The following is a 68,850-nucleotide window of genomic DNA, read 5'->3' on the forward strand; positions in this document are numbered from 1 at the left end:
CCTAATAGTGATTTTATTATGTTACCTAATACATTAAATTCATTATACAAATGTTATCTGAAGAATCTCTTTATAAAAATTATTTTCCAAAAACTACACAAACCCCAAAATGCAGACACATATTTTTAAGTTTTTAAATTTAAGACCCCTTACAAATAACACTATTGGGAAAACTACAGTTATGATTACTATTAAATAATGGCTTCATTCTCCTTTTCAGTGAAGGGAAGCTGTAAATCTTCGCCCTTATTTTGATGGCAAGAATGTTTAATTAAAAACAAAAGCAGAAATGAGCGCATCTAGAGAACTTCTGTGTAAAAGACCCTCAATCTTTAATATCAGCAAAGCAGCAAGATACAAAATAAAATCACAAAGAAAAAAAAAAACCCAAGAACAAGTCATGTCAGAATCTTTATTGGAAAAAGAAATCACAGCATCTCCATTATTATTCAAACACATTTAATAAACCAAGAGAAACAAGTAGCAAAGGGCACCGACATGTGACAAACTGTACAAAACCTCTAGGCTTGCAAGCAAACCCTGAGGGTGAGGAGCCCACGGCCCAGCTGTGAAGGTCCGAGGAGCCACCCTCACCCCTTTGTGGATAACCCACTCCCCCTCGGACCATTCAGTCACCCCTGAGAAAAATTGATTAAAAATGTGCAGAAACAAAGACACTTTTAAGAGAAGGTTAGCTCCAACCTTGCTGTAACGGAACAATTGGGCCGCTGGGTTTCTCAACCAGGTACTGGTCCCCAGGGGCTAGCTAATGGTTTAAAAAAAACCTCAAGAGATGCACATCCCTCAGATGAAAACCCATCCCACCACTGGCTTCCTTTGCCATTTACTGCCTTTCATGGGGAAACAGCATCTGTATTCATGCTTCAACTTTAGTTTAGTCTCAACCACATAGAGGCAAATGCAAGGAAGAGCCCTGTTGCTAAGAAGGCAAAGTTACAACTGGTGGAGAACATGAAAGCCGATTCTTGAATTTAACAGGGTCTGAAGGTGGCTTCTCATCTTGAGAAAAGAACATCCCAAGTGGGTGAGCTAGAATAGTGTCTTGCTGTAGCTGGAATTCAAGCCCTTATATTAAGAAAGCAGAGAGCTTTCCCAATCCCTAATACTGTTTCTATCTCCAACTAAACTGCTCATCATTTCAGGAAGGGTCCCCCAAACCATAACTAGAAATATTTAATAAGGGAAGGAAAAGAGAAGGTAGTCATGTTCCAACAAAAAACTAGATTTGCTGAAAACCTCTCACAACTTGTCAGCAGCAAGTGGCCCTATTTATTTAGCAGAAACAGTTTTTTTCTGCATTTAGCTCAAATCTTGCTGTAACAGAGCAGCCTCATCTCAAATCTGATTTTATTCCAGATTTAAATGGAGCTGTTTTCAATGACGCCTACATGTACAACAAAATGAAATTACTTTTACCAGTTCATTAACTTGACATCAGGCACTCTTCTAATGTGGCTTCCCCATGCATGGTGTTTCTGGTGATCATAACATAAATCAATGAGGTATTTGTTTTAGTTTACTAAAGCTACACAGTTAAGATCTGCTTCCAAGCAAACCTAACACTGCTACGTGCCCAGCAAGGTGGGGAATGAGTTGGGTTAGGCTCATGAGTTGGAAATGGCAGCTATTCTTTGCAGCATCCTCTGGTTTTTTCTTTCAACTAGTTCATGCCACCACAATCTCCCTTCTTTGGAAGGAGAGATTATGAGGATACATCTGTGGTTCTTATACTTCCTCCCAACACACACACACAAACACATCTGGTTATTTCTCAGCTGTGGACATACACTGACAAGGGCTGAAAGAACAAGATACTCATAGATTTATGTATACATCACAGTGTTAGTTAAATCCAGCCATGACGTACACTGTCTGACCATGCCAATACCAACACATTACAAACAGGAAGGATGAAGAAGGACAAGAAAGTTGCTTGAATTCCACAGAGTTTGAAGCTGGTTGAGTTTAGCAGCCAGAAGCTGACCTCAAGACCTTTGGTACAGTCTGTTGCTACAGGGACTGAACAATGCACATTATTCAAGCTCTAACCCATCAAAACATCAGTGGAGGTATGTTGGCAAAATGGTGGGGAAGCTCAGTGATATATGTACACAAATACTGGAGATTAATGGAGCAGGATAATTTGGTACCCTGTTAAATTTCATTTTAAAACATTTTTGCTTCATCTGCATTATATCTTCCATGCTTTCAGTAACCATTCACTATCCTATTTGTTCCCACTCCTTTTGTAACTAGGAAGAAATAAAAGGGGAAGCCTCATTACCACACACCATAAAACATGAAAAAGACACTGAGTGCAACTCTTTGCTGAGAAATTCCAAGCAAACCAATCGGAATATAAGGGATCCTACTCCGATCACTGACTAACATGGGAGCTTCAATTATTGCCTAGGGAAAACCAAAGCACTGCAGTTTCTTTGATACTTTGGTTCATTATGCTCAGAGCTTAATTCAAAGGCCCAGAAGCCAAAGTTGACTAACGAGAAACAAAGCCAGAATGTAGAGCAAATACTTCAGGAATTCCATTTACCAACAACTAGAAGGGACATTTCACTGATTAGGGATGGCACAAATTAATTGACAAAATCAGTAAGTCCCATTTGTCTAAGATTAGAATTCAGAGAGGCACAACATTGTTACTTCCATTCAAGGCATTCCAACAGAAAAAAAAAATACAGAAGTTCACAAATCACTTTGGACAAGAAACATCACAATAGTTTGGCAACTATCATAATTTTACACCTCCCTGCCCCACCCCCCCTCCCCAACCTGTGCAATGGCCTTTAGTCATTTTGGGTGAGAGGACACAAAGAGGGATGAGAAATTTCAAGCACAGAATCATAATGTGTAAATAAGACTCTCTATCCCTGGATGTATTAGGTAAGAGTTGAGAACTAAAATAATTAGAGTACAAATGAAAACCTGCTTTAATGCAGGACATCAAGAGAACAAGGGAATAGTTTCATGCTATTGAAGACAAGGCAAAGCTGAACTTGGCAGGAACAAATCTTCCATATCAATGAACTATTTGAAATAACCCACATTCTAGCTTTGGTAAGAGAAATGGGGCATAAGCTTCCTTCTTTCCTCTTTTCACAGAGAATAAGAAACAATACGACAGAATCTAAATATCACAGGTAATTGGACCTCAAAAGCATGAAGAATGCTGACCAAACTGCACTGCAAGGAATGCCTACAGTTAGATTTGTAGTGTTATCAGAAGAAAAAACCTTCAGCTAATACCACATCCCTCACTCAACTTTCTTATTTAACAGCTCTGAACCAGTAACATATTTTTTTAAAAAGATTTGTGAGTGAAAATGGAGGAAAAAATATTTAATTATTCATTTTCAAATCTATTTTCCCTGGACCTGAATGACTCTTAACTAGGACAATTTTTTCTAACTAAAGCATTAGAAATAGCAGTGTGAAACCAAAAGTCTGCTCTTTATCCAGGCCTGTGATGATATAAATATAAATATATATATATATATATATATCCCCCAAACATGAGTCAATGCCAAGACAGCAAGGAAAAAAAAAAGCAGAGCAAAGGCGCTCTCCAGCTGGAAGATTCTCTTCTTTTCTCTTAGCTTTCTGTGACTGGGGTGGGATGAGCCTTTGGTTTTTACCAGGATTTAATTCTCCACTGGCAGGACAGGCTCAGCTTTGCTTTGTGTTAGTTTTATTACTGTACAAAAGCAAGGTTGGACTGCAGGAGAAATGCTCAGCCCTGCTAAGTTGCCCTTTTAACATCTGGGAGTTTTAAAGTTAGATGCTTGGATTACATCCGTGATCCTCGCTCCTGAAGAATCTGGGGAAAAAAAAGAGAAGCATTTCACTTGAGAAGTGTTTCTTACAACAATAAAAAAGAGAGCTGGAGAACATGCTACCTCTCTCAAGATCTGACATACAGGCAAGTTTGTATAAGAACCTATCGTACTTCCAATCAGGGTGGATTTGATTTAAATCGAGTTGATTTAAATCACAATTTAAATCATGATTTAAATCACTAGTAAAAAGGCTTGATTTAAATCAACTCGATTTAAATCATAATTTTTAAAGAGCAACTGTCATCTCTGCTACTCCTTTGACCCACTGTTGACTCACCGATAGTCCCAGTGTTGCAGAATATACAGCCTCATGCTACATAACTAAGCTCCATTTCATGCTGAATAAACTAAATTATTTATGTATCTTAAATAGAAAACTATCTTACGATAGATTTTTACCCCAAAAGTTTTTTATTAAAATAAATCCGATTTAAATCAAAAAAATCCGATTTAAATAAAAAAAAATCTGATTTGATTTTTTTAAAAAAAATCATTGATTTTTATCCACCCTGCTTCCAATACACTGATTCCAAGTCATCAAGAGGGTTTTTTGTATGTCACAGCTAGCATATTGTGAACAGAAATCCCAAATATTCAACAGAGTGTATCACAGTATTCCAACCAGGATATAGTTAAAATATATATTATTACAGCCTGATACTGGTATTTTAATCATACAAAAATACTAGCTTACTGTCAAAATTTGGGCATGCAGAAGGATACCTGAGTTTTGAATGCAAGCCTTCATGGGGAGCATACCCTGTAAAGCACAGGTTGCTTTGCTTTTCAAATCATCAGGAATACTTTGAATTAAACATCATTTTGTTTAACTAAACAGTTTAACAATGACATTTGTCATCAGTTTAGAATCATGGATTCTACCAGAAAAAAACTCTCAGCAGTTTTCAATTATGTGCCAGCTTCCAAAACTGCTCGTCCAAAAATAAACAAAGCCGCTATAAAACTGCCTCCAAATTCCATCCTAATCAGGAACTCAAAAAAAAAAAAAAAAAAAAAAAAGCTGGTATTTCAAGATTTGATGTTATAGATTAAAATGAACTATATGCCAAGAGGGGGAACTAGAACCCTGAACAGCTTAAGCATATTTATATACAGATAGTCCTCATTTAGCAAGTTACTCCTTAACAGAAATTTCCTTTTCTGACCAATGTGGGCATTTAGGACAACCAAAGCTTTCAGAGTAAAACTGATTAAGGTCTGGTCAATTTCAAGCAGCAGCTCCCAGCAATGGCAGAGTTCTAATCAACAAATTTAGGGTCACAGAGCTGTTTAAGGACATTTAAAAAAAGCTTTTTAAAGCTTTTTAAAAAAGCAGCAAAAGAATGATTAGAAGTGGATTTTGGAAAGTTATAATGGATATGGGGATTTGAAATAAGATTTTGAAATTGATTGTGGAAATCCTTCCCATGGGACAGTCTTGTTTTAAATTCTGAAAGAAAGTACAATAGGATGGGAATTTGAACACTGGACATTAGAGGGAACAAGAGGGAACTATAGATTACAATTAAAGGAAAATAGCATTTAATTTTGGCTTACTAATATAGGATGGGACAAAATATTTTTAATACTGGACATATTCAAGGCTTTTTTGAGTAATGGATCTATAAGATAATCTTAAAAGTATCTACCATTATAGATAGGTGACTTTTAAGAGACATTGCAGAACAGGAGCAAGTTTTGTCAAGCAGGACTGGGATTGATTTGAGTTGATTTCAAAATGACAGCCTGCAAGATGATATGGAAAAAAAAGTTATACTGAATATACAAATAAAATTGGCTGATGTTTTAATAATTGAAAGGGAAGTGCAACCTGCAAGCCAAAAGAATGTCTTCAATTACTTTCTAATATTGGATTTGCAAAATATTATCTGTTAAAATACTGAAAGAAATGAAAAGCAAACCAACTCTAGGACATTATCCAGACTAAAAATTATGATTAATGGACTTTTGCTGACCACAACTGAATTAAATGGTTGTAAGGGTCTGTTTATAGACATGAGATGCGATATGGGATGAAGTGATTTTTTGTAGTATTTTAAGAAAAGATAAGTTATTAAATTTGTTTATACTTGTTGCAACAAAGGGGAAAGTTATTTCATTATATATTTTCCCCTCTGCAATATGTTTATTTTTTTAATTTTCTATCTATATATTTTTCCTGTATTTTTAATTTTTATTCTTTTATCTTTTGTAGATTTTGTTTTCTGTTTAAATAGGTTTAATACAATTATTATAAAAATATCCACTTGTTATCTATTTTTATGCCATTTAATAAATAGGGAAAGGATTACAATCACAAAAGGCTTCTCACCTTTGCTTTCTCACTAGGCTCTATGACAATGCCATTGGTCGAATTATTGAGCTCTCTTGATACAACACAGAGAAATTCTGCCTGATCTTCATTTCCATAGTTGTATGAAGATCCAATACTAATTAACTGTTAAAAAGGAAATGATATGTTAAAAATAGCAATATAAGATGAACATAAAATCAGTCTTATAACAGAGAGTTACAGATTTGCAAGACAAGTACTTTTTAACTTCCTTTAACATTTAGAAGGTGAAAAAGCATGCTCATATTATGCCTTTGAACTCTATAAACAGTATGATGTACCATGTGACTTCCCTTTCAGATCAAAATACTAACAAATCTTCGGTTTTGTTAGGCAACTATATACAGGTATATCAGATATCAGGCCTTATAGGTCAATCACAGTATGTTTTATTAATTAATATTATTTCAGAGAAGGTATTTAGGAATGTTTAAACCTCATGCATCTAAAAGGGCATGTTTAGAAGTCAATAGCAACTAATATGATCACCAAATGTGATTCATATAATAAACTGTTTATAGGGCTCAACTTGGTACACCCTGTACATGTTGATTTTATTTGCAGAAACAGCACCAATCACTTCCATATTAATTACTCTCTCATTCTTCTACTATTACTTAAGCAATATGGTATCATTCTACAAAATAAATATTATTTAAAATAAAGAAAACAATTATGTGGCTAGGAGCTCCAGAGATAGCTGGGTAAAACACAAAATTTTAGGACTATTCCATGCTGGTAGGGTGAATAGCTGCTCATGTATCCTAACATTAAAAATATATAGAACCAGGCTTTGCAGATTTAGCCATAGCTGCAGCACCAGCCATTCATGTAATACCAGTCATTAACACCTGCGAATAAATGGAATAAATGTATCTTTTCCTGAGATCGTGTGGCAGCTGTGGAGGGCTGCTTTATGAAGTTCCTGACAGATGCTACATATGTTCTTCTTTATGATTTTAATCATATTTTTCTCCTTGAAGTCAGATCTTTGTGCAGCTCTAACAACAATCACAAAAACAGAAACCCAGCAGTTATAGACAGCCATGGTGACGCAGTGGTTAGAATGTAGTACTACAGGCTAATTCACTGCTCACTCCAGGAGTTCGATTCTGCATGGCCCAAGGTTGATTCAGCCTTCCAGCCTTCCGAGGTTGGTAAAATGAGGACCCAGTTTGTTGGGGGCAATATACTTACTCTGCAAACCAGTTAGAGAGGGCTGTAAAGCACTGTGAAGCGGTATATAAGTCTTATTGTTATTGCTATAGCAAATTGAAACAAAATCAGGAGAATGTTTTAGATTGTAGGGGACAGAACTTTCAATAGTATCTGCACATTATCAAGACTGATAAAGAATAATTTGACTACATGTATTAAACGGGAGTCAATACACTTTTATTTTGTCTTTCCATAAAGTAGATAAAAGTGTAACTTGGAAGACATGAACGAAATGAACCTTTTCAGTATTCTGAATTCTACCACAGGCCACTCAATTCAACTTTGCAACGCAAATTATCTGGCTTTCAATAAGACCCAGAAGATAGGGATCATCACTGAATGTATGGTGGTTGAGTTAAGAATGCTGTATCAGAGGGACGAGAGTAGATCATTACGTGTTTTTTCATAGGACGTTGCTCAGTGACAAGACCCATTGTACTAGAATGCAATAGTGAAGACTACTGTCTTGAAAGATCCATTTTCTTGTGCTATGAAATCCTCTAAGGATAGTTATTATACTAGTTCTAATCAGGAAAAAAGTTGTCTGTTTCATTAAGAAGTAATTACACCTAATAATCAGGGGGTGCAGCAGGTAAGTGGTTAAGACGCTAGGCTTGTCAACTAGAAATTTGGCAAGTTTTAAACCTAAGTACTGCATGATGGAGTGAGCTTCAGTTACTTGCCCCAGCTCCTGCCAATTTAGCAGTAAATACAGGCAGATAAATAGGTACCATTTTGATGGGAAGATAACAGCGTTCCATGCGCCTTCAGCATATAGTCATGCTTGCCATATGACCATATAAGGGGCTTCGGAAAACGCTGGCTCTTCAGCTGTGAATTGGAGAGAAGCATCACCTCCTAAAGTCGGACACAACTGGCAGGGGAAACCTTTACCCTTTTTTATGCCTAATAATCAGACTACAATATAGAATTTTTGTACGATGTATACTTATGAGAATTCAAGACTGGCACAAACTGATAGCACTAATCAACTGTTACAGTAAAATTAAGAAAAGAATGCAAAGATGACTAAAAATCAGGCTTCTGCAAACAACAGGCATATTTCCACCAGCGTCATTTGTTAGTGAGATGAGCAGTATATAAATATAATAAACAAACAAACAAGCAAAAGGACATAATATATCCAGTAAATTGGCCCAACTTCTAAATCTGTTAACAAATACCTGTTCAAATTTCCATCCATCAGACATAGTAGACACCATCTGGGTGAGTTCTTCTTCTTGGCACTGCAGAACTCGGTAAACATGCTTGACAGGTCCCTGGATTAAAAGAGGGAAACTAATAAGTTAAAAATCAGGATTGTACGTTCTCTAAATAATAGTATATTATTGAAATGATGGTAGTACTACTACTATTATATTAAGATGGAGGAGGCTCATAAAAACAAACATTTGTAAAAGTGTTTTTTTTAAAAGCATGCTTCTAGCCACCATAGTTGTTAAAAGCTAGAAAGGGAAAGTGGGATGTTTTTGTGAAAGACTTCAGAAACCAATAATATCTCATGAAGGAGAATTCCTATGACATGGCTCTTATGCCACAGGGAACACACAAGCCTACCGCATCAAATGGTAACATATGTTAGGACACAAGGGACACAATACATTTATTTTCTTTCTAATGTGAATTACTTGCGAAGTTCTGCTTTCATTGTCTCGTATTCGCTCTTTCACCAGCCTCACTAGAGATGCAATGTTGTAAAATTCAGCTTCTTCCAGGACACCTAGGAATAAGATGCAGAACATGGCTTCAGCATTTGTAAGAAGGAAAGGTTGCTATACATCTGTGTTAACTACAAAATCTCTTGATCAGAAAGCTTTCAGATCTGATCTTGCTGCATGTCTGGAATTGGGGAATATATACAATTTATAATTTAATTCAGGACATTCTGTATTTGAAGAGTTGGGTGCCACAACTCAGCTTTTTTATTGTCCAAAAGGCCACCAAGGAACGCCCAGAGATATTGTGATGCTAATGTAAAGAGTCCAGCTGAATTTTTTCAGCTTGTGTTTCTAAAAATCTAAGAATGTGGATGGAAACACGAATCCTCTCAGAGACAGATCCTTAAGCTACCAAAATATTGAAAAATATGCTTTTCAGCCCTGTAGAGATTTTAAAGATGGGAACAAGAAGCATCCCAGAGGCAAAACTGCACTGGTTATTTGATTATCTTAGTGCAAAGTTCTTTTTTTTTTAATTAGCTTTATTTATCTTAACTTTTACAGCAAGAAGTAGAAAAAAGAAAAAAGAGGAAGAGAAGTAGATTTTTAAAAAATCAACAGGCAATATAACAGCAAAACAAAAACAAGGAGAAAACTGTACAGATATATATTGCATTTTCATTAAATGTCAAACCAGTTTCTGGTTTGTATGTTAAAATATCATGATCTTTAACATTACAAAATGTCATAAAATCTATACCAAAGGATAAATTATTGAGTTATTTTTTTAAATGGGAGATAAAATTGCCTTTTTAAAAATACGTATCTCTTGAAACAAATCCTTAATATCAGAAATATTTTCCAATTACTCAAAATAATTCTTGCTGCCAAATTCTAAAGGCTCTCTAGTCTCCAACACTAAAATGCAAACACTGCAAATATGTCATATGGCAGCCAAATGACACTCACGAGCTGTGAACTTATTTAACTCAACAAATAATCTGGAAAACAACAAAATGATATCAAAAATTTTTGTTAGGTACAATTCAAACAAAACTGAATGAAGATCAAGAAACACCTTGTGAATAAAATTCCTTATGGCGATAACCTGGAGATTCAAGAAGTTTTCTCTTTTGATTCTCTTTGTGAAAAGAAACTTGTTTTTATAGGCTATGTTCCATTGGAAAGCAAATGCTAATATAATAGTCCCTAAAATAATGCTCTAAAGAAAGCACTATTAAGGATACTCCCTGCATGGTCATAAATACATGCCTATTTGAACAAGCTGATTTTGTACTGATTTTCCACAGTGCAATCTGAGTAACATAGACTTTCTAATATATTTTAAAGACACACAGATCATGAAATCTATGAGATTAAATACATTTAATTCTGGGCTCAGGCAAAACCAACCTCTATTAATACTACTACCGTAATTAAATTTGTATGCTGCCCAACTCTCAGCAAACATCCCTTACTTTCAAAAGAGATTTATACATTTGTCAAAGTTGTGTTTTTCTTACCTTCTTCTGCCAATTCCTTGTTTATTATGAGTTTTCCATGCCGGAGGTAGTTCAGGATTGGACCAAAGTATGTGGGATCCCTATCAATGAGATATGCCCCCGTTTCATCCTGTAAGGAGATATAATGTTATATCTGTTATACTCTGCTGCTAAAGAAATATATTCCAGTGGCGTTCAGACCTTTGGACATGGAACCAACTGTCATGAATCTGAGAATATGGTTCTCTGAGAAAGGAGCCAAATTCTTGCATCAGTGGATATCTTCTACATTTGCTTGTGTTATGATTGTGACATAATTATTTAAAAAAAATAGGCTATTGCCTATGTACTTTAGCTGTATCTAATTAACTAGAAAATTGTGTGTTTATTTATTTGGAATAATCTGCTCTTAATTATGTCACAAGCTTTTCCCCAAATTAAATTAATGCACAAGAAAAAATAAACATAATTGTACTGATTATTATTACTATATCCTTAGGAAAGATTTTTATCACTTGAGCTATAAATTACATCAGCATTTTTGGCAGCCTAAAAATATTCTTCACAAAGATAAATCCAGAACATTTATTTATTTTTATTTATTGGCTCAAACTTAAGAAAACTCATTAAAGCTACACATACTTCGCAATGTATCCTACTGAACTCAGTGGACCTACTTAGCTAATGATCTTGGAGAGACTGACCTCAAAACTCCATTAATGTAAACATGCAATCTGTAAGATTTTGTACAGCTTATTTCTTGTGAAAACAGTTGATCTCATGGGGACTTACTGAGTAAACATGCAAGAACTCTTATCACTTGGAAGTATAAAGACCGCAAATCTGATAGTTCTCTATAAACTATTACAACTTTTTACTATTATCTAAAGCATTGTATTTAAAATTAAATTCTAAGGAACACAATTATGTAAGGTTTTTTATAGGACATTTAGAATCCACTGCACTGACATTATAAGTGATTTTATGCTAAAGCAACCACTCTAAATTATACTTTATCTTGGCACACAGCTTTAAGTACTGGAGAAAGAAGTTGCTTTGTATACAGATATTGATTTTTTAAAACCATTACTTATTTTATCGATGTAAAACTGAAAAGCTGTATGAGATAAAAAATTAGATCTCAATACAGTTTATAATTTATCGGGTCTGTGGGCAAGGAACTGAATATGCTTTTTGACAGCTCTGAATAAAATAAGAGCAAGGCTTCTTATAGAACAGCTGTTGGAAATAAGGCTGTGTTCCCCTTTCTAGTGCTTAGGGTTAAAGTATCTTTTTGACATCCATAACTTTAAATGAGTTTATGCTACTTATCCCATATGTATGGTTAAGATTAATTTCAGCAAACATTATGGCTATATTGGCAACAAAAGCACTTGCTAAGAAGAGGTAAGATGGGATAAGAAAAGTAGAATGGGGGAGGCATTGAATTGGCAATCAGAATCCCTCCTCACTTCAACCCTTCCCGCGGAACAAGGAAAAATTAGCAAGTGGAACCAATGGGACTTTGGAGAGCTCTTAATAAATAAAGCTCTCCTCTACAAGCAATAAGGCTGAATTCAAATTTAATGCATTTGCATTCAATACTCTTGATTGAAAGATCTAAAAAAAAATACATTATTTATGCATGTTATAAATACATAACATTTATAAATATGTGCATGCATTTTTTAAATAAACCATTTCTAATTACATTCATTACACCAAGAAAAATAGACTAAATTCAAGTTATTTACTGACAATACCTTCATTGTTGAAGTGTTTGATTACAGACTAATATTCACATTTAAGAAATAAGACTGGTTGAGAGGAAAGCTATACAAGAGACAGTGTTTTTAATAGTCTTCTGTATTCAAACTAAGCCTAAACTTTAAATAGAATGCTAAACATCCTGATTTACAGCCATAATGATTAAACCAAGTCGTTACAAACAACATCATAGCTTAAATGCTGTGAGTGCAATCATATTAACATACTGTGTTCTATAAATCCGTATTGCTTATTAACAATGGCTCAGCATCTTCTGCAAACACCATCAATACAGAAAAGAATAGCACAGCAAATCAAGGATGTGTGTGTTTATGTGTGTGTGTGTGTCTATATGCGCAAAGAACCAATGCCCCATTTTTAGATACAGTCTAAAAGTGCCACTGGGCTGTACATCCCTTGTCCTCCTCTCCTGCGTTTTCATTAGGAGATACTTAAAGGCTAAAATCTATGGTTATGGTTAAAACTGGAATTCTGCAAGGAACTTGGCCTGCTTCTAGAAATACCACTACTCAATTACACCAGACATGCAGGAGGGGCGGCTATGTAGTGAAAACTAAAGGCAGTCCTCGGCTTACAACCTCTCATTTAGTGACCATTCAAAATTAAACGGCACTGAAAAAAGTGACTTATGACCATTTTTTTCCAGTTACCACCTTTGCAGCATCCCCATGATCATGTGATCAAAATTCAGACGCTTGGCAACTGGTTCATACTTATGACCGCTGCAGCGTCCCAGGGGTCATGCGTTTTTCATTTTTGCGACCTTCTGACAAGCGAAGTCAATGGGGAAGGCAGATGCACTTAACAACCAGGTTTTTACTAACTTATCAACTGTGGTGATTCATTGATCAACCGTGGCAAGAAAGGTCGTAAAATGGAGTCAAATTGACTTAACAAATTTCTCACGTATAACAAGGTAACCTGGGGGATTGTGGTCGTAAATCGAGGACCACCGGGAGATGCCACGCCCGTCATCCTGGGTGTGGCGGCCTACAGGCAAAAGGGAGGGGGGCGATTTTAGGGCCCGGCGGCCGCCGCCGCACCCTCTGACCTTGTCCGAGCCTAGTTCGGGCCCTTCTTGGCAGCAGAGGCGGCAGAGGAACGACTTGGGCTCTCGGCAGAGGGTCTGGCGGGTGCTCACGAAGTAAGTGCCGCCCACGTTGAGCCGGACCCACTTGGAACCGCCGCCGCCACTCCCCGCCGCGGCTTTCTCGGGCGGCGGAGGCTCCGGGCTGCGCGCGGGACAAGCGGGAGCCGCAGCTGGCCGAGGGCTCGGCGGCCCCGAGATCGGGAGCGGGCTGGGCGTGCGGCCTCGTGGCGGCCCCTCCCCAGCCACCAACTCCGCCATGCTCGGCTACGGCTTCTCCCCTAGGTGGGTGGGCGGACGGTAGTCCCTTTTTTGTTTGTTTGTTTGTTTGTTTTTAGTCAGCGGTCCGGGCGGAAAGGCTGCAGCTGCTCCGGTCGAGGCTCGATAGCCATCCCCTCAGTCCGCGCTGACAGTGAACGCCGGACTTCCGGAATGAAGAATCTCTTCCGGGTTATCCAGCGCTCTCCGAGTCGAATGACTGCGTTTGACCCCGGCTTCGTTCCAGGCGTCCCGCCCTTAAAGGGAATCGGAAGGAGTAAATCGGAGCAGTAGAGATGGAAATAACAGTCGGAAAGGTGGTCGAGAGACACCGGAAGGAAATACATAGGCAGCCGTGCCATAAACCCCAACCGTTTAGACCGGCGCTTCTTGATTTGCAGTGGACGATCCTAATTAATTTTTTAGTGGAACAAACACTTTTCGAAGCTAAAGGCCCCTTCTCTTTCGGAGGCGACGTTTAGAAACTGCCCTGCCAGTTTGCTTCATGGAGAAGAGAAAAAATCATTTTAATACAATTTGCACCGTCCTTTCGAGAGGGAAAAAGAGAACTTTACTATATACCTGCTGTGCAATCGCAGGGGCGGCGTTGGGGATTGGGGGTGGATAGAGGTGGCTAAAAAGATGGATTGGGTTTTGCAGAAGCCCTCCACAGAAGTTTTGGTTATTCCCCTTCCTCCCAATAGCATTTGCAACCTTTTCATATTATGATCTTACTTCTAATCAAACTTTCTTAAGAGCAATCGCTTACTAGTCGTCATCGATGAAGTGTAACAGGGCAGAGACCCGATTTTGCGGCAGAAATTAAGAGTAGAAGATGGAGATTTGGTCGTGTCTAGAGATGATGGGTTGGGTAATATAAGCACACAGTTCTGCGAAGGCAGAAATAGAAGGCACAAGTAGTCCTTGATTTACAACAGTTCGGTTAGTGACTGTTCAAAGTGACAACGGCACTGAAAAATGTGACTTCTGACCGGTTTTCACACCACCTTTCCAGCATCCCCATGGTCATGTGATTATAATTCAGATACTTGGCAACTGGGTTCATATTTATGACTGTTGCTGTCCCGCAGGGGGTCATATGTGGCCATCTTTTGCGACAACCTGACAAAGTCAATGGGGAAACCAGATTCACTTAAAAACTGGATGGCTAATTTATGAACTGCAGTGATTCCCTTATCAACTCTGGTAAGAAAAGGTCGCAAAAGGGGGCAAAACTCACTTAACAATAGAAATTTGGGGCTCAATTGTGGTGGTCTAAGTTGAGGATTGTCTATATTTTAAGGGGACTCATGGGGATTACAGGTTTACTTGCCAAAGCACCTGGAGAGTCCAAAACTTCAATTTGCATTAAGGTTCAACCGCTTTGCCCCCTGAAGCCACCGCCACCTCCGAGCCTGCATGAAGAGAAGTTTGCCCCCATCGCCTCTGACTACTCCATTACGAAATAAATAAATAACTTTGTTTTCATTGTACGTGTATACCCCTACAATGAAATTCACTTAACACCCAAAGACCAGGTCCAACACACATAACAATCCCCAAACACACTCCCCACCCACCACAATTCCCCACCCCTAAACCACCCAAGCATCTACACAACAGACCAAGTAATACGGTACTTTGCCTTGTCCCAAAGGTGCTTTTTTTCCCCCCAAAAGGCACCTGGACTTTCTGATTTTTTTCTTGAAGACATTTCGCTTCTCATCCAAGAAGCTTCTTCAGCTGCAAATCAACTCTTCTTGGATGAGAAGCGAGACGTCTTCAAAGAAAAATGACAAAAGTCCAGTTGCCTCTTGGAAAAGCACCTTTGGGACAACCAGGACCTGGATGGTGACTGAGAATCTCCATAGATGGGTAGTTTGCCTTTGCTGGCTGTCTAGAGCAGGGGTCTCCAACATTGGCAACTTTATGACCTGCGGACTTCAACTCCCATAATTCCTCAGCCAGCTGAGTTTTTTTTTGCCTTTTGCTCTCTCTAGGGCCGCCCTCTTTCCGGAGAGAGTCGTCCCGATTGGGCCCGTTGCTCTCTGTCAAGCTTTGGTTCCGGGAGCCTTTTCCGGCGGTGCAATTACCGGGGTGGCTGAAGGTGAGGATCCCGATGTCCTTTGGGAGGGTGGTTAGTCCTGCAATAATCCCTGCTTGTTAACCGGCTTTCCTCTTCGATCTTTTTGCCTGTAATGATTCTCGTTTCGTTCTGGCGCGGGTCGGAGTGGTTTGATGGCGCCTCCAAGGACAGACATTTGCTCTCCAGCATGGTTTCCACTTCAGCTAGGAAAATAGATGCTAAAATAAAGAAAAAAAAAATTCGCTGGCTGTTTTGTTTGGGATAATTATGAAAAAAAATATATATGAAAAAAATTATGAAAAAAAACCCCACATTGCTTAATATCTTGGAGCAAACGATCCTGTTAGTATCAGCTTTTTAAAAAGCTAGAGGTCTTTTTAAAAAATGGAATCGAAGCTGCATGATTTTGAAACATCTCCAACCAATTTTTTTGTGTTTTTTTTCCTTCGAGTCATTGTTGACTTTTGGCGACTTGGCCAGAGATTCCAGAAGTGGTTTGCTATTGCTTCCTTCCCAGGGCAGAGAGAAAGTTGACTGGGCTCCCCTACCTAAAAAGTGGGACTAGAACTCACACAGTTTCCTGGTTTCTAGCCTGGTGCGTGAACCACTATTACACCAAACACCAGATTTACTTCTGAATAAATCTATGTTGTATTTTAGTTCTTGATTTCATATGGTTGAACATTTCTGTTTAAAAATTGTCCATTGTCTGCTTCCTTCATACCTCACTTGCTATGTTATTTTCTTGTCTATTTTCTTTCTTCCTTACCCTCTGTCTCTTTCCATTTTCTAGGTGATAGCAATGGCTGGCCGCAAGGTTGCTCTGAAAGCAATAGATTGGGCAGCATTTGCTGAACGAGTACCAATTAATCAGAAATCTCTGTTTAATGCTTTAAAATCACGTAGCGATGCTATTGCAGCCAAGTGAGTATATTTCTTCGTTTGTAAAGAGCACCATGGAAAGAAAAGGAGTGATATTAAACCAAATATCTTTGTGATTGGTGGATGAACCAATGGCATTATTTGGATTACATTATTAAATACATGTTGCTGAACTGTTCATTTGCTTCTTATATCAGTGCAATAAAAGACATACTTTTAAGGCAGAGATTTATTGAAATGGGCATGCTTTCAGATCTAGTAAAATCTTTAGGCAGAACTGTTCCTTTGATTTTAGTATTAAATTTAATTTAAATAAAGAGTTAAATAGCTAAATAACAAGACTATATTGATTGCTTCTCAGTCATTGTTAGTAAATATGATTACACCAGGTATGGGAAATGTTGGTACAGACAGTAATCCATCCCACAGATCTTTAAATATAACATTCTTTGTTATCAAGTTTTTATCTTGATAGCAAAGAGAGTATCCAAACATTTGTTTGACCTTTCTTGTTGTGAAAATCAAGAATGAAAAATGACTTTAGAAGAAGGAATAGTCTGAAGCATCCAGTAGTTTTGATGTTCTTTTATGTATCTAAATAGGCTTGCATCTTTGCCAGAGACACCACCAGCCATTGACTGGACTTTCTACAAGACTACAGTCGCAAACCCTGCCCTAGTGGATGAATTTGAAAAGAAGGTGAGGCACTTTTAAATTTTTGGGTGTTTGAGGTGTATTCTATTGGATGCAGAAGAGACTTGGCAGTTATAAACACCAATAAAAATGCAATAAAACTTTCAAATAAAAAGATGAAAAACGAAAGACTATACAGTGTTACTCAAGTTGATAGCACCAATTCATCCCTCTCAACTACTTTGAAATACCCCCATTGCTTTTTTTTAACAATTTAGAGAAAGCAAGTAGAGTGGGGAGCAAATCAAATCTCTGGGAGGATGCTATTCCAAAGAGCTTCCACAGAGATGTGGCTATGAGCCTTCATATTTCTCACCTGGCAAAAGTTGGGACTCACAAGCAGGTTCTTTGGAGATGTTCAAGTCTGGCAGTTCAAAATTGGGTGGAAAAAGTGCTTCTATAAGTATTCTCATCCCAAGTTATGTAGTACTTTGAATTGTACTCAGGAGCTAATGGGAAACTAGTTCACAGTCTAAAGCACAGTACTGCACTCATGTCAAAGCCTAAAGCAAAGTACTGTACTCATATCAAGGAACTGTCAGCACCAAGCCACTGAAGCTTTCAAGGATATTCAGATGTAAATTGGTGTGTAAAGTGAGGTGTAGCTATTTAGATAAGAGGATGTGGCCATGAATCACTATTGCAAGATCTTGTTCTAAGTAGGGATGCAACTACTGTAGCAGCTGAAGCTAGGCAAAGGCTCTACTGATCATGGCTTCCGAGTAGTAGTTGGGAAGACCCTGCTTACTTAGAATTCTGATCATGTATGGTCCTCACTTATTGACTGGTTAGTCTCTCGGTTATCACAGTAATCGGGACCGCCAGGATTGCCATCACTAAGCAATGTGGTGATGTGATGTCATGCTTAAGGACTGAATCACTTAATGACAGAAATTCTGGTCCCAAAAGCTGTTGTAAACCTAGGACTACTTGTACCAATATTCAGGTCATAACAATGGTAATCCAGAAGAGTGACCTATACTGTCTTAATATCGTACCTTGATCTAAAACCTCACAGAAAAAGGTCCTCAAGAGTGCTCTGTTGGTATATCCTGACTAGAATCTCAATAATCTTCTCTAAAAAAGTAATATTAGACATAGGGCAATAGTTGTCAAATGTAGCCTTTTCGAGTATGCCAGCACCACCCTCTTCCTAAGACACACATTGACACATTGACCTCCTCTCAATTTCCGAAAGAAGCTAGAGGGGCGATAGTCAGGTGCTTATGTGGGGCGTGGCAGATGAGAGTACCCTATTCATTTTAATAGCATTCAGGAGCCAGGAGTCCACATAACATGACATAACATTGCTGCAGTCATCTCAGGGAATTTTCCCTATGAAGAGCCAAGATTTATGCAAATCTGAGCAATTTCATTGGCAAAGTGTTGGGCTAATTGGTCACACAGCCAGGCAGAGATCTAGCTGTAGTCCCTTCCGAAGAAGGGAATTGGCTTCTTTAACCTGAGTGCCAGATGACAGGCTGCCTAATGTAATAAGGGAGGAAAAATCACCCAAACCACTCTGAATCTGTAAATCTGGTGAAATTTAACCATAATTCTTGTAAAATAATGTGTGAGAACACTGCATTTATTATTAGACTTACGATATCACAAATTTTTCACTTTTTAAAATTAGCCTTAGTGCCTTACTGTCTCTTCATGTAAACTGACTGCTGTCCTTGGGCAATGTCAACTAAATTTTAAAACTGCAAAATCTCTCTCTCAGCAAAATGGCAACTATTTTGGGGTTTTTTGCCCACTGGATAATTCCTAAACTTTGAAACTGGCTGTGGTTCAGGGAACTAACAGGGAGGAGAAAGATGTGAGCTACTAGAATAAGGAGGTTTGATTGAGACTTTTTGTGCTTATTCTATTAAATTAGGTATGTCTAATACGTGACCCCTGGGCCACATGTGGCCATGGACACCTAGTAAGGCGGCCCTACAAGATCTTAAACTTATCATGTGATTTTAGCGATATTTATACACATTAACCATATTATATATTTTATATGTGGCCCAAGACAATTCCTCTTCACTCAGTACAGCCCAGGCAAGCCAAAAGGTTGATTGCCCATACATTAAATCTCATAAAGTGGTGCATTTTTTTCTAGGAGATAATGTGTAAATGAGCCCGGTTCTTTTGTCAGATATTTAAGGTTAGTCTGCAATAGATATTTGGAATGAGAATTTAGATCTTATGGTTGAAAGGTACATACAACAGGACAATAAATGTACAAGAGCCTAATACAACGATATTGGAAACTATGTACTTTACTACTAAATTAGAAATATAGATAGAAGGAAGAAGGTACATATGGTATGCATAGATTTGGAAACCAAAAGCTACGCATTTCATTCATTATTTCCTCAATTTTCACAGTTTAAGGCACTGCAGATTCCTATGCCTGCGGATACCGAAACAGCTAAAATAAACGTCCAAGAAAAGGAGTCTGTAAGTGTTCCGCTATCCTGTTACTGTTTTTTTCATTGCACATCAATGGTGTTTGCAGAGGTGTCTGCTTGGCATCTTAGCAGATCGCTCCTGGCCTAATTTTTACTTATGGTGCCATTAGTTAAATTATACTGAACATCATTCCCTGCTTCCCACATTCCATCTGCTTATGGATTTCTGCCTTTAGTAATTTCTCTGCTAGAATCGTGGCACTGACAATGGCCAATTTTAACTACAAGAGTTGCAGGCCTTACATTGGAAGAATAAGTTGAAGACCTTCCATTTCTTCCTCCTTAAGAGTAAAAGCTGGAAATAATAAATAGTATTTATGAGGTACAAAGTAGAAAATCAGAACATGAATGCAGAAATAAGGGAGAAGAACAATTTCCTTATTTGGGAAATACTATAAAGTTCACTTGTGCTGCATGTATTTTATATGTAATTGTCTATTCTAAATAGCAGTGACTTAGTTGATTTTTAGAGCAATTATGGAATCATCCATTTCCTATTGCACTCATAAGATACAGCCTATGGAATGGATGGATATTTGAGAAATCTGGTAGCTGAACTGTCAATCTCAAAAAGGAAGGATAAAGATTATGAGAATTAACTATATCCAATACATATTTTATTTACACATGGATATTTATTTGCAGGGCACATGTAAATCTGTGCCACTGTAATTGTGGTATTGTTGACTTTATTATTGGCTATAAAGTTCAGATTGCCCATATTTTACAGAATACACACTGTTCTTATACTGGTGCAGGAGAATGAACCTTCTTCTTGTGCCATATCCGTCATCGGACGTTGGCGATCATGTTGGCAATCCTGTTTTTGTCAACAGCCGTATGAAAAAGTGCTGCTGAGTTTTGTCCAAACCAGTCCCTAAGGCAGTGTTTCTCAACCTTGGTAGCTTGAAGATGGGTGGACTTCAACTCCCAGAATCTCCCAGCGCTACTGGCTGGGGGATTCTGGGAGTTGAAGTCCACCCATCTTCAAGCTACCAAGGTTGAGAAACACTGCCCTAAGGTTTTGAAGCCATGATGTTCTTCTACCTGGACCTCATTTGCCTTCAATCTTTCCTTGGAGGATTAAGTGAAGGATGCCGTATTTTTCTGGGTGTCGCATCACATGTCCAAAATATTCTAACTTTAGAATGAACCTAAATATTCAATTTTCTAGGAATGTATTTTCAACTACTGCATTTTGCTGGCCTATTATAGACATATTCCAAATTTTAAAATACATTCAACATTCTTATCATTTCTTACTATTATTTTATGAACTAATAATCAAAATGTATAACAAGAACAAGTTCTAATGGATTATAAAACCAACCAAATGCAGAGTTCCTAATGCTTTCTCAGCATGGAGTAGGTGAAAAGTTCTGATGATGGAATCTCCAAAAAATCCAAAGCCTTCTACTACATTTGTGTCAGGAGCACCAAAGCACTTCCGGGTTGAAAGGATTGAATGATGACATTACTGTTGCCTGGGAGATGCCCAGTTGGGAGCTCCTTTCATGTCCCCATTAGGTTTGTCGCTGATGTGGTACCCATCTATCTATTTGTGGTCTCTTGCTTTTGAATTTCTGGTTCAGAAAGAGCTGCAGCATGTGTGACGGAAGCTCAACCTGTCCTGTGGCAGCAACCAGGTCTTGAATGTGAGCCTGCCAATTGTCATCCGAGTATCCCAACCTTGTAAGCCACCGCCCTCCTACATTCAAAACCGTTTTTTGGCTCCTACAAGCAGGCCAGTTATCAGGGACAGTTAGGTTATTGTTATGCATCCTTTGCTAAGCCCCAAAATTTCCATTGCTAAGCATGGCAGATCTTGAGCGAATTTTGCCCCATTTTACAACCTTTCTTCCCACCGTTAAATGAATCAGTGCTGTTGTTAAGTTAGTAAAACAGTTATTAAGTAAAACTAGCTTCCTCATTGATTTTGCTTGTCAGATGGTGGCAAAAGATGATCACATGATTCCGGACACTGCAGCTGTCATAAATACAAGTGTCCAAATTTTGATCAGGTGACCACGGGGATGCTGCAATGTTCGTAAGTGTGAAAAACAATCACAAGTCATTGTTTTCAGTACCATTCGAACAGTCACTAAATGAATGGTTCCAAGTCGAGTATTACTTGTATTTCTTTTTTCTCACAAACAGTAAAAGGGATGCTACATCAGCCTGTTGTAAATTTCATGTTGCCAGTGTATCTAGGGGTGTTTTCAATACTGTGTATCCAAAGTATTTGCTAAAATACTGAATCCTGCCCATCAATTCATTTTCCCTGCTCCCTGTCAAAGAAATAAATCAATAGCAATAGCACTTAGACTTATATACTGCTTTACACGCTTTACAGCCAACTCTAAGTGGTTTACAGAGTCAGCCTACTGCCCCCAACAATTTGGGTCCTCATTTTACCCACCTCGAAAAGATGGAAGGCTGAGACAACCTTGAGCCTGGTGAGATTTGAACTGCCAAATTGCAGGCAGCCAGAAGTAAAAAAAAATAGCCTGCAATATTGCATTCTAACCACTGCGCCACATTAGGCTTATATGGACTGGAGAGGCATTGGGAGGCATGTCTTGTGATCAGATCCATTCAAGCCTCTGCTCCCATAAGTAAACATTTAAGTCCACGGATAGCTTCTCTGGAACCAAAGTTTCTCATAATGTTGCTATCTCTTCTTTCAGGATAAGACTGCTGCTGACTTCGTACAGGCTTCTAAAGCCCGCATTGTTGAATATGAGGAGGAGGTGAGCTAGCAATTTTAATTATACAAAAGGATCTTGACATTGTATTTTATTTTCTCCTAATAATTTCTGTCCTGCTGGTTTTCAGCATTTCTCTTTATCATGTGTTGGTAATTATGGTGGTTCTTTTTTTTTTCTCTTAAGCTTCAGGAACTGAGAAACATGATACCTTTTGAAAATATGGTATACGACGATCTACCTGAAAAATTTAAGGATCCTACATTTGACCCAATAAAATATCCTCATTGGCCACACAAGCTTGGTTCTGACTTATAAACACTGGCTGTTTGAAAGCATTGTGCAACATCAATTCTTCTTCATGAGTCTATTAAATAAAGTAATTGCACATGAGCCTTCGAAATCTGCCTCTTTTTTTCTAAAAATCCTACAATTTAGCTTATTACTACTAAGATTGTATGGGATTGTTGCTTCTAACTAACATTCTTATTATACTGTGGTAAAAGTTGGAGTACTTCAGTTTTTGGTTTGGATTTGATTTAATGTTGTGTATCCTGGAATTAATAATATTGGATTTGTTCAAATATGAATTATGATGTGTTAAAAATGTGCTTATATAAAACTCAACATTTTATGGATGGATGCTTTAACCCTTTGAATATTTACCTTGCAATGTTAGGCATTTTTAAGTATGGTACAGATCACAAAGACTGCATTTGTTTTTCTTACAGAAATATGTTTTATTGTACATAATTAAATTCCAATTCCTTATTCCTTATTCCTTATGCTTATTCTATGCTTGTTTCTATTTTTCTTAGGAGAGAAAAATCTTATCTTATTCTACTATTGTATTTAATCTATTAATTTTTTGTCCTTGTTCCTATGTCTTTGTTTTGTACCATTATTTTCCAGCTTAATTATTTCTTAGCTCTTTAAATATCCCCCCCCCCTTGCGATCCTTGGCTCTTATAGATCAGTGGTCACCAACTGGTGGTCTGTGGACCACTGGTGGTCCACAAGAAAATTTTGGTGGTCGGCAGAAAAATTATTTGCATTTTTTATATTGCACTAAATCAGGGGTCCTCAATCTACAGCCCCTGGGCCGGATATGTGCAATGAACGTTTGTGTTGCTGCAGAGAGTCTCCCCCTTCAGGGTGTTTTTGTGTAGGTCAGAGGGGGGCAGATATTCCGACTTGGGGTCTGCTTCAGCCTCCTGGTGTGGGGCTTTGGGCGAAGGCTGGAGGGAAGTGCCGCTGGTGGCAAAGAGCCGGAGGGCCTTGTTCCAGTCGGACAGCATCATGTCCTGGAACTGGCTGACCATCTCAGCCCGCTAAGCCTCCAGGCACCAGTACCTGGCCTTGCACTCCCGCAGGTCTTCCCTCTGCTTGGAAAGCTATGCTCATAGTCCTCAGTGAAGTGCTTCTGCTGAGCCTCCTTCTTGGTCAGATCCAATTTGAACTGAGCCAGCTCTTTTGCCAACTCTTTCTCATGGTGGCTGCTTAGCCCCAACAACTGCTTCCTGTTTGGGCCCTAAGGAGCCAGGGCGGGCAGGCGAGGAGTGGCAAGCAGAGGCTTGCAAGGCACCACTCATCATGAGTGACATCAAGTTGGCCACGCCCACCTAGTCATATAACCACCTTGCCACGCCCACCCAGCCTGTCATTAGGCAGATCAGATTAGTGGTCCGTGGGATTTAAAATTATGAATTTAGTGGTCCCTGAGGTCTGAAAGGTTGGGGACCCCTGTTATAGATCAATCTCAGTCTGTTTATATGTGAGAATCTTTTTTTACTCCTCTATAAAGTTGCAAATGTTTTCCCTTTGAAGTTGGTTTATGCTGGCATGCCTGCAGGGTAGGGAGAGAGCAGCTCATATTTTCAGAAGAAAGCAACTTATTTAGAGGCAGGAAATGCTATTTTAATGGTTTACTTTGTGGAGAGTGAAGGCTGGGAATTTCATGTGAAAACTATCACCACAAATGGACAGCCATATCTCTTTCTGGAGCCTGTACGCTTCTTTTTTCCAGAGGCAGCAGTGGAGAAAATCAAGGGAGATACCATCTCCTTTAGCTTGTCTTGTTGAACATTAATCATCTTTCTTCTTCCTCTTCTTTTTTGCATCATTATCCAGAATACAGACATATATATGTACCTAAATATAAAAGTGTGTTGTACAGAGATTTACTGGAAAGATTAGCAGAGCCAGGATGACATGATAAGGAAGCTGGGCTTTTTCTTCTTTTTGGGAGAATGGCTTATCTGAAAGGCAAAGTGGGTGCTTCCCCATTTCATCTGTAAAAAAGACAAATGTCTTGATACATCAGCTGTTGCAATCGGGACTGGCAGCACATCCAAAGGCAAGAGATAATGGAAGCATGTTCCAGAAATATACCAGTTACTTGCTTCCTCAACTTTCACAGTTTGTAAATTGCTATTTAGTCACTGCCAATTTTTGAAAAGACCACTGGAAGGAAACTTGCTTTCTTACAGCAAAAAATGCTGTTACTTCAGGACTGACCTCCCAGAACCTCTAAATTGCTTATATAATAAAAATGTTATTCTATATCATTTCCCCTGAATTTAACATCTGTGGGCATGTATGCTATAGCTGTTATAATTATCATGCTATCAAAAATACCCTGGCACATTGCTAACAAAAAGACCCAAATCAGTATTCAACTAACAATAGAAAAACCTAGCTTAATAATTGCAGAAAATAAGGAGGACTAATCATTTCAGTGTATTTATAGAGAGTCGGGTTCATAAGGCACCAAGCCCATGTGCAATGAGAGATTATGTATTTATTTACTTTTTACTTGCTGTGATATCTATTGTATGCTCCTCAATTCTTGAAGAGTCTGAATGGCTGATGTAAACCAGCCCATAGAGTTAAAAACATAGTGAGTGTCAAACATACATCACAAAAATATTCTACTAGATGTACTTCCAAATGCAGAGGACCAATTCTCAGCATTCCCCAGCCCTCACCTGAAGTGCTGGGTCTTCAGAACTCCAATATAGAATGGGTCGTCTGAATGTTCAAGAACAAGTTTGTAAAAAAAAAAAAAAAAGACTCGTGCAGCTTGAATCTGCTGTGTTCAAAAAAGAGACAAGATTAAAAAAAAACAATTGGCAAATTACAGATTGGTCATCTTAATGTCCGAATAAATTTTTGGACAGGTCATTGAGTTTGTGAGCATTTAGAAAGGAATACCAAAATGAGTTTATTCAGTCATGCCAAATCAACATCATCTTTTTTGATATAAAATGACCATTCTAATGGAATGATGTAGAATACTCTCCAGTGAGATTGTAATTGGACAAAACATTTTCAATATATCTAGCTCCATAGTATGGCGAGTTTTAAATCATGGTGGTTCTGTTCATCATTTTAAGCCAAGATCTATTAACCAACATCACTTGATTAGGTGTATGTGGAGAGTACATGCATGTGCCTGCCTGGGATGTAGTGGGTCCACCCCTTGCGCCCCACATCAGAAAGTGTCTTTAAGCCTTTTCCCTTTATTATCTTATTCAGTGAGAACTGTAACCAGCAACTTTTCTCCAAAGAAATCCTTTTGAGTGCTAACATACCTAGAATTGGGTAAAGTGGAGATTCCCCCCCCCCCACTTTCTGTCCTTTCAATTGTTCAATAGGGAGGGCTGAAGAACATGCTAAAATTAAATTGCTTTCAGGAGGAAAGTCAGTGATTGTAGAGGGAAATGAAATTATTTTTTTTACACCTCTATCAAAACAAAAAAGGATGACCTGTGTCGTAAATCTATAGTACAGAGATAAGGTTTGGAAGAGGCTAAGACAGACACTTCCTTGATTCATGGGAGTATAAGAAGAGAGGGAGATCCAACACAATCAGATTTGGAAGTTACTCTTTTTATAGTCTATCTCAATAAATCTAGTTTTAGTCTTCCTATGGTATTGATATATATATTGCAGTTGAAAGAACAAAAACCAAAAACTAAAAAAAAGTTACTCATTACCTGCTGCTCTTAGCCAAAAGCATGCCTGCACATACACACACAGAACAAAGATGCTATTAATTCAAATAGCATTCTGGCCTGGTTCTACTTTAAGAAAACTTGCTCTAATTATTTCTACAACCTGGTTCCTCAACTCATTAAATCTGTTCCTCACTATCTTATTAATATCCTGCTGGTTAGGCTACAGTCAGACACAGGTCACTGATGGCATTGCTGCATTTCTGTTGAAAGAGATCATGTTGATAATTTATTTCCAAGAGCTTCTAGGCTAGAATAAGGATTAAAAGGTAGCCATTCTAATCTCCTCACTCTTCTATGATTAGAACGCCACATCTCTTCTCTTCCAACCAAGAGAGAACAGGTATGGACCCAAAAACCGTTTCAACCAAGCATTAATGGAGAATGGATCTCACTGCTGAGAGATCTTGTCTTGATCATTATCCCTACATCCCCAAGGAGCTCTGGGGCGTGCTTTAAAGATAGCATCTTATGATGCAGAAATATCTCCTACACCCATTTCCCCACTCTTATTTTCACAAATTTGTCATCAATCTGGGAAGACAAAATGTGGAACACTATATTAAAGAACAAATTTTATTTCATAAGGTTCTGAGGGAAAATATGCACAAGACTTGTTTGTCTTATAAATATGTTTTCTCATATATGTATCAATATTTTATCCGACATAATTTCTACATAAAGATTTCTACATAATATTGACCAGTTATTTTATATATGTACTGTCTTGATCATGCATTAAATACCCACATGCACACATATGCCTCATAATGTGGTTTACATTCAGATGCAGCTAACAAAATAGGAAAAAAGAAAAGGGAGCACCACCAAAAATGGTCAGAGGAAGAAAGGAAGCCATCTTCAGACCCTGACTGAAGGACAAAGTAGTAGTTCAACTCCACTATCAAAACACTTTGCTCAAGGATCAGTTACAGATAGCAACACTTGTAACGTTTTTGCATTGAGAAGATTCAAGTACAATTTATTTCTTTATAATACTTTCCTCCCGTCTTGCCACTGAGATCAAGTAGAGGGCTATAGTTTTTAAAAATAAATCAGGTCAGGGGCATCCACAAGATATGGCTGGGAAAAAAAGGCAAGATGGCGGACATGATGGTGCAATCAAAGCTCTGCTCATTTGTTATGTGCATTAATTGGCAAATATGGTTGGCAAGGTACCAGGAGAGAGGCAGAGATACTTGGGCTTTCATTTCCATAGTAGCTTTTCATGTTATGAACATTTAGGTGGAGGAACTCTTGAAGAAGAGTTTATTGGCTGAGGACTGTGGATGATGGGAGTCTTGGGACCACAGCCAAACATTCTCCAGAAGAAAAGGAAACACAGAATAGATCTGAATGGAGGCTGAAATGCCTTTGGTTTTCCTGAATGGGATCTACAGATTAATTTACAGATTAGACCCATTTCAATTTTTAAAGCATTGCTGGGCTAGCACTTTCCCTCACCCTGGATTGGGACCATATATGGATGCAGGCAGTAAAGTGGTAAAAATGCAATTAAGTATCACATATAGCAAGGCATATATCAATTATAGGAGAAGCAGAAGCTTGAAAGCTCATTTTAAAAAATACAGTAGCCTATGTGTGATATGAACACAGACTGGGAGCTGTTTGACATAATGTGATGAAGGAGGAATTAGCCCAATCGTGTTGCATGTGTACATTCTATGACCTGGGGCCATCAAAATATAGCAAGCTATCTTCCAGACTGCAAAGAACTTCAGCTTGTCCACTGCACCACAATGAAGACTATAAAACCAAGGGATAAGATCAAGCGGATATAAAAAAGGCACTTCCCCAACTGGACAAATTTTTTTTGTATGGGAGGGCCAGAAACCTCCTTGCCTTCTTCCAGAGCCAGGTGCTTCTTGATCTGTTGCAGCTCCAGGGTTACCTGTTTCAGAAACACAAGGCTGTCTGTGTTGTCATTTTCCACCAAGGGAAACTCCCTTGTTGGTTTGTTCCCCATGTCTATCTCTTCTCCTATATGGGAAAAAGTGAGAGACAACGAAGTATTATTGCGTTAAAAGAAATCAGGGGATTTTTATTTTAGGCCAGGAGTGGCATTTTTAAAACAAATTGTGTGCCACACAAAATGGCTGACATGCCAGAGACTTTAGAATAGCATAGCATAGCATAGCATAGCATAGCATAGCATAGCATAGCATAGCATAGCATAGCATAGCATAGCATAGCATAGCATAGCATAGCATAGCATAGAATAGAATAACAGAGTTGGAAGGGACCTTGGAGGTCTTTTAGTCCAACTCCCTGCCCAGGCAGGAAACCCTACACCACTTCAGACAAATGGTTATCCAACAACTTCTTAAAAATTTCCAGTGTTGTGGCATTCACAACTTCTGCAGGCAAGTTGTTCCACTTATTAATTGTTCTAACTGTCAGGAAATTTCTCCTTAGTTCTAAGTTGGTTCTCTCCTTGATTAGTTTCCACCCATTGCTTCTTATCCTGCCCTCAGGTGCTTTGGAGAATAGCTTAACTCCCCCTTCTTTGTGGCAACCCCTGAGATATTAGAACACTGCTATCATGTCTCCCCTAGTCCTTCTCTTCATCAAATTAGACATACCCAGTTCCTGCAACCATTCCTCATATATTTTAGCCTCCAGTCCCCTAATCATCTTTGTTGCTCTTCTCTGCACTCTTTCTAGAGTGTCAACATCTTTTTTACATTGTGACGGCCAAAACTGAATGCAATATTCCAAGTGTGGCATACTTGATTTATTCACAAGGAGCGTGCTGTGATGGGTGTGTCCATCACAAAAGATACCAAGGTCATGCAGTGAGGAAGCTGTCCAATTACCTCCAAGGTGTAGCATTCACTCCCTCGTTTACATGGGAGGCAGCAAGCAATTGGGTGGAGGCATTCAAGGAGTGGAGGGAGCAACCTCAGCAATTTGCCATCTGGCAAATCTCCAATATGGTCACTGTTCTGAATATTAGTGAAATAGTGTTTAAGATATTGAACTAGGAAGTGGGATATCGAGGTTCAAGTCCACCCTCAGCCACAAAACTCATGGGGTGATTTTAGACTACATACACATTCTCATATGGCCAAATGGGCCCCCTGACCTATAGGCCTGTCTGTATCACCCTGTATTTTCTCCTTCTGCTGTTAATTTGTGTGTTGGCTAAAGCTCACCTACATCGGTGACAGAGTCCTCTGCTTTTATTTTTTCCTTTCGCAAGAATTTTCTTAGAAAGTTCTTGGTCTTGAAGGATGGGAACTTTGAATTCTGCTCCTTGAAATATTCCATGGAGGCATTCTCTAGGATGCCAAGGACCATAAATGCAAAGATTCCGATAAAAAACATTGCTGTGGAGAAGAAGAAGAAACAGCCTATATGTTATATGTTGCCTATTTCCCCGATAGGATGACTCTGGACAGCTTATATAATGTAAAAAGATAAATAGAAAAGCAATTTAAAATTTTACAACTATGCACATTAAAAAATTTAAAACTCTGCTGAAAACCAGAATCAAGAAGACAGATGGGGATGATGATGAGGTCTTTTTATCCTGTCAACCATCTCCAGGGATGAGCAACCCCTTGTGGCCCTAAGCCAACTAGCAAAACCAAGTTTAATACCCTTCTGGAAGGCAAAAGGTAGCACCCAACCATGAAGCTAAACTTCAGAGTCCTCTGTTAACAATCTATTGTTGCACTGAACTCACAGAAAGTCCATAGGCAGCTTCTATTTTCTCATAAACCCAGTACAATCATTGTCTCTGATCCATCCAGAATCAAATACCATTGATTAGTTCTTGATAATAAAAAGCTTCCAGTTTATCATATTTGCTTTTCTTTAAAATTATGAATGGAATCTCTCTAAATAACTGCTCCTCACTCTCCAAAAAAGAAGGTGACCATTGAGAATATCTCCATAATACTTGTACACCAAATCTTCCACAAATTGGGACCCACTATATCTTTACAGCAGTGGTGAAATCCAAATTTTTCTACTACCGGTCCTGTGGGTGTGGCTTGGTGGGCATGGTGTGGCTTGGTGGGCATGGCAGGGGAAGGATACTGCAAAATCTCCATTCCCACTCCACTCCAGGGGAAGGATACTGCAAAATCCCCATTCCTGAGGGAAGGATACTGCAAAATCTCCATTCCCATCCCACTCTGGGGCCAGCCAGCGGTAGTATTTGCCAGTTCTCTGAACTACTCAAAATTTCCACTACCGGTTCTCCAAACTGCTCAAAATTTCCACTACCGGTTCTCCAGAACCTGTCAGAATCTGCTGGATTTCACCCCTGCTTTACAGCCATCCTTTAATTACATATGATATCTCCCAGGGGTGAAATCCAGCAGGTTCTGACAGGTTCTGGAGAACCAGTAGCAGAAATTTTGAGTAGTTTGGATAACTGACAAATACCACCTCTGGCTGGCCCCAGAGTGGGGTGGGAATGGAGATTTTGCAATATCCTTCCCCTGCCACATCCACCGAGCCACGCCCACAGAACCGATAGGGAAAAATTTTGAATTTCACCCTGAAATTCTGCAAACTCCATCAACTTTTCTGAGAAAGTCAAGTTCATTAATGCTCCCTTCAACCTCCTCTAACAATTATATTATTATATTTTTCCTTTTATCAACTTAAGTAGCAGCACAGAGCTATGGCTCTTATGTCAATGAGTTCTGTCTCATGTCAGAGTTACTTTGCTGTGTTCTACAGAATTCTTTTAGATTTTAATTCCATGTGATGTGGCCATCCCTCATTAAGATATGTAGTGAAATATGTAGACATTTTATATAGTATCCAAGACACATGATATATGAATGATTCACACAACATGTAACTTGCTAAAAATGATGAGCGATTAGCCCTACCTGTTCCAAGGAGTCTACTATTGAATATTCCACATGATTAGGTAGTTACCTATTACTGGTGGGTAATCTGACGTTGGTGGTAGCTTGTCAATAAGCATCACAGACAAAAATGAGACCTGCAAGATCATGGTCACTTTGAAAGCAATCTTTTCTGCAGGAGAGGCAAAAGCATAAGAAATAGCCATATCCAGCAAGAAGAGAACAAACATCGGCAGAATCACAATTAATTCATGAAGAATGGATCTCCTCTTCATAATAATCTGTAAAAAGAAAAGGTACTAAAGTAACACAACATTTCCAGGACCAGCATAAATTTCAGTTGTACAAACTGCTAAATCACGCCAAGGCTAGGCTTAACTGATTGTCTAAATCATGGCTGTCCAATTTTGGCTTGCCTGGGCCACAGTGAGTGAAGAAGAATTGTCTTAGGCTCCATATAAAATATCTAACACAGTCAATATGTATAAATAGCAGACTATCATGTTAAAAGTTTATGATCTTCTGAGGCCATATTACTAGCTGTCCAAAGCTGCATGGCCCATGGGTTGTGGGTTGGACATTCCTGGTCTAAACCAAAACTCTAGGTCCAAGCAAGGATATCAAGAGAGAAATTAAAAGGTCAGGATGACAGCTGCAGCCATACAATAGAAACCTGCTTCTTTTTTATGCACTTCAAGGACTTTTGATTACATGCCAGAGTCACCATCGTGACTTTATTTGCTGCTATCTCCTCTTCCCTCACAGATGCTTCTGGGTCCATGGTTTTGGTTTTTTGACAGAGTCTTAGCTTCAACCCACAACCAGTGAAGTGGTATACCTCAGCAATTATTCCATTGCTGAATAAACCTGGATGGTGAGGTGGGGTTAAATTATAGTAACTAACGTTCATGTTCTAGATGTAAAACAGTTCAGCTGTGGGCATTGCTTGGTGGGCATGGCAGGAGAAGGATACTGCAAAAATCCCCATTCCCACCCCACTCTGGGACCAACCAGAGGTGGTATTGGCTGGTTCTCTGAACTACTCAAAATTTCTGCTACCAGTTCTCCAGAATCTGTCAGTGTTGCAATATTTTTCAGGATCAGACTCAATAAATTTAGTAAGAGTTAAAGGTTTAAATATATCTCCTTTTATTTACAATAGACATTCTATATTCGCTGAATATTCATAGGTAGAAGCAAGGAAATGGGGACAAACAGCTCCTTATATATACAATGGGTGGAGCTAGATGTGGGAGTGGTGAATCATGAATACATTAAGAATTGAAGAATAAGTTAACCCCTGATACCCCGTTCATATATTATTTACACATTATAGAATAAGGCATTTACATCTGACAAATCCCCCTCTAAATGCCGATTCGTTACACAACACCAATTACATTCAGATTCAGGACAGTATAAAACATACAATTTAGAAGTTAAGTATTTATGTTGCTTAGCAGGTAAAGGTTTTGTCAATATGTCAGCTAATTGTTCTGAAGTTTCACAATGCACTGCTTTAATGAATCCATCTTGAGATAATTGTCTCACATGTTTAAATTTTATATCTATGTGTCTGGACCTTTGTCCAATGGCGTCTGATCTGGATATTTCAATAGCTGCTTTATTATCTTCATGCATAACAAAAGGCAAAGCAGGTTTTTTCCAAACATCTGAAATCAAATCATTAAACCATACAAGGTTATTTGCAGCTTTAGATAAACAAACATATTCTGCTTCTGTCGTTGAAGTGGCCACTAATTCTTGTTTACCAGTGTACCAGTAAACTGGACAGTCATTTAAGAGGAATATATAACCAGATGTACTTTTTCTACACGAGGTGTCTCCAGCCCAGTCTGCATCCGCATAACATGTAAGCTTTGGTTCTTTATTATCGTTAGGTTCCAACATTAAACAAAAGTCTAGTGTACTTTTCAGATATCTTAATATTCTTTTAACAGCTTCCCAGTGGTACATTGTTGGCTTGCTGACATGTCTGGATAATAAATTGAGGGGTAAAGCGATATCTGGTCTTGTCCAATTAGATATATAAAGAAGTGAACCTATGACTGATCTATAAAATGTGTTATCTTTGAATTCAGGGGATGATTCATCAGTATTTCTTAGAAAGTCAGTCTGCATAGGAGTATCACAAGGTTTGGCATTACTTAGATTGCATTTATCTAAGAGCTCTATGATCTTATCTCTTTGAATAAGTTTGAAACCTCTTTTTGTTTTGTTAATTTGAACACCAAGATATTTGTTCACTTTGCCTAGAGATTTCAATGAGAAATGTTCATTTAGCTTGGTTACAAAAGTTTCTCTTCTCTCTTTATGTTTTCCTATGTACAAAATGTCATCCACATAAATTAATACAAATTCTATGTAATCATCACCCTTTTTAACGAAAAAACAGTTATCAGCAGTGGTGGCATTGAAGTCCATGGTTTTAAGTACTTTTACTAAGCAATCATACCATCGTTTACCAGATTGTTTTAACCCGTATAAACTCTTGTTTAACAACCAAGTCTCATTTCTGTTTGTGTATTGACTGTGGGGTGCTCTTACATATATTTCCTTATCTAGTTTTGCGTGTAGGTACGCTGTCTGTATGTCATATTGGAATACATCGAGATTAAGTGTTGATGCTACCACTAGAGCTGTTTTGACACTCTCGGTTCTTACTGTGGGGGAATACGTGTCAGTGTAATCCTCCGGATATTTCTGTGCATAACCTTGTGCAACTAGTCTAGCTTTGTATAGGGTATTGCCTCCCTCTAAGTTCTTAATTTTATATATCCACCTGGTACCAATAATTGTTTTATCCTTTGGTGCGATTGCAGGTGTAAATACATTTAGTCCTTGTAAGCTTTCCATTTCCTTTTTCATTGCTAATTCCCATTTTTCTTTTTCTTCACGAGGGAGTTTTAACACTTCCTCATATGTATTAGGTGTCTTTGGTTCATCATCCATATGCATTACATAGTCTTTATATTTATTTGGCATCTGATTTCTGGTGTTTCTAATTGTTTTTTCAGGTTTACTATTGTTATCATGCAAATATCTTGCTTCCTTTTTAGTTAGTGTGTCTGTCTTTATTTTGTGTTGGCTATTTGTCCATGTTTTGGTTTTGTTTTTATATTTGTTGATGTTTTGCTTTTCTATGGTCCCTTTCTCTTGAGATTTTGTATCTTTGTTGTCACTTGGAAATATTTCATTAAGATGTATTTTAGACCAGTTGGCCTGTTCATGGAATACAGCTGTTCTGGAGACTATAAATTTGTTATTACTATCAATGAATCTGTACCCTTTAGTACCTGTCTCGTATCCCATAAATCTGAGTCTTCTGGACACGTTTTCTCCCTTTCTTCTCAGTTGCTTAGGTATGTGTACGTCTGCAGTGACCCCAAATATGTGCATGTGTGCTAATTTTGGTTTTCTATTATACATTACTTCATATGGTGTTTTATTTACTATGCTGGACCAGGTTCTATTCTGTGTGTAATTGGAATAATGTAGGGCTTCTGACCAGAATTGTTTGCTTAAGCCAGCATCTTCCAATGTGCATCTAATCATGGTTTGTAATGTTGAGTTCTTTCTCTCTGCAATCCCGTTCTGGAACGCAGAAAATGGACTAGACGTGTAATGTAACATTCCTCTGTCCTTTAACCATTGGGAGAATTCTTTAGACATGAATTCACATCCCCTATCTGTCATAATTTGTTTTATTCTGATATTGTGTTGTGTTTCTATGCGTTTATAAAATTCTTTAAATTTTTGGAAGGTTTCGTCTTTGTGTTTTAATGTATAGACAAATCCATAACGGCTATAATCGTCTATTATGGTTAAGAAGTAACGTTTTCTGTAAGTGATTGATGGAGTTAGTGGACCAACTAAGTCCATGTGTACTAAATCAAAAATTTGGTTGGTTGATCTGGTGGATTTTCTTGGTCTGGGGCTAGTCTTTAGTTTTGTAGATTTACATACTGAGCATTCCAAATAGTTTTCACAATTTTTTATTTTGACACCTTCTGCGTGTTCAGTCATTTTTTGTACTACAGGAAAACTGGCATGTCCTAACTTCCTATGTAAGATGTGAGCACACTCATCATGAATTGGCTTACCTATTTTTGGTTTTTTTTCATTGTGTACATCTTTGTGGTCATGAGATATTTTACATTCATCATTGTCACTGTTGCTAATGTTTTCATCATCTATTTCAATACAATCTTCCATATTTGAATCAATGTTGTGTAACCATTTTTCCTTTGTTATCAGATAAGGTAGGCCTCCTTTAATTATTACAGTGCCTATATCTATTTTATTTTTCTCTAAAGTCGCCTTTCCTTTAGAAAAAACTATGTTAATATCAGAATCTCTACTTAGTTTTATGGCACTTAGTATGTTATGAGGTATTTCAGGTATTAGCAATACCCCCTCTATTTTTCCTAGACCTGGCAGTATTACATTCCCTCTGCCTAATACTTGAACCTTTTCTTGGTTAGCTACCTTTATTACAAATTTATCTTCTACAAATGAAGACAATATATCTTTGTTATTAGTGGTGTGATTAGTTGCTCCAGAATCAATAAGCCAATTACTATTTTCATTCTGCTGTGTGTTAGTGTTGTCTTGTTTATTTAATCCATTCAATGAACCAGATTTTCTATCCTTTGAATTATCTCTGCCCCCTCTATTGTCTTTGTAATTTGGTGGGCTTCTGTATCTATGTCTATCCATGGAAGACTGTCTATAATTGTATTTGTTTCTATATTCTGACCTATGTCTTTCTTTTGAAATTTTGGGGCAATCCCTTCTATTGTGTTCCCTGGATCCACAGTTATGACATTTAAATGTTTCATTATATTTTTCTTGGAAAGCTACTTTCCTATATGTTTTGTGTTCTATGTGATTGTTAGAACGATTTCTTCTTGAATTGTCTTCTGCTATTAATTTATTGGACAGACTTTCTATGGATAAGTATCCTAGATTGATTGTGTCTAAATGTGACATATAATTGTCCCATGATGAATCAAGTGAGTTGATAATAACACTTTTCATTGTTTGATCTGAAATCACCTCCCCCCTTAAATGCAGCTCAGCTCTTATTTTGTTTAAAGATATTAAATGCTCACTTATGGAAACCCCTGGTTTTATCCTAGATGAAAAGAAATCTTTAGACATCCTTGTGGTGGTAGCTACGCTGTCACTGTAAAACAAATTGAACATGCATTGAATAATTTCTGACACAGTCATATTTTGCTTAATGCTATGGTACATTGCAGGAGACACGCTAGATATTAATAAGAAAAATGCTCTATGGTGTAAGCAGTCTATTTTTAGAGTCCAAGGTCTTTTTGGGGGACTAGTGATAAAAAACAGTAAGTTTTCCTTCATAAAGACAACCTGGAGCTGCTGATACCATTCTTGCAAATTAATGCCATCTACCCTTAGCTTTGGGAAGTCACTGGGTAAATTTCCGACATTATTAGGTCCATTACTTACAACCTGAGGTAGTCCATGGTCTCGCAAATGCAGAAAGTTACAAAACGGCGTGGGGATGCTCGCAACGAGCCTGCACGGTCTCCTCGCCAGTTCATGTCTTCCCGGACCGTCTGCGTAGTCTTGCGCATGCACGTTGTTCATTTCTTCCACGGAGTCGTCGTGAGAGGTTCTCCTCGTCGCGGCTCGCTCGTTCTGCTCCTCCTCAGACGAATTGGTCTCTGGCTCGATTTTGGGAGTCTTGACGATGGCGGCTGCTCTTCTTCTTCTTTTGACGGCGTTGGTGCTTGCTTCGGTCTGTGGCGTGGGGCGGTATCAGCAGGGCTCTCTGGGTTCGGGCGTCGTCGCTCTCGTAGTCAGAATGGGAGCGGGCAGGTCTTGAGGCATTGGTTTGACCGCTCGCTTCTTCGTCAGTTTTTTTGTTATTTTTAGTTTTGGTCCAAAGGCAGCAAAAAGCGTTTTCATTGCTGATTTTATTTGATTGTTTGTTGAATCCTCTTCACTTTCCGATTCCGATTCTTCAGAGGTGTTAGAGTCTTCTTTTTCATTTTCGTTGTCTGATGTTTTTCGCGCCAGAAATTTTGAATTGAGCTTTCTGATTGGCTCTGCTTCGCTCACCCTGGAGGTCTGTTGAAACCAAGATGGCTGCCATTCAAAATTTCGCGCGGGATCACTGGTTTTCTTTTTCACAACAATATTTTCTGTAGTCATATCACTCACTATTTTGGTGTCTTTTGATTTTTCATTAGTGATGTGCTTCTCTCTCGCTGCTCCGCTGTTCTTCAGCATATCTTGGAGGTCCGCGATGAGACTTTCATCATTCTTCTGGCTTTTCAATATTTTTAATATTTCTGACCTGAGTTCGTTATTCTTTATTTCGATTTCCTCCTCATCATCATTTTCATCTATTATTTCTTCGTCTTCAGTGGTGTATTCTTCAGATTCTCTCGAAATCGCATTTGTGGATTCGTTGATTATTTCTTGTTCTGTTTCTATTTCTTTGCTGTATGCCCTGGTGTTGGGCCTATCTTTCTTAGACATTTTTAATTTTTATTGAGTCAATTAACCATCCTCTGCTACCAGCTTGTTGCAATATTTTTCAGGATCAGACTCAATAAATTTAGTAAGAGTTAAAGGTTTAAATATATCTCCTTTTATTTACAATAGGCATTCTATATTCGCTGAATATTCATAGGTAGAAGCAAGGAAATGGGGACAAACAGCTCCTTATATATACAATGGGTGGAGCTAGATGTGGGAGTGGTGAATCATGAATACATTAAGAATTGAAGAATAAGTTAACCCCTGATACCCCGTTCATATATTATTTACACATTATAGAATAAGGCATTTACATCTGACAGTCAGAACCTGCTGGATTTCACCCCTGGACTGAATTAATAGAAACTGCCATTGGAGAGACTCTGAAATTGATCACTAATGCTAGGGCCATTTCTTGCTCAAATTTCTGATTGAAAAAATTGATACTTTGAGCTTAAAAATTGTCTTTGAACAGTTTGTCAGGCAAAGATCCAGCAAGCCTTTTATCTTGTTGACAGAGAAAAAAAGAAGGATCTTTGAAATTTTAGACTATAAAGATCCATTAAGAAAAAAAAAAAAAGCTTTGGAGGCTCAGCCAGATGAAAACAGGATAACAGAGGGAATTATGGTTTTATTGAAAACAAAGTATTTACAGAACCTAGGCAGAATCTAATAGTCTGGTTCTGCAGCTTCTCTGATTTGCAGCAAAATATCCATTATGGTCTGCAGTAAGGCTCTTTTTCTACATGAAGCAACATAGGAGCTATCTTTTCTAAAACACAGTGAAGAAGAGTGCAATTTAGTACCCTGTTTTCCCCAAAATAAGACATCCCCTGATAATAAGCCCAATCGGGCTTTTGAGTACATGGCAATAAGGCCAAGTGCTTTTTTCAGGGTTCAAAAAAATATAAGACAGGATCTTATTTTGGGGAAAACACGTTAACTGCTGTGAGAATGAAGCAGTAACCTCATAAATGCAGTTGGAGGAGGACCGGATAGAAAGTCAGCACTATATTTGTTGTCTGTTTATTTCTTGGTTTCAGATCCTGTCTCTAAATTAGGAACTAGAGGCAGTATAAAAAATGCTTCTTCGTTCTATTTTTCTGTGCACAATTTTTCTATTTCTTTATATATTTACTATACCCCCTTTACTGATTTATACACAACTAAAGGCAGTGAAATAGTATTGCTTAAAAAGACCGCAAAGATCAATGCTTTCTTAGAAAGTATTACTTCATAGAAAAAGCAGTGGAACTTGGAACGAACTTCCTGTGGAAGTAGGGGAGTCAATCATCATTAACTGAGTTTAAACAAGTTTGGAATAAGCACATGCCCATCATCTGGCAAAAATAAAAAAATAAATATAAAAAATAAATAAAATATAAAATAATAATGAAAAATAATAAATAAATCAATAAATTAAAAAGAAAACAAAAAACAAATAAATTCAAGGATCAGATTTGACGGGCCACCAGGTCTTTTTCTGCTGTCAGTTTTCTATGTTTCTAACAAACCTAATTAGCACTCCTGTGACATTGGTTGGACAGAGAAAGAGAGAATTATTTATTGGTTCGATTTATATGCCACCCTTCTCCGGAGACTCAGGGCGGCTTACAATGCGTTAAGCAATAGCCTTCATACTTTTGTATATACCTGCTTAGTAGGGCTTTCGCCCCCCCCCAAAGCGGTGTTCTTTTTTTATACAAAGTCAGCTTATTGCCCCCACAATCCGGGTCCTCATTTTACCTCCCTCGAAAGGATGGAAGGCTGAGTCAACCTTGAGCCTGGTGAGAATTGAACTCGCAGTAATTGCAGGCAGCTGGTGTTACTTAACAGTGCTTTAGTCTGCTGTGCCACCACGGCTCTTAATTTGAATGAACCAAAGTCATCCAGTGAACATTGGATTTCAGAAAAGGAAGCTGCGAGAACTTGCAAACACATTGCTATGGATTGTAGAATTTAATATATTATTCCAACATGGGAAAAGTAGGTACTGTATATATGGATATACTGTACACACAGTCAGTTTGGTCTAGTGGTGAAGGCACCGGGTTAGAAAGCAGGAGACTTTGAGTTCTAAGTCTCGCTTTAGGGAAGAAAGCCAGCTGGATAACCTTGGCCCAGTTGTTCTCTCAGGCCCAGCTCATGGCCTGAAGTTACTCAGCTGGCTTTCTTGCCTAAAGTGGGACTAGAACTCATAGGCCCAACAGAGTTGTTGTTTGGAGGAAATAGGAGGCAGAAGGATTATTAGAAGGTAAGCCAAAATAAATTTATATGCCATCTATGTCGCCAGAGATGTTCAAATAAATAGTCAGGTTCAAGCCCTCGCCCCCATCTGAGGACCCAGCTGCTGCTTTTCTGATTATTCCCATGGCTGTGGGTCTTTCCTGTCTCCCAAGCTTGCTCCCACATATCATGACATCATCTGACAAAGAAGATGTAGAGTAAATACATTCATAACCATACCTCATAGATGACTGTACTGTATTTCGAGAGATTGTAAATTTGGGTTTCCTCAATGATCTCCACTTTCTGAAACTTCCATTCTCCACCGGCTAAATAATATTTGTGACTTTCTTGGTTTGTGCTTTTGGAAGTTTTAATGTTTTTCAACTTCACTTCATTTTCTAGAAAGAATATAAGACCCATGACCCAGAGAAATGCCAATTTAGGACAGTCTGAAGAAAGACAGTCCTATATTGAATAGATAGAAGGTTCATCCCCTTCCTGTTATCCTCCAAATTACACAGCTAATCCAGCTAATTCATTTAGCAACTATTCACAGTTACAACGGCACTGAAAAAAGTGATTTACAGCTGGTCTTCACACTTACGACCATTGCAGCAACCTCATAGTTACATAATCAAAATTCAGGTGCTTGGCAACAAACGTGTACTTGTGACAGTTGCAGTGTCCCAGGGTCCTGAGATCTCCATTTGCAAGCTTCCCAGCTGGCTTCTGACAGCAAAGTCAATGGGGATTTGCTTAACAATTGTGTGATTCATTTAACAACTGCAGGGATTCGTTTAACAACCAAGATTATAAAAGTGGGCATGGCTCATGTAACAGCCATCTTGTTTAGCAACAGAAATTTTGGTCCCAATTGTGGGTTGTAATTTGAGGACTACCTGTATTGGAATAGCATTTCCCAAGTGTCTGACCATCACATCTGAGAAGCAGCCAGATTGGGAAGTCTGATATAAAATATATACAGAAAACAAAATTAAAAAATAGATGATTCCAATAAGTTGTTACATTCTGTCCAATAGGTGAAATCTTCCCTTTAGTGATGGAAATGAGCACTAATCATGAATGCATGAATGTATATATGTACCTATATAAATTTATGGGGCAGCCCAACTCGCAAATTTCAGCTGAATGGTTGGAGGCTAATATAGGATTAAAACAAGTATAAAATCAAGAAAAATAAAAGAATAAATAAATTAAAGTTAGCCTACATCATTCAGTACCTCAAACCACTGGTGAAATCCAATTTTTTTTACTACTGGTTCTGTGGGCGTGGCGTGGCGTGGCGTGCGTGGTGTGGCTTGGTGGGCATGGCTTGGTGGGCATGGCAGGGGAAGGATACTGCAAAATCTCCATTCCCACCCCACTCCAGAGGAAAATCTCCATTCCCACCCCACTCCAGGGGAAGGATACTGCAAAATCCCCATTCCCACCCCACTCTGGGGCCAGCCAAAGGTGGTATTTGCCGGTTCTCCAAACTACTCAAAATTTCCGCTACTGGTTCTCCAGAATCTGCTGGATTTCACCCCTGCCCCAAACCCTTACAAATGGGCTCATCCACCACCTGGCCCAAAGCCTTACAAAAGCCATCAGAATCCGGGTGAGTGGTGGGGTAATAAGAAACAGCTGATCCAAAGGGCAGGAACTATGATAGAGAAAGCACACTTCCAGTCTTCTAATAGATGATGTGGAGAAAGAGCAAAAAGGTGAGTTCTGTATTAACAAAAGAAGAAAATATAAAGTAGATACATTACACAGACTGCAGCAATGGCAGGCAGAAGGGCAGAAGCCAGAGAAATTCTGAGAATGTGTGCCAGAGCTTGGCTTTAGAAACCTGTGTAGAAAGGAAGGGCAAGCAAAATTCATGATAAGCCATAATTGCATGCTCCACTAAGATACCTGTATATAATGATGGCGCCATAGTTATGTTGCACTTTTGCTCATCAAAAGGAAATTTGTGGACATCCAGGTTGCAGGCGGAAGTGAGCTGATATGCTTGGAATAAAACAATGGAGCCATCAAAGGACAGGTGAAGAAAACGGCTAACTGTGTACTTATCTTCATCTGCCCTGAAAGGAAAATATTGTAATTAATAGAAGTTTGTGTTTTGCACATATTACACAATATTGCTGTCGAATATGTGCAATATATATATATAAGGAAATCTCTTTGAGGGCATAACAATCAAAATATGTGAGGAAAAAAAATCTTCATTGGTATAACAACCAAGTAGCCAGTCGTAAAATCCAAATGACACAAATGACAGAAATTCAGTTTTCCCAGGCTGATGCTAGAGGTGGTTTGGTTTTGATCATAATTAAGGCTACAATGTAATATTATAATACCTATAATACTGAATTGATGTCAGACCCATTAATCAAAATAGAACTTACTTGTGTGGACAATGTTCCTGCCCCATAAACTAGTAAAAAGAAGAATCACAATTCATCTGTTTTCTACAGCTGTTTTGCATTAATCTAGATGTAATCAGATTTGTAACAAACCCTGTTTTAAAGAATGTTAAATTGTATCAGACCTAGATGCAAAAATTACTGAATCTTTCTGAAATATTGGCAATTGGTGCCAAAATGCTGCTTTTCTTTATGGTATTCCTAAATATCTAGATGTGGGAATGAATCAAAACTTTGAGTCAATGTGTATAGATGTAGCAGTCAATACTGATAGTACTGTAAAACTGTATTAGTGTGAATTTTCTCTAAAAATGAAGTTTTAAAACATATTTAAAAGGTAAGGAAAATAGAAAAGATACTGTTCATCTATGAAAATGTGAGGAGTCCAAAAAAGGTTCACAGGAAGAGTGATATTGGTAATGTTACAGAAGTCCAAAGGGTTCCAACTGATAAATTCATTTTTCCAAACCTAGTAAAGGACAAAGAAATAATTCAAAAGGTGTACATTATTGTTTTAAAAACACTAATCTTAGGTTTCTAGAAAACACAAATACTTTTGCTACTGGTAGAAGAGCAAAATGAGTACCCTTACCATATTTAGCCAGAAGTAGAATGTGGCCACTTGCAATTTTTCCTGCTGCAAAGGAGAAAAAATAAAAAGGAAAAAAATGAATGCATCCTTCTTCCAGCCTTCAGAAATCAGTCACAATCCACAGTCTAGTTGGCCATATGCCATATTGCACCAATGGAAATCTTTTCTCAGTAAGTGAATTTCTCTGACCTCAGGGAATGCCTCCGAGACTGTTAGGGAGTGCCATGGTGGATCTGTCAATAGTGTGTGATTATGTATATTTGCGTGTACAAATCAAGTTCATTTGTGCAGCAGAGTGGAGTGGAAAAAAAGATGATTTACATATACTTATACACATAATCACACACACACTACTGACCCACGAGGCAACTGGATTTTCTGGTTTTTCTTCTCTTTGAAGACGTTTCGCTTCTCATCCAAGAAGCTTCTTCAGCTCTGACTGCATAGTGGGGAATGGAAGGATTTATACTCCTTGCAGACAGCTGGTCATTTGCATTCTTTTAGAGAGTTGTTGAGGCCACCTGGAGGTTTATCTGTGTCCTCAGGGTCACCTGAGTGGTGCAAATTGAGGTGGAGCCTTCTTCGAACTTTGAAAGGACTGTGTTGTAGATTGGAGATAGATTATGTTGTACCACCCCTCCCCCACCCCCCCGTGTTGAGAGAGGCCTGTTCAGTTTGGCCTACTGATATATCCATCATGGCATTCCATGGATCTACCTTTCCAGAACAAGCAAGGATTCTCCTTCTAACAAGTCATACATACAGAAAGTCTTAATTCTCTTTTCTCAACTAACACTTTACAGTATCTCTCTGTTCACTATTTGCATCACTTTTGCTTCTGAACAACAAACACGGCAATTGTTCTCTCTTACCACTGAAAGAATGGAGATGAGAGTGAATTGAAGGCCAACTTCCAAATTCTCTTCCCAATTCTTCTTTGGTATAGAATATAGAAGGAGTTCCTGCTTGGAGGAGATGTTCAAGTACTCGACCACATCATGATATTTACAGTTCTGTCTCATGCTAGCATCTGGGAAGCACAATGTGGAAATCAACAAACACGTTCTTTGTGTTTTTTTTTTAAAAAGTCAGAATCACACAACACTATCTCCTTTATGGGTGGATAAAACATTCCAGCGTTCTCCAGCTTTGAATGTTTTGTAGCAATAGCAACAGACCCATAGAGCCTCTTTATAACAGTTTACAGAGTCAGCATATTGCCTCCAACAATCTGGGTCCTCATTTTACCAACTTTATATCTCATTCACCCCTTCTGTCTATGTAGGGGTGTATTTCTCAACTTTGGTGAAATCTTATAATAAAATCCAATAACACAAACCATATTTTTGTTCCTAGCATGAGCCACATGAAATGGACCATGCACATCATTGTTAAAGAAGAAGGTCAAGAAGACAGCTATCATGGAGCACATCCCTAGAAGAAGGAAGCATTCCTGCTGCTTATTCATTTTGCTTTCTCAAACATTCAAATATCATTAATCTCATTTTTGTTATCCCCTTTATGAAAAAAAAAACACATATCAATATTTACCCTGCAGAGATGAACTGAATAAGTTGTTCACCTTGTTTTTTCTTTAGTTTTGTTGTGTATAATCATTTTGGAAGCCCCTGAATGCCATCATCGTAATTCTTCACTCCAATCTTAATCCATGCATGCACTACAATAGATTTATCAGTTCCTAGGAATACATTTGGGTGGGAGAAGAAGAAAAAAAAATATTTACCTGATATCCAAGAGAAGAGAAAAACGATTCTAACAGCTCTCCACATTCTTCTTCTTTCTCTGAAGTTTTGAAAATATTTAAAGTAGAACTGAGAAATTTCTAGACCCCAGAATTTACTGAGGCAAGAAACTGAAATCGTTTTGCCTTTGAGTCAGACCTCTCTTGGCTGTAGGAAAGCTGTGTTTAATATCTCAAGCCCTTTATGACAGTTCTAAATATTTGCTGACAAATTATTCTCTCTATCCATCAGAACTGGCATTTTTCCTGCCAGTTGGGCTGAGATCACTCTCATAAAAAGGTTCTCTTTCTCTTCTGACTAATTAATAAATTGTTGCCCATTAGTGTCCATTACTTACTACTTTTTGAAATCTTGATTTTGTTCTCTCTGAAGTCATGATTTAGCAGATCATTTTATGCACTCTTTGCAATTGTAGTCTGACTGGAAGTGTAAAGAACCTGAAAGTATGAGATACCCTGTCTTGTTGTCATAAATAGATTATACCTGTAATTGTGCCTACATTTTTCATATGCACTGTTTTATTCTAGTATGTTTGTTTGCATATAACCTAATGGCAAAAGTATCACCTGAGAATCTAAAGAATTGTTATTGGGGAAAGATACTGAAGCCTTTGGGATCAACTTTCATTCATCAAAATCTGTGATGGCTGAAAGTTTTACTATACAGCATTTGTTCTTACCTAATAATTTAGGGAAATAAATGATTTTTCAAGGCGGAAGCATTTAAGACAAAACAATTTCTGTCCACCCCAGATGGGACTCGAACCCACAATCCCTGGCTTAGGAGGCCAGTGCCTTATCCATTAGGCCACTGGGGCTTTGCGAGTTGAAGGTATTTCATTTTTCCCCTCTTACAGAAAAGCTGTAAATATTTCCTTCCCGCTCCCTCTTTCTTTGTAAGGTTCTTAGTCGTCGCTTTTTGCAGATGCTTTCCGTTCACATTTTCTTTTGCAAGAAAAACAAATAAGCTTTAAATAGGCTAAAAATAAAATGGCATTGTGTGTTATGATTTTGTGCTTCGTTTACTATTTGGTTCCTTATTTTTGATGCAGCGTGACGTATTGTTCCCTGCATAAAATCAAATACAGTCCTGAATTATGGAAACACCATATCTGAAGAACAATACAAACGAGGAACGATTTTTTATTTCTTGTATTGTTGGGCGTTTCAGCTGGTGGATAACAAATCGGAAATTTCATCTTTAACTTTAGTTGTAGATCTATTGTCAACATACTAAAATAATCGACCACGAAGGGACTCGAACCCTCAATCTTCTGATCCGAAGTCAGACGCCTTATCCATTAGGCCACGCGGTCACCTACGGATAGAGTCTTGTGTTGCAAACAGAAGGTTATAGCATAGATGGTTACAGTTATTCTCTTACGAAGTTAGTTCTGAAATTAATATTATTTTACTCTTACTGACTTCTGCTTAAAATGAATATTTATTCCTCTAAAACTCTGTTTTCACTTCTGCAGATTTTTTTTGCAGACAAAACATCCTGAGCTGTTGGTGTTCATTCCTCATAAAGTGTATAAAGCAATACTGGCAGTGGTGATATTAATAACAATCAACAAGACTCTTGAGCAATTTGACTGGCAAATCCACCCCCTTTCTTTTTAGAAAATATCTTCATGGGAATGTATCAATTCATAATTGATACAACATCTATTAAGTTATGTACAGATGATGTTTCCCAAAGCAGATTGCAGATCTATCAAAGAGACAAAAACTCCTAATGATGGGCAGTCTGTTCTTTGATCTCCTCCTAATGAGCTGCTCACTGCCTCAGTAGTATTTTTAAAAATATTTTTAGTGATTTTTAAAATAATGATAAAAAACCAGAAAGATAGCAATACATCATTGTCAAAGATACAAAAATCACATAGGCAGTGCTTTTTAAAGTGAAAAATACAGCAAAGTATAATTTATTATTTTAACACAATTGTAACCTGTAAATACAGTAGTTACAATTGTATATATAGTTATCTAAAGAATTATTATTCATATAAATGTGAATAATACATATACAGTATATCACAGAAGTGAGTATACCCCCTCATATTTTGTAAATATTTAAGTATATCTGTTCATGTGACAACACTGAAGAAATGACACTTGGCTACAATGTAAAGTATGAGTATACAGCTTGTATAACAGTGTAAATGTTCCCTCAAAATAACACAACACACAACCATTAACGTCTAAACGGGTGGCAACAAAAGTGAGTACACCCCTAAGTAATAATGTCCAAATGGGGCCCAAGTAGCCGTTTTCCGTCCCTGGTGCCATGTGACTCATTAGTGGTACAAGGTCTCAGATGTGAAGGGGGAGCAGATGTGTTAAATTTGGTGTTATCACTCTCTCTCTTTCATAGTCACTGGAAGTTCAACATGGCACCTCATGGAAATGAATTCTTTTGTTATGGAATGATGGGACCAAACAACATTCCTGGGTCAGCCAGAGACAGTTTATTTGCGCAGTTTCAGAACCAGATTTGTATCTGCAATTCTGAACCAAGAAGAGCTCTGATACAACTGCTTTTATACATCTCCAAGACAAAGGATTTTGCAAGCATAGCAGTTTTCCATATATGGTTAACATACATTTGTTACATTATAATTGACACTTTCTAATTACTAAATTCTTTCATTATTTTCCAGTTCATGAGATTATCTTAGCTAAACAACCTTCCTCAATTCTGTGTTTGCTGATGTGTAGATTCATGACTGCTTTTGGATAATAATTAACTTTTTGTTTCAGATGGATGTCTCTGCATCCTTGACAGAGGATGCAGAGATATATCAGAAGATATATATTACATATGGATGTCCTTGCATCCTTGCATCCTTGACAGATAGGCCCCTCAGAAGATATATATTACCAAGAATGGAATTTAGCTGACCTAGTGTAATTTCTAAACAAGCACATTTCTTTCTTTATAATAATGTGAATAAAGAGGGTCCTTCAGTGTTCATATAGCTGATCCTATACTATTCCTACATCATTCACATTACTCTGAGGATCTGAAAAAATAAATTGTTGCTCTACATAAAGATGTCCTAGGCCGGGCTCTGCAACCTTAAACACTCAAAAAGCCATTTGGACCTGTTTCCCACAGAAAAGAAAACACTGGGAGCCAGAAAACTTGGGTGGGCGTGGCCAATTCAATGTCACTCCCACCCAGTCACATGACCTGCCCCAGCCACGCCTACTCAGGTTTTGTGGCTCTGGGTGTTTTCTGCGGTAAGTGGGTCCCTCCCTCTCCCTCTCTCTCTCTCTTTCTCTCTCTCTCTCTCTCTCTCTCTCTCTCTTTCTTTTTCCTCTCCATCTCCCTTCTTCTTTTTCTTTCTTTCTTTCTTTCTTTCTTTCTTTCTTTCTTTCTTTCTTTCTTTCTTTCTTTCTTTCTTCTTTCTTTCTTTCTTTCTTTCTTTCTTTCTTTCTTTCTTTCTTTCTTTCTTTCTTTCTTTCTTTCTCTCCCCTTCTCTGTTTCCCTCTTTTCCCTCTCTCTCATGCTCTCCCTCCAGCTCACTTCTCTCTCCCTCACCCTCTCTGTCATTTGTTTCTGTTTTTCCTCTCTTTCTCTGAGCAGCCTATCAGTGCTCAGACCATATGCTGCATGCTGCATCAAATTGGTCTGCAGGGCTGTCATCCCAGAAAGAAGCCACTTCTAAAGATAATGCATAAGAAAGCCCGCAAATGGTTTGCTTCAGACAAGCAGACTAAGGACGTGTATTTCTGGAACCACGTTGGACCACAGGAACCATGTCCTGTGGTCCAATGAGACCAAAATAAACTTATTTGGTTCAGATGGTGTCAAGCGTGTGTAGCGGCAACCAGGTGAGGAGGACAAAGAAAAGTGTGTCTTGCCTACAGTCAAACATGGTGGTGGGAATGTCATGGTCTGGGGCTGCATGAGTGCTGCTGGCACTGGGAAGCTACAGTTCATTGAGGGAATCATGAATGCCAACATGTACTGTGACATACTGAAGCAGAGCATGATCCCCTCCCTTTGGAGACTGGGCCGCAGGGCAGTATTTCAATATGATAACGACCACAAACCACAAATGGTTAAATTGACCATTGCCTTGCTAAAGAAGCTGAGGGTAAAGATGATGGACTGGCCAAGCATGTCTCCAGACCTAAACCCTATTGAGCATCTGTGGGGCATCCTGAAACGGAAGGTGGAGGTGCAAAAGGTCTCTAACATCCACCAGCTCCGTGACATCATCATGGAGGAGTGGAAGAGGACTTTAGTGGCAAACTGTGAAGCTCTGGTGAACTCTATGCCCAAGAGGGTTAAGACAGTGTTAGAAAATAATGGTGGCCACACAAAATATTGACACTTTGGGCCCCATTTGGACATTATCACTTAGGGGTATACTCACTTTTGTTGCCATCCATTTAGTCATTAACGGCTGTGTTTTGTGTTATTTTGAGGGGACAGCACATTTACAGTTATAGAAGCTGTATACTCACTACTTTACATTGTAGCCAAATGTCATTTCTTCACTGTTGTCACCATGAAAAGATATGCTTAAATATTTACAAAATATGAGGGGTATACTCACTTCTGTGATTCTATATTCTAATACATATATAGTATCTATCTATCTATCTATCTATCTATCTATCTATCTATCTATCTATCTATGATTTTTTAAAAAAATCTAATTTGTATGGACAAATATAATGAAATATGGGACTCAGTTTTACAAAATATGGTAAGTTAAAAAAAAGGAAAGCAAATAAGTAGTTAGAGGACATCAATAGATGATATCACCTTCGAATCTACAACAGGAAGATACCTTGTTACCCATTCCAGGAACAAATGAATGGATGGTTCATCCTTGCCCTTGCAACCTCTACTATATCACTTGTTCCACCTCTGAGGTTTTCCTCGTTCTTTCATGTCTTTTCTGGCAATTTTTATTGACATCAGGTTGGGCCAAGGACCTGCCCCATTCCTATTGGCTACTAGAGACTGCTATGACCACATTTCCATCAAGTGTCACTTTTCAGGACCAGCTATCTATTTTTTGGGCCAAAGAACCATCTCCTCTACATCTCCTGCTGACCCTGCCTACTATCCCTTTGAGGTGTTCTGTGGAATTGGAGATGTATTGGAAAATAATCTTTAGCCACACCTCCATACAGGTAAAGCTGTATATCTAGCCCTGATAGCTGACTTTACAGCAACACCTCATCAGTGGCGATGGTGGCTACAATTCTGTACCCCTGTCCAGTGGTCTTTCGGAAGCTGTACAAGAAATAAAAAAGAGGTAGGGTCTTCTGCTGTCAGTGCCATTACTGTTATGAGAAGATTGATAATTTTCTGCCCTCATTTCTCCAATCCAATATGTTCTCTTTTCTCCTCTCACCCCACTCTTCCCTTCCCTTACCATCCCCTCCTCTTCTTTCTGTTAGCTCAGAGGTGTCAAATTCAAGGGTTACGGATTCAGCCCGTGGTACTTAGATCTGGCCCATGGGGCTGCCCTGGAAACAGTGAAGGACTGCCCCATGGTGCTTTTGCCAGCGAAAATGGGCTCCTGAGCTCCATTTTCGGCTGCCATGGCCTCCTGCAACCCTCTGCCAGTGAAAACAGAGCTCGGAAGCCCATTTTAGCTGGCAGAGTGCCCAGTTCCCTACTGGCACCTCAGACAGGAGTGACATCAAAATGGCCATGCCCACCTGACCACGTCCCCCCCCAGCCGAGGTCAAACACAACCCTGATGTGGCCCTCCGTGAAATTGAGTTTGACACCCCTGTGTTATGGGGAAAGGGAAGTGAGGCAGAATTATCTCTTTGGCTCATGGTAATGCTGCTCACCAAGACAAAAGAGGGGGCAGTTTTTCCATTGTCTGTTCTCCATCTACAGAGCCACCATTCTGTGGGGTGGGGATGGGATCAGAGGACTGAGAGCAGAGCTCTATTCTGCCATCAAGAATTGGCACCAGTTCTCCAACCTGCCTTTTTCTTACATCCCAGCATACTTCCCTGCTGCTCTTCCACAGGAAAACAACACTTTGATGCTCCTAGGCCTGTGATGGCGAACCTATGGCACATGTATCAGAAGTGGCATGCAGAGCCCTCTCTGCTGGCACGCGCGCTGTCGCCCCAGATCAGATCTCTGTGGTGTTTCTTTCGTGAGCTTCTGTTTCCCTGCAAACGACGAAACAGAAGCTCATGAAAGAAAAAGATCTTACCTTCATGTATATCTGTGCATGCGCACATTTGCGCATGTTCACACATCCGCATTAATGCACGCACACATTTGCACAGATGCACATTCGTGTATGCACACTTTCACACATGCACACTTTTGCACATGCGCACCTTCACACATGTCCATGCATGTGCAAGTTCATGAATGTCTACGCATGCGCACATTCACAAGCACCGCACCTTTTGGTTTGGGCATGCATGCGAGTGCACAGTTTGGGCACTCGGTGTCTAAAATGTTTGCCATCACTGTCCTAGGCAGAAGAATCCTTTAATTCCTTTATTTGCTGAGAGACACATTCTGCCATGCCTAGTCCTACTAGGAAGATGTCAGGCATATTTTGCTGACGACTTCCTCCCTCAGAGCGTGAAAGAAGACACAAGAGTCTCAGAGAATCCTTGACCTGATATTAATCAATACTGAATATAATTTTGGGAAATTGAAGTAGTAGGAGAAGTGAGGGAAAGTGACCATGTCATGCTACTGTTCTTAATTTTAAGAGAAAGAAAATTAAGTGTAATCAAATATATTTTGGACTAAAGCAGTAGATTATGCATAAACTCCCAATAATAATAAATACTGTAGGATCTCAGGACATCTAAAAAGATGCTCCAGATGGATAGGAGCACCCAAAGAACGAGATAGCAATAGCAATAGGACTTAGATTTATATTCCGCTTCATAGTGCTTTTACAGCCCTCTTTAAGTGGTTTACAGAGTCAGCATATTGCCCCCAACAATCTGGGTCCTCATTTTACCCACCTCAGAAGGATGGAAGAGTCAACCTTGAGCCTGGTGAGATTTGAACTGCCAAACTGCAGCTAGCAATCAGCTGAAGTAGCCTGCAGTACTGCATTCTAACCACTGCACTACCTCACCTCTATAAAAGATACTTAAAGCATAATTCTAAACAATTCCCATTGAGGGAAAATGGAGGACAGCCAAGACCATTATGGCTGCTCCCCCACCTCTGTCCCCAATGAATAAGAATGAAGAGCTAAAAACTAAAAAAAAGGACATGTTCAGGAAATGGAAAGAAGCCAAGTACAACCAGCAACTGTAGAACAGATGTCAGCAAAGTGGATGTTTAAAATGCTAGGGTTAGTGAAAGATAATAAGAATAAATCCCACGTCTTCAGACATTTCAAAAAGAAAAGAAAGAGCCAACATTCCACACTGGGCTCAATGAATGGAGCAAAATATTAAGCAGTAACTGTAGTGAATGTAGTCTTCTTACCAGCTGACAGGATCAGACAATACACGAGCATTGGATATGATAGCACTCTTCAAATATCTGAAAAATATCACACAGGAGAAGTCAAAATTTGTGTTCCCCCCAACCTCGAGAGTACAAAGACAATGGATTTAAGTTTCAGGAAGACAGACTCTAGCTGAATGTTGGGGGGGGGGAAATTTTCTAAGTATAAGAAAAATTTGACAATAGGGCCGATGATGTAGAGGGGTAGTGGGCTATCTCTTTTTGAAAGTATTCATAGAAACATAGAAAACTGACGGCAGAAAAAGATCCTGTGGTGTGGTCCATCGAGTTTGCTCTTTCAGTTTTTTGTTTGCATGTTTGTTTTGGTTTTCTTTTAAATTTATTTTTAACTATTTTAATGTTTTTTTTAGAAAAAATAATTCAGGCAGAGGCTACACAGATTTTGATTCTATTCTGGTAGGCAGGCTGGACCTGATAGCCACTGTAAATGTAAAGCTCTGGGAACTGTTTCTATAGCAGAACCTATGAGAAGAATCTGAATGTTATACATAAGTTATATATAAGCCAGCACTGTGATGCAACTGCTGAAATAACAAATGCCACCTTGAGGTGCGTATTCAAGGTTGTAGAATCCAGATTACAGGGAGGATCTGTTCCACCTTTAATCTGGCTGGTTACCAGAAATGGGTTTCAGCAGGTTCTGACCAGTTCTGGAGAACCGGTAGCGGAAATTTTGAGTAGTTCAGAGAACCCATAGTAAAAATTCTGACTGGCCCCACCCCCATCTATTCTCTGTCTCCCAAGTCCCAGCTGATCGGGAGGAAATGGGGATTTTGCAGTAATCTTCCCCTGGATTGGGGACGGAATGGAGATTTTACAGTATCCTTTCCCTGGAGTGGGGTGGGAATGGAGATTTTATAGTATCCTTCCCCTGCCATGCCCACCAAACCCCACCATGCCCACCAAGCCATGCCCATAGAACCGGTAGTAAAAAAATTTGAAACCCATCACTGCTGGTTACCCGATTTAGAGCCACACAGCTATGTCTGATTCTGGGCACCACTGTTCAAAAAAAAAAGGAGAGTGACAAATTCATATTCAGAGCATATTCAGAAAAGGGTAACCAAGTTAATGACAAGTCTGAAAATCTTAATTTGTTGTAGAATTTAGGGAATCCAATTTGAAAACCCTTGCTCTGATGGATCCTGCACAGAGCAGGGGGTTGGGCTAGATGGCCTTTAAGATCCCTTCAAAGTTTATGATTTTATAAATAGTAAGTTTCAAACTTGGCAACTTTTTAAGATGTGTGGACCAGCTGCATCTCAAAGATGTCTAATTCTATAAAGCGAATTGTCTGAGACCCCTTGTGATATCCTCTCTCACACTTCTAGAGCTGTTTCCAGCAAGCTAAAGGTTCCAGATTTAGAGTTGTACTGTACAATTCTCATGAGCAGCCAATTTGGCCATTCAGCCTGCAGGATAGGAATTCTTGAAAACCCACAAATTTGGAGAGCGTTAAACTAAGGGGAAAAAAATGAGGATTGTGATAGATTATACAGGCAACATTTAAATGCCAAAAAAAAAAAAAACCTCTCAGACAATAGTACAAAAGAAGAGAACCTACCCTGGACTCCAATTATCACTTTCTGCGAATGGAACAGAAAATATAAACACGTAAAACTGAAGAATGAACAGTCGGATATTACAGAGTTAAGTACAAACGTAAGCAGCCTTTTCTTCAGTAGCCCCAGTGGCCTAATGGATAAGGCACTGGCCTCCTAAGCCAGGGATTGTGGGTTCGAGTCCCATCTGGGGTGGAAAATTTACTTTTAGAGGTGGTGTGAGTTTTTAAATTTCCGTCTTCTCTTGCTTGTGAATATTTAAATTGCTCAGTTTTTCTTCTGTTGTTACGAATATTTCTGCTGATTTATTTACTTCAGCACGACAGGGACTTAACGTATAAGGCTGTTCTTCGACGCCATACACTTCGGTGGAGGGGGCAGGAGGCACACTCGAAAAACGTGCCTAATATCTCATCGTTGTCATACCGCAGGCTTTAAATCTGACCCTGTCAATATGTAGTTACTTGCTCCAGATGGTTGAACGTATCAGTTTCGAAATAGAACTGACTAACGTTCCTGGGTTTTATGAAATACGGGCTGATTGGATCTAGAGTCATTTTCATCCGAAAAAATGAAGCTCTTTATCCCCACCTAGTGGCAAGTGGGAATTACTGCCAAGCTGGGGCTAAGCAAGAGGCTAAAATGTATACATGCCCTTTCCGAATTGTGTTAAGCTCAAAGAATAGATGCTTAGATGCACTTTCATCACTGGATGATTTTTTCTCTCAAACAATAGAAATAGGCGTATTTAGTAAATGTCCCTTGCAAGTACATCTCGCTTGCAGCATTTATAGAAGTTTTAAAACTCATCTGTATTTGCACACTTTTAAATGACGGCTTTTGTTGACGGTGCTGCTATTTTTACTTTTATGTTTTGCTGCGATTGCTGTAGAAATACGTCAATACTACAATTTTTCTATATTTCGGGTTTTGTCTGCAGATTCATATTTACTCCATTTTATTGCATTTTACACTTGTATTTTGTTCAACATTCTGGCCCTCTCAAGATGATTTCTAAATATAATTTATAAAAAAAAAGTATTTTGTTAGTATTTGTGTATAAAATTTAAATATTAAGGAACTGCCCCATTTACCCTCATCTTACTATGAGGCATTTGTGGAAAGGAAATACATAACCTTTGCCAAGTCCAGTTGTATTATTGATTTTAATTAATAAAAAGAAGTATCTGGAGAAGCCAACCAGCCTGTGCCTTATTGGATCCTTGTTTCAGTGATATTTCCTTACCTAACTAGAGAAACAGAATGACGATGCAAAAAAGAAAAAAAACCTCTCTCTCACACACACACACACAATCAGGCACTACTGAATACAAGCAGGTCACCAGATGCCCCTGGGCAGGGACTACTTAATATGGATGGTCTGGCAGGAGCCATTATGGAGCCAAGGGAAGCAGGGAGTGCTATGAAGTACAAAATCCTTGGGATTGCATTATCGTGCTTCTCAGGAGAAAAAAAACAGCAGGAGCGACTTACACAAATGACCTGTGACCTTTCTTGCCTGCTTCCTCGTTGACTTTCCTCGTGAGAACCTGCCAGGAAGCATTGAAAATGGTGGCCATGTGACTGCAGCTGACCATGGCAATGGAGCAGTGCGGAAGGAGACACAACTTTCAATCCCATAGAAGTTATAGGTCCTGAATTTTTAACACTTTTTAAAGTTAGCCCATTTGCAGTACGTTGATTCAAAAACGGTTGTTGTTTCAGCAATTGAAGGTTACAAACAGACCAACAGGAGAGTGTTAGTTGTATATAGATACATGAATGGCTCTTCTAATTAGGCATAGTGGAACAAGTGTATGAGGGAGCAGGTGCTGATTTTCTGAACTACCGTAACTTCCTTCCTCCCTTCCCCTCTCCCCACCTTTTGCCAGACAAGAAGACTTGAGATCACCCACAAATGCTACAGACAACTGCTGCACATGAAGAGACAACAAGACAGCTGTCTCTGGTGGGTTTCGAGTTCCTGAGATTTCTGCAGTTACTATCTAAACATTTTGAAGCATTTCTTTTACAAGAGTATACTTTAATATTGCAATTAGCTATACAGGTAGTCGTTGACTTGTAACAGTTCATTTAGTGACTGTTCAAATTTACAACGGCACTGAAAAAATGGACTTATGGCCGTTTTTCACACAATCATTGCAGCATCCCCATGATCACATGATCAAAATTCAGGCACTTGGCAATTGACTCACAAGTTGCAGTGTCCCGGGGAAGTAAGTCAATGGGAAAGTCAGATTCACTTAACAACTGTGTCCCTAATTTAACAAGTGCAGTACTTCACTTAACAACTGTGGCAAGAAAGGTTGTAAAATGAGGCAAAGCTCACTTAATAACTGTTTCCCTTGGCAACAGAAATGTTGGGCTCAACTGTGGTTGGAAGTCAAGGACTACCTGTATATTCAGCCACCATTACTAATATTATAGATGTAATTAAACATCCGTTCCTATTTCAAGGGCAAATTTTGATGACATAGTTTTTTTATTTTAATGTAAAGAACACAAGAAGTTTCTCTTTTCCATCTAGGAAATAGAAGAGTCCAAGGAATATGTCTTTGCATTATTTTTATCTCCAAAAGATGTTCAGTCATAGTCCACTTGTCTACTTTGCTTCAAAGAAGATCGTGCTTTTTTTTGTCGCAGGCGTTCTCTGTTCATCTTCTCCACCCTAAAGCCAAACAGATGTAGAAAATGACATTTAAGTGGTTGTAAATTAATTCTGGATTCTTCCCCTTCTAGACCAAATGTTCATAAAATAATATTGTAATGGCCAGAGCTGATTCCATAGGGTGGATTGTGAAGAGTTTCTAGCCTTCTTTTCCCAGAAATCTTTAGCACAGTACTTTGTAGCACGTTTCCTGTGACTGTTTACTTGGGTAGGAGATGCCCTCTTTGTTAACTATGGAGCATAAAATATAGAAATCCCACAGCCTATCTGGCCAATCACAGAAATGTACAAGAATGGTAAAAGAAAATTAAAATCTGTAACTTTAGAGGCATGTGATAAGGGAAACTTCCTTGGGAGTTACAAATAGAACACATATTACAACAACATAACAACAATTTACAAGGAAATTAAATTTCAAGAAAGAAAGCATGTTGGTTTAGAGGGAACTGTTGAATTAGCTGTTAATCTTGATTCAACTGAAGTGAGCAAAGTTAATGAATGGTGGAGAGAAATGCTTGCCCATTCATTACAGAGGCTAATTTTATAAAACTTTAGCGAAATGGTATGTTGTCAAGTTTTACTGGTTTTAAAAGTTCCAAAAAATAATTTGAATTGTCCTGCCCCCAGCAAGAGCCACACTCATGTTTTATACAAGTATAAATTACCAGAAGAAAGCAAAGGGGATTTATTTTTATGTTTGATCTGGGGAGAACATTTTACTGGCATCAGTGAAGAAGATTCTTCCAATTCAAATGGCAATTTTGGAAAAGATACTCCTCAAGGAACACAGCAGCAGAGAAGTGTTTACATTTCTCACTCTGTGATTTTTATAATGTATTTTAAAATTAAAGCATCTTAAATGGCTTAGGACCCTGGTATTTACGAGACTGCCTTCTGCCACCGATAGCCTCCCACTGACCAGTACGCTCCCACAGAGAGGGGCTCCTCAGGGTGCTGTCGGCTAAACAATGTCGACTGGCGGCCCACAGGGGGAGAGCCTTCTCTGTGGGGGCACCTACCCTCTGGAATGAGCTGCCCCCGGAGATACAGTGGATCCCAGATCTTCGCACCTTTCGCCATTCCCTAAAGACGTTTTTATTCCAGCAAGCCGGGCTGGCCTAACTCTTTTAAATTGTTTTCATTTTTAAATTGTTTAATTATGGGTCTTAATACAGGGGTGTTTTTAATTGTGGGCCAAATTAATTTAATTGGATTTTAATACTGTTTTTAAATTTTGTATTTCTTGTGTTTTATCTGTTGGCTGTTCATCGCCCTGAGTCCTTCGGGAGAAGGGCAGTATATAAATATAAACAATAAAATAAAATAAATAAATAATTAAATGCAAAAATGTTTTTAACTGTCCAAATCTTTCTAAAAAAGATTTTCTGAGATACATCTCAGATTTCGATCAGAAATTGTGTATCTGTTCTTTACCTCAAGATCCAAAATAGAGATTATTCATGAACAGGGTTGTTTATGTCAGTATGCTAAAACCAAGCTGTTAAGCCATATTTGTTGAACAAGGTATCAAGATGTGGTCCACATATAAGGCTAACATATAAATAAAAGTTTACAAACTGAAAAAAGCTTTCATATTTAGTTTTATATTTCACTTTTATATTTAGTTAAAGCAAGGCACTTTATGGCTTACTCTGATGAAAAATGAAGAACTAGACTGTCTTATTTATTATGATGTATTAAACTGTAGACACCACAAGTCTTTTCTTAAACTGCCTAATGTGATAATTATGCTGAATAATGAGAGAGAAGAAGTTCTTGTTTTAATTACAAATGGCTCCATCTCAGCCTAAGGGAGCATCAACTGAGAATCCTGGTGTATATGCATCATGTTCATATGTCCAAAACAATTCTAATTCAGTCACCTGTTATTTTTGTCTCAAATTTACCTTTTTCTGATCATCTCAGCAGTTTCTTCATATATAACATGAGGAGTCACAGTGGATTCTGCAATCATGTTCCTGATCTTTTGTAAGCAGTCTGCCATATTCCTCAACTGGTAGCGACTCACTTCAGAAGTGATTATTAGCTCTCCTAATTTATTGATCCTATGTTTTTGCTGGGAAATAAAACATTTTTTTTATTTATTCTATTTATTTTTCACATTTCTCCCATCTCCCTTAAAGAGGGAGCATATTTATATAATTTTCTATTCTCTGGAAAACAGGTTTCTATTATCAAAATATGATTTTTAAAGTCACCATGTAAACTGTAGTGGTTAAAATTACATAATGTTACACAATAATGAAGATTTTATGATCCCACTAAGCCAAAATCAAGCAAGACATATTAAGGATTAAAGTAAAGTGTGAAACCAATCACTCCCTATATTTGTGGACAAATTATATTTTTATTTTAGCAACAAATAATTCATCTTGTTTGAAAATTTGGGATTAGACCTTATTTAGAAATATTTTGTCCCCAATTTCTATTTGAAACCTTTTAAAGCAGTTCTTTGACACTGGGACCTGTCTGCTAAATTGTAGGAGGCCAGTCATTCTTTGAGATAAAAGGAAATAAAGAAATAATATAATTTTGCATATAACTTAATATTCTTACATAATCCTAAATTTTTCAACTAAAGGGAGAAGTAAAATGTTTCTAATAAACAATCATATAAAGAATATAATTGACAGAATTATCAACCACTGACCTAGTAAATGCCTCCTATTTTCAGTGGTTCCTAACATCATGTCTTTTACAAGGCTTTTATTATGTCAGAGCGCTTGTAAAAGAAAGAATTTAAATCTCATAATGGGATAAGGCAAATTTTAAGATCCATCTTCTGATGTTATATGTTTATGGATTTATATTTTGCTACACAACCTAAATGGGTCCCTCTGAATGGTCTGTATTTTTTATGTAGGAAATTTTGTGCAGGAATTTTTGCAGGAAATTGGAAAACTAAATGTATGCTACTTAACTATCTATCTCAAAAGGGGAAAATAAAATTTGAGAATTACCAGCACTGCCATTTTTTGTCGCACTTCTTCGGAGATCCAGTCTGCTGATGCCAAATGGAATCGGACTTCCGCTTTTGAATTCACTGGGTGTGAAAAGAAGAAATAAATAACTACTCTGCAGGGTAAAGAGTTATGCAGCTTGGAAGGGCCTACCTTTTCCTCCCAATTTATTGATAAGTGTGCTGCTCATGAATACTTGATCTTATTTGTCAAATTTCTAGGCTGCCCAACTCCAAAATCCACACTTTAATTTTATTGTAGGGAGTATCATTATTGTCAATGGGATTTGTTCTCAAGTAATACATGTATATGTAGTCAGACTTTGTTTTGTTTTTACCTTTATTCACATTCTGGCCTCCTGGGCCACTGCTCCGTGAATAGGATACAGACAAACGACCTGGAAATCCAAAAAATGAAAGGACGAAAAAGGATTGAAAAGATACCCATTTATGCTCTAAGTATATTTAAAAGAGAAGTAGAAGGAGTTAACAAATACCAGTAGTCTTCAACTTATGACAATTGAGCCCAAAATTTATGTTGCTAAATGAGAAATTTGTTAACTGAGTTTTGCCCCATTTTACAACTTTTCTTGCCACATTTGATAACTGAACCACTGCAGTTGTTAAATTAGTAACACTTGTTAGGTGAATTTGGTTTCCCCATTGACTTTGCTTGTCAGAAGGTTGCAAAAGGTGATCACATGATCCCAGGACCCTGCAACCATCATAAATGTGAGTCAGTTGTCAAGCATCTGAATGTAAATCGCGTGACGAAGAGGATGCTGTAATAGTCGTAAGTGTGAAAAATGGTCATAAATCACTTGTACAGTTGCAAGAAAAAGTATGTGAACCCCTTGGGATTACGTGGAGTTTTGCATGAATTGGTCATAAAATGTGCTCTGAACTTCATCTAAGTCACAACAATAGAAAAACACAGTCTGCTTAAAATAATACTACACAAACATTAGATGTTGCCATGGTTTAATTGAACATAACATGTAAACATTCACAGTGCAGGGAGGAAAAAGTATGTGAGCCCCTAGCCTAATGACTTCTCCAAGAACTAATTGGAGCCAGGAGTGAGCCAACCTTGACTCCAATCAGTGTGATAATATTGGATGTGTTGCTGACAGCTGTCCTGCCCTTTAAAAACACACACCTGTTTTGGGTTTACTGGTTTCAAGAAGCACTGTCTGATGTGAATCATGCCTCGCAGAAAAGAGCTCTCAGAAGACCTACGACCAAGAATTGTTGACTTGCATGAAGCTGGAAAGGGTTACAAAAGTATCTCCAAAAGCCTTGATGTTCATGTGTCCATGGTAAGACAGACTGTCTACAAATGGAGAAAGTTTAGCACTATTGCTACTCTCCCTAGGCGTGGTCGTCCTGTAAAAATGACTGCAAGAGCACAGCGCAGAATGCTTCATGAGGTAAAGAAGAATCCTAGAGTGTCAGCTAAAGACCTACAGAAATCTCTGGCACATGCTAACATTTTTGTTGACACATCTACAATAAGGAAAACATTAAACAAGAATGGAGTACATGGGAGGACACCAAGGAGGAAGCCATTGCTGTCCAAAAAAAAAATATTGCAGCACGTTTGAAGTTTGCAAAAGAGCACCTGGATGTTCCACAGCACTACTGGCAAAATATACTGTGGACAGATGAAACCAAAATTGAGTTGTTTGGGAAGAACACACAACACTATCTGTGGAGAAAAAAAGGCACAGCACACCAACGTCAAAACCTCATCCCCACTGTAAAACATGGCTGAGGGAGTATCATGGTTTGGGGCTGCTTTGCTGCCTCAGGGCCTGGACGGATTGTTGTCATTGATGGGAAAATGAGTTCCAGAGTTTATCAAGACATTTTGCAGGAAAACGTACGACCATCTGTCCGCCAACTGAAGCTCCGCAAAGGATGGGTGATGCAACAGGACAATGACCCAAAGCATACAAGAAATTCAACAAAAAAATGGCTTCAACAGCACAGAATACGCCTTCTGGAGTGGCCCAGTCAGAGTCCTGACCTCAACCCGATTGAAATGCTGTGGCATGACCTTAAGAGAGCGATTCACACCAGACATCCCAAGAATATTGCTACACTGAAACAGTTTTGTGAAGAGGAGTGGTCCAAAATTACTCCAGATCGTTGTGCAGGTCTGATCTGCAACTACAAGAAATGTTTGGTTGAGGTTATTGCTGCCAAAGGAGGGTCAACCAGTTATTATTATTATTATTATTATTTATTAAATTTTTATACCGCCCCCTCTCCTGAAGGACTCGGGGCGGTGAACAGCCAGAATTAAAAACACACAATACAAATATTAAAATACATTAAAACAAAATTAAATTATCTTAGGTTTCTCCAATTTAAAACCCCGTTACCCATAAAATTCACCCAATTAAAAAATTATTAACCCAGCCCGGCTTGCTGAAATAAAAAAGTCTTCAGGGCCCGGCGGAAGGTCCGGAGGTCCGGGATTAGTCGTATCCCTGGGGGTAGCTCATTCCAGAGGGCGGGTGCCCCCACAGAGAAGGCTTTTCCCCGGGGGGTCGCCAGCCAACATTGCCTGACAGACGGCACCCTGAGGAGACCCTCTCTGTGGGAGCGTGTTGGCCGGTGGGAGGTTATAGGAGGGAGAAGGTGGTCTCGTAAATAACTGGGTCCTAAGCCATGGAGCCATGGAGTTATTAAGTCCAAAGGTTCACATACTTTTTCCTCCCAGCACTGTGAATGTTTACATGTTATGTTCAATTAAACCATGGCAACATCTAATATTTGTGTAGTATTATTTTAAGCAGATTGTGTTTTTCTATTGTTGTGACTTAGATGAATTTCAGAGCACATTTTATGACCAATTCATGCAAAACTCCACGTAATCCCAAGGGGTTCACATACTTTTTTTTGCAACTGTATATCTTTGAAAGGTCACTAAGTGAACTGTTGTAAGTCGAGGAGTACCTGTATTGGCATTTGGAAAACTGTATTAAGAATAGACAGTCTCTTAAAATACAGTATTGCCCATAAAGCCATTTTTAGGAATATTTTCACAATTAAAAATAATTCTCCTTTTGCTGAAGGTTTTTTTTATGCTGTTTTTTCAAAACCAATTTTATTAAGAATTTTTTAAAGATTAAAAACTAACAGAAACAAATATAGATTAAATAAAAGAAATAGAAAAAAAAGAAAAGAAGAGTTCAAGTGTAGAAGTAAGAAAGTCCATTAGGTGTTTCTAGTCAGCAATAAAACATAATGTCTTTTCTCTAATCAAATAAGTCAATTTAGCCATCTCAGGAAATTCCAACATCGTCATCGTCGTCATCATCATCTTTATCATCACCATCCATTCCTCCATTGTGGGTTGAGTCAAGTTGTTTCATCTTTGTGTATATTTATTTTAAAAAATTATATTATTATCTACTCACACATGGCCATTGACCCTTCCGTGCAATAAATTGGGTGTTTTAAATTTTTGGGGTTTTAAATTTGAGCCGAAATTATTTAATAATTGTAATTATTTTTAATTGATGTCTGTCTTTGTGCTTTTAATAGGCTGTACACCGCCCTGAGTCCTTTGGGAGAAGGGCGGTATAGAAATAAAATTATTTATTTATTTATTTATTATTTATTATCCATCCTTTCTAAAAATATTCTGATTTTCATTATATGCCAATGTACACTTAATCAAAAATAAATCCCATTAAGTTGAATGGCATTTATTTGGGACCAAATTTACACTCATTTATAAAGCGGATAAAAAGAGATAAAATACATTAAGGAAATCTCTCTGGGAAAGTCAAGGCATTTTGCTTATGTTCTGGACTCACCCACAGGAATCTCTGGAATTGTCTGGCTTGCCAAATCCTGTAACACAGAAACGCATATCATTGAGCACGGCAAATTATTACTGTTGCAAATATTGTGTAATAAATTTATTCTATTAAAAGAAAAGTAATACAAATAAGACCACATGCAGAGCCTGTTTTGGAATACATACAAGCACCAGTGTCCTAAGCCACCTGTTTTTTTTTTTTTAATTTATTTCTCCTACTTTCTATGTTTGCTGCTCTCACCAAATTTCAGAGCAATGCATACATCATCAGATTCTAAGTTAACTGCTACCAATCTGGTGCTTTCAAATATGCTGGACTGTTAAATAAGCATTTCCCTTCGGACCTCCTAATCCCAACCTTCGCAGTGTCGGCTTCCTTTTCCTGCGGCTGATAGAGTTGGTCCAAACTGTACGCACTTCGGAATTGAGAACCGAAAGCCGGGCGACCAGAAGCTAAACCTCGAAGCGGAATTTTCCTAGATGTCTCCCAGAAGAGCAGCCACTGAACCGGCATTCGCCGAAAGCAGCACAGCGAGGGTACCGCCATCTTGAGGTGTGGCGATCGCTTCTATAACGAAGCCGGCTGGAGTTGGCTTCCTATCACCGGCGTTCCGTGAAAATATTGTTCCGGGGTGGGGATGTTGTGGAAGGGATCAACGCGGTTTGCTTTTATGTATAAGTGTTACTTATTTGCTTAGGTCTATTTAAATATTACACTGTTTTCGCTCAGAACCATAAAATACTTGGCTCTGTAGAAATGCTTGTGCTTTTAAGTATTCGTTCCTAATAATGTTTCCGCGCAAGCATAATTCTTAGCAAAACAGCAGAGGACTGAGCTGCAAATTAACATAAGAGACTGAATATAGATCGGATTTCAGATGCCACGGGATTAAGGTTACAAAAAGATTTACAAGGGAGTGAGTCCCACTAAATAGACAAGCAAAAAAAAACAAAAACATTAATTAACGAGGAGAGTTTTAATTTATTGTGTTCGACAGAGTTGGCTGAAAAACCATAGCATGTTTACAAGAAATTTGATATCAAATATTTTTATTATGCAAAAATGAAAAATATTTTTAAAGGAAAATTATTTTTTAAGAATTATTTCAAATTTCTTTTTTAAAAATAATTTTCATTTAAACATGAAAATTTTTTATAGATAATTGCAAATTCAGAACAGATACGCTCTTGTTTAGATATGAAAAGAATGTCAATGAACTCAAAAAACAAATGAAGGAATTTTTTGAAACGAATTTGAATAAGGGTACCCCTATTGAAATTGTTTGGGATGCGAGCAAGGCGTATATGCGGGGGATACTGATCTACATGAATTCTAAACATAAATCAAATCGACAAAGAAAAAGATTAGAATTGGAAGGAGAGATAAAGAAGAAAGAACAGTTACTTCCAAAATTTATGTTGTTAAGTGAGTTTTGCCCCATTTTATGACTTTTCTTGCCACATTTGTTAAGTGAATCACTGCAGTTGTTAAATTAGTAACATGGTTGTTAAGTGAATCTGGTTTCCCCATTGGCTTTAGTGAAGGTTGCAAAAGGGGATTACATGATTCTGGGACACTGCAACCGTCATAAATGTGAGTCAGTTGTCAAGCATCTGAATGTAAATCACATGACCATGAGGATGCCACAATGATCATAAGTGTGAAAAATGGTCATAAGTCACTTTTTTTTTTAAAAAAAATTTGATTTATATGCCGCCCTTCTCCGAAGACTCAGGGCGGCTTACAATGTGCTCAGCAATAGCCTTCATTCTTTTGTATATTTTATACAAAGTCAGCTTATTGCCCCCACAAACTGGGTCCTCATTTCACCTACCTTAGAAAGGATGGAAGGCTGAGTCAACCTTGAGCCTTGGCGAGATTCGAACCCTGCAATAATTGCAGGCAGCTGGTCTTAATAAGCTTAATAACAGGGTGCCTTAAACCCCTGTACTACCAAGGCTCTTTCAGTGCCCTTGTAACTTGTTGTAAGATGCCCTCTATATGGGACTGCACTTGAAGAGCACTTGGAAGCTGCAGATGTTTCAGAATGAAGTCATGTGAGCAGTTTTGGACATTTCTCAATACATTCATATAATATAACTGCTCTGCAAGCTGCATTAGCTTCCAGTGATTTTCTAGGTGCAATCCAAGGTGCTGGTTATCACCTATAAAGTGCTATGTGGCATAGCACTAGGCTTTATCAGAACTCGCTGTTTCTCATGATCTCTGCTCGCCCCACCAGATCTAGGAGGGAGGATATGGTGTGGGTCCCTTCCATTGGGCAATCTAATCTAGTTATGCCTTCTCTGTGGCAGTACCTGCCTTGTGGACAGTATCATCCTGGAGATCCAGGCAGACCAGGCTCAGTTAGCATTTTCTAAGTCATTAAAGATCTGGATCAGGAGGTTAGGAGAGCTCTCTCGGTTAATGTTTTTTCTTATAAGATGGTATTTTTGTGACATTCAACATTATAGTTTGGATTAATTAAATTGTTGGCTTTAACTTTGCATGCCACTGAAAGTCACCGTTATAAGTTGTACAGCCATATAAATTTTATTGATCAATTAAAATACTTTTGAAGTAATGCACCTGTGCTATATTAATGATTTTTGTTGCTGTAAATTACATTTTCATGTATCTAGTAATTTTGGAGGGCTTGAAATTCTGGAAGTTTGGGAGCATATTGTGGATACATTCACAAAAAGGCAGCCCCTGGAGACTTGCCTATTATTTAAAAACATTGGCATAGTGAGTTTGGTTAATCATAGAATTTCCATTTCTCTGAAAGCAAACTAGAATGGTTTATCTGAAAGCAAACCCAGAAACCCAGGTTTATCACTTAAGTGGGAACTTTGTGGGATTCAAAGGTATTGCTGCAAATAAATGTAATGCTAGAGGCTACGCTTTGATGTAAAAGTTATCAGAAGTTTTTTCCTTTTTGCTAAAAGAATCTTTAAAAGAAATGAGGTAAATAGGAATCCTGGAGGACATCAAAGAAAGTAGTTAAATGTACTGATGCCAAACTTACCATTTTGCCCACTCTTGACATAATGTTATGCTAGTGGTTTTCAGTAAAAGGAAATTATATATTTATAAATTATAAATATAATTTATATATTCCCTTTTGAATGGAGATTTCTAGAGTGCAACATCATGTGAGACATGCATATTTTAACATATTTAACGTAAGATTACATTCAGCCAAAAAGCTTAATGATCTATGACATATTTTTCCAAATATGGTTTGTCCAGTCCTACTTTACTTTTTTATGCAGAACATGCCTATGATACTTAGCTCCCTTATCTAGTATCTAATGCAGCTTATGTTTTCACTGCACCATATACTTTATTGATCAGGGATATATAGGACACTGAAGCTTTAAATAGGGCAAAGAGAGAAAGGGTGCTATAACGAGTGCTATAGCATCTTCCTCCCTTCCCATTCTGTTGAAACTTGTAATTTTAATTTAGCAGTATATGGTTCTAGTAACTATACTATTAACAATGGTGGTCTTTGGCTCCTAAAACAAAGTAAGTAACAAAATTTTAAAGGTAGTAGGATGAGGCAGGAATTATTCTCTCTTAAAGAGGACAAAAATAGAGGTTACTTAGGCAGAGGATACAGAACATGTGTGCTGAGGATTTTGACAGCAACATTGTGAAAAGGTGACAAACTGCAAAAATTTTGAGGCATATTTTGAACAGGCAACCTATTCAATCTTTCCAGATCCCAACCAAATTGAAGGTGCTGGATTTTAAAAATTTTTTGCTGCTCTTACACATTGACTTACGAGAATGGAGCTCTTCCAAGTACAGGTAGTCTTCGACTTATGACCACAATTGAGCCCAAATTTTTTGTTGCTAAGGAAGACATTTATTGAGTTTTGCCTCCATTTCACAACCTTTCTTGCCTCGGTTGTTATGAATCACTGCTGTTGTTAAGTCAGTAACACGGTTGTTAAATGAATCTGGCTTCCCCATTGACTTTGCTTGTCAGAAAGTTGGAAAAGGGGATCGCATGACCCCAGGACACTGCAACCGTCATAAATATGAACCAGTTGTCAAGCATCTGAATGTAAATCACATGACGGTGGGGATGCTGCAATGGCCATGTGAAAAATGGTCTTATGGCACTTTTTTCAGTGCCGTTGTAACTTTGAACAAGCACTAAATGAACTGTTTTATGTCGAGGACTACCTCTACTTGCATCAAATCTGTTATTTGTAATTCTTGTTATTTACCGGGTGTAATAGTAAGTAGTTTGGAGTGATCAAATGCTTAAAGTCTATTATAGTGTAGAATCTGGTTACTTGACAGATCACTTTTTCTGCTTATCCAGTGTTGGGGCAGGGTGGATGCACTCCAGGTCCCATCAATGAAGTGTTTCCATTTTATGGGACCAAAGAAGTGTCCTTTCTGTCATAACCCCTGTGCTCTGGAACAGCAATCCTGGGAGATAAGCAGGGCTCCCAGTCTCCTTGGTTTCTGGAAGTCTCTTTTAAGACCTGGCTCTGGTCTCAGGCATAAGGGTAGGGTGGCTGTGGAGCCCACTGTGTTCCCTCCCCCCCCCCTTTAAATATTGGAAACAGTTTTAATTCAGGCAGTCATATGATATTGTTGTTCGTAATGCATGTACAGCTTGATTGCCTCATGTAGTGACCATTTGTGGTTACAATTTTGTGAGTAATCTTCACATTTATGATCTTTGTAAACAAAGGAAAGCTGAAGTAAGGTCGTAAGCAGTCAGTTTCATTTAGTGATTGCTTTACTTCATGGCCAAGTAGCTAGTCCCAATTCTTTTGGGTTTAGTTTTCATTTAGCTACACAAGGAATATCTGTACTGGACTTCTTATATGCCATCCAGAATCATGCTGGAGTTGGGTGGCCTTGACAAATCCAACAAAATAAAATAATAAATTAGAATTGAATTGTTAAACTGGACATCTTGTGGATTCCAATGTAAGAAGTCATGGATGTCATGGATATATAAGATATGTAGAAGGACAGACTGCCTGAACAGATTAAAAGCACCTGTGCTCTTTCCTCCCACCTTCTTGGCCCTTCCCAGTTGTCAAGACAACCTGGTTGTCAATCAAACAGCAGCTGCTGGATACAGGAGAGACGAGATGTTCACAGGCCTTGAGAAGAAAAGGTTGCACAAACAGCCAAAGCGTGAGTCAAATAAAGAGGCAAACTGAAAGACAGACGGACCCGATTAGAAGAGGGAACCAAGAAAGGAGCAACTAAAAAAACTGTGGGAAGAGAAGATA

The 68,850-nt window shown here is 38.4% G+C and overlaps 4 protein-coding genes and 3 non-coding genes across 7 annotated transcripts; 2 read left to right on the forward strand and 5 right to left on the reverse strand.

Annotated features, from left to right (window-relative positions):
* Positions 1 to 398: 398 nt before the first annotated feature.
* Positions 399 to 13,880, reverse strand: KCTD2 (potassium channel tetramerization domain containing 2). The gene is made up of 6 exons (XM_070937584.1): positions 13,467 to 13,880; positions 10,649 to 10,757; positions 9,096 to 9,187; positions 8,631 to 8,726; positions 6,208 to 6,333; positions 399 to 3,856 (listed from the first exon to the last, which is right to left on the reverse strand). Exons 1-6 carry the CDS (start codon positions 13,761 to 13,763, stop codon positions 3,827 to 3,829), a joined length of 750 nt encoding a protein of 249 aa, XP_070793685.1. The 5' UTR covers positions 13,764 to 13,880; the 3' UTR covers positions 399 to 3,826.
* Positions 13,881 to 15,781: 1,901 nt separating this feature from the next.
* ATP5PD (ATP synthase peripheral stalk subunit d) lies at positions 15,782 to 22,984 on the forward strand. Its single transcript, XM_070934632.1, has 6 exons — positions 15,782 to 15,867; positions 16,640 to 16,770; positions 17,331 to 17,427; positions 19,804 to 19,875; positions 22,574 to 22,636; positions 22,778 to 22,984. The coding sequence occupies exons 2-6, from the start codon at positions 16,649 to 16,651 to the stop codon at positions 22,907 to 22,909; spliced, it is 486 nt and encodes a 161-aa protein (XP_070790733.1). The 5' UTR covers positions 15,782 to 15,867; positions 16,640 to 16,648; the 3' UTR covers positions 22,910 to 22,984.
* A 5,361-nt stretch (positions 22,985 to 28,345) lies between these two features.
* On the reverse strand, positions 28,346 to 44,272 carry LOC139310255 (5-hydroxytryptamine receptor 3A-like). The gene is made up of 8 exons (XM_070934414.1): positions 44,123 to 44,272; positions 43,251 to 43,295; positions 43,018 to 43,127; positions 42,147 to 42,316; positions 40,467 to 40,627; positions 31,528 to 31,738; positions 29,784 to 29,957; positions 28,346 to 28,608 (listed from the first exon to the last, which is right to left on the reverse strand). Exons 1-8 carry the CDS (start codon positions 44,270 to 44,272, stop codon positions 28,346 to 28,348), a joined length of 1,284 nt encoding a protein of 427 aa, XP_070790515.1.
* Positions 44,273 to 45,757: 1,485 nt separating this feature from the next.
* TRNAR-CCU (transfer RNA arginine (anticodon CCU)) lies at positions 45,758 to 45,830 on the reverse strand. The gene has a single exon. It is a non-coding gene; the product is annotated as a tRNA-Arg (tRNA).
* A 425-nt stretch (positions 45,831 to 46,255) lies between these two features.
* Positions 46,256 to 46,328, reverse strand: TRNAR-UCG (transfer RNA arginine (anticodon UCG)). Its single transcript has one exon. It is a non-coding gene; the product is annotated as a tRNA-Arg (tRNA).
* A 7,869-nt stretch (positions 46,329 to 54,197) lies between these two features.
* On the forward strand, positions 54,198 to 54,270 carry TRNAR-CCU (transfer RNA arginine (anticodon CCU)). Its single transcript has one exon. It is a non-coding gene; the product is annotated as a tRNA-Arg (tRNA).
* Positions 54,271 to 56,559: 2,289 nt separating this feature from the next.
* On the reverse strand, positions 56,560 to 64,132 carry MRPL58 (mitochondrial ribosomal protein L58). Its single transcript, XM_070934633.1, has 6 exons — positions 63,938 to 64,132; positions 63,575 to 63,611; positions 60,083 to 60,142; positions 59,746 to 59,828; positions 58,672 to 58,841; positions 56,560 to 56,764 (listed from the first exon to the last, which is right to left on the reverse strand). The coding sequence occupies exons 1-6, from the start codon at positions 64,124 to 64,126 to the stop codon at positions 56,680 to 56,682; spliced, it is 624 nt and encodes a 207-aa protein (XP_070790734.1). The 5' UTR covers positions 64,127 to 64,132; the 3' UTR covers positions 56,560 to 56,679.
* Between the last annotated feature and the right edge of the window lie 4,718 nt (positions 64,133 to 68,850).

This window comes from Pituophis catenifer, unplaced genomic scaffold (genome assembly GCF_029215685.1).
Source record: "Pituophis catenifer annectens isolate HBS135680 unplaced genomic scaffold, rPitCat1.0.hap2 SCAF_2, whole genome shotgun sequence".
NCBI lineage: Eukaryota > Metazoa > Chordata > Lepidosauria > Squamata > Colubridae > Pituophis > Pituophis catenifer.

What these genes read in the sequence shown, in the direction of transcription:
- KCTD2 (XM_070937584.1), bottom strand. Translation starts at nt 13,763, where the DNA reads ATGGCGGAGTTGGTGGCTGGGGAGGGGCCGCCACGAGGCCGCACGCCC. An exon ending in CAAGGAATTGGCAGAAGAAG is followed by an intron (nt 9,188 to 10,648) that starts GTAAGAAAAACA and finishes TCTTATTCCTAG; the next exon opens with GTGTCCTGGAAGAAGCTGAA. An exon ending in ATGAAAGCAGAACTTCGCAA is followed by an intron (nt 8,727 to 9,095) that starts GTAATTCACATT and finishes CTTTTAATCCAG; the next exon opens with GGACCTGTCAAGCATGTTTA.
- ATP5PD (XM_070934632.1), top strand. Translation starts at nt 16,649, where the DNA reads ATGGCTGGCCGCAAGGTTGCTCTGAAAGCAATAGATTGGGCAGCATTT. An exon ending in AGCGATGCTATTGCAGCCAA is followed by an intron (nt 16,771 to 17,330) that starts GTGAGTATATTT and finishes GTATCTAAATAG; the next exon opens with GCTTGCATCTTTGCCAGAGA. An exon ending in ACGTCCAAGAAAAGGAGTCT is followed by an intron (nt 19,876 to 22,573) that starts GTAAGTGTTCCG and finishes CTCTTCTTTCAG; the next exon opens with GATAAGACTGCTGCTGACTT.
- LOC139310255 (XM_070934414.1), bottom strand. Translation starts at nt 44,272, where the DNA reads ATGAGACAGAACTGTAAATATCATGATGTGGTCGAGTACTTGAACATC. An exon ending in TCTACTTCTGGCTAAATATG is followed by an intron (nt 43,128 to 43,250) that starts GTAAGGGTACTC and finishes GTCCTTTACTAG; the next exon opens with GTTTGGAAAAATGAATTTAT. An exon ending in GGACTCTGTCACCGATGTAG is followed by an intron (nt 28,609 to 29,783) that starts GTGAGCTTTAGC and finishes TTTCCCATATAG; the next exon opens with GAGAAGAGATAGACATGGGG.
- MRPL58 (XM_070934633.1), bottom strand. Translation starts at nt 64,126, where the DNA reads ATGGCGGTACCCTCGCTGTGCTGCTTTCGGCGAATGCCGGTTCAGTGG. An exon ending in AATTCCAGAGATTCCTGTGG is followed by an intron (nt 60,143 to 63,574) that starts GTGAGTCCAGAA and finishes TTGGATTTCCAG; the next exon opens with GTCGTTTGTCTGTATCCTAT. An exon ending in AGGCCAGAATGTGAATAAAG is followed by an intron (nt 59,829 to 60,082) that starts GTAAAAACAAAA and finishes TTTCACACCCAG; the next exon opens with TGAATTCAAAAGCGGAAGTC.